This window comes from Mya arenaria, chromosome 14, assembly GCF_026914265.1.
Source record: "Mya arenaria isolate MELC-2E11 chromosome 14, ASM2691426v1".
NCBI lineage: Eukaryota > Metazoa > Mollusca > Bivalvia > Myida > Myidae > Mya > Mya arenaria.
Genome location: NC_069135.1, coordinates 61,564,944 through 61,635,629, shown reverse-complemented (window position 1 = coordinate 61,635,629; position 70,686 = coordinate 61,564,944). Strand labels below are relative to the sequence as shown.

The 70,686-nt window shown below is 36.3% G+C and overlaps 3 protein-coding genes across 4 annotated transcripts; all 3 read left to right on the top strand.

Annotated features, from left to right (window-relative positions):
* The first annotated feature begins 12,385 nt into the window (after nt 1–12,385).
* Nucleotides 12,386–19,213, top strand: LOC128218227 (E3 ubiquitin-protein ligase TRIM33-like). Its single transcript, XM_052925835.1, has 4 exons — nt 12,386–12,532; nt 13,302–14,299; nt 14,598–14,714; nt 17,171–19,213. The coding sequence occupies exons 2-4, from the start codon at nt 13,303–13,305 to the stop codon at nt 18,016–18,018; spliced, it is 1,962 nt and encodes a 653-aa protein (XP_052781795.1). The 5' UTR covers nt 12,386–12,532; nt 13,302; the 3' UTR covers nt 18,019–19,213.
* An 11,034-nt stretch (nt 19,214–30,247) lies between these two features.
* On the top strand, nt 30,248–41,226 carry LOC128218226 (uncharacterized). The gene is made up of 3 exons (XM_052925834.1): nt 30,248–30,367; nt 34,887–35,459; nt 40,697–41,226. Exons 2-3 carry the CDS (start codon nt 34,955–34,957, stop codon nt 41,029–41,031), a joined length of 840 nt encoding a protein of 279 aa, XP_052781794.1. The 5' UTR covers nt 30,248–30,367; nt 34,887–34,954; the 3' UTR covers nt 41,032–41,226.
* A 9,615-nt stretch (nt 41,227–50,841) lies between these two features.
* Nucleotides 50,842–64,651, top strand: LOC128216926 (uncharacterized). Of its 2 annotated transcripts, XM_052923638.1 has the most exons (4): nt 50,842–50,981; nt 57,412–57,459; nt 58,174–59,129; nt 62,898–64,651. In XM_052923638.1, the coding sequence occupies exons 3-4, from the start codon at nt 58,181–58,183 to the stop codon at nt 63,752–63,754; spliced, it is 1,806 nt and encodes a 601-aa protein (XP_052779598.1). In that variant the 5' UTR covers nt 50,842–50,981; nt 57,412–57,459; nt 58,174–58,180; the 3' UTR covers nt 63,755–64,651. The 2 variants fall into 2 exon arrangements, with proteins under 2 accessions (XP_052779598.1, XP_052779599.1); XM_052923639.1 differs by lacking the exon at nt 57,412–57,459 and having other exon boundaries at nt 50,848–50,981.
* Nucleotides 64,652–70,686: the final 6,035 nt, after the last annotated feature.

Genomic DNA, 70,686 nt, shown 5'->3' with positions numbered 1-70,686 from the left:
GTAAAACTAAAAGCGACCCTAACAGCTATAGACCTGTCTCGTTACTTCCGTGTACCTGTAAAATATTTGAACGGATACTGCTGACAAGAATTAACAACCATGTGACCACCTCTAATTTACCATTCCCGTCGGCACAGCAACAAGGCATCCAGAAAGGACTTAGCTGCATTACAACTGCATTCAACCTCCAGGAAACAGTTTATACACAGATTGAGAGTGGCAGTAATGCATACACCGCTTGTCTCGACCAGAAAGCTGCGTTCGATTCGGTGTGGCACGGTGGTCTATTTTACAAACTTGGACAGTTGGGAATATGTGGAAAACTCTTACGCTTAATAATACAATCATACAGCAGTCTTAAATGCGTAGTTCGCACAAACAGGAGTACATCAAAGGCCATTAACGTTAAACGCTCAGTTCGGCAGGGAGGAGTTTTGTCAACTTTTTTCTATTTAGTATACATCAATGAACTACTCGTCACACTCGAGAACAGTAACAACGGAAGCAGTGTCATGTCAGTCAAGGCAGGTAACCCATCATTCGCAGACGATATAGCACTGATTGCAGTTACCCCCCTTTACCTCCAGAAGTTAATAGACATTGTGTACTTTTATTGCAAAGACTGGAAAATGGATATAAGCGTAGCCAAATCAAGCGTTGTGGCCTTTACAAGTAAAAGGACGATACCAGTTCTAGGAATCCTTTATGGAGATACATGTATAGATCAAGCAGACAATGTAAACCACTTAGGAATTAGACAGGATTCCAATTTAAAGTTTTCGTTAAGAATTCAGGAAAGACTGCAAAAGGCTAAAAATTCATTTTTTTCTATGGCTGCACAGGGTGTCCACCCTTTCGGAGTGAACCCTTTGGTAAGCGCCGATCTTTACAAGAAAATAATCAAGCCTATAGCTCTTTATGGTTGTGAATTATGGTGTAACCTTACTGCGCATAACATGTATACTATTGACAAATTTCAGCATTTCATTGTTAAAAAAATACAGGGTTTTCATATTTCGACAAGATCAGATATGTGTGAAGCAATGGTTGGACTGCAAAAGCTTACCTGCGATGTGATTATTAGGAAACTTGTGTTTTTACACAAGATATTAAGCCTTGATTGTAAAAGTACATGTCGAAATATTTTTATACGCAGATATTTGTCATTCATATCTTGTAACACTTCCATAAAGTATGGTTTTATTCCAGATATTTGTAACACACTCTGTAAATACGATCTTCATTTTGTTATTAACAATGTTTTAGTAGATCCGACAACATTGCCGAGTAAGTATGTATGGAAAAGAACTGTCAAGCAATTAGTGTATAGATACGAGACTGAAATGTGGAGATACAGAATTATGACAGACTCTGACTTTGCTCGCTTCAGAATTTTACAACCAACTATCGCTCCGTCAATTGTGTACAGGACGTGTTGTCGTGCTGCTCAGAGGAACATTATGCACGAGGTTGGAAAACAATGGTGTCGCAGCTGTCGACTTGACTCTCTAACACTTTGTCAAATCTGTAATGTCCAAACCACGGACAAAATTGTTCACCTAGTCAGCGAATGTGCAGCAACAATTGAATTGCGAACTAAATATGTGTGCGCTATTTCATGTTTCGGCATTGAGTTTGTATCAGAAATACTTCAATTGGACGAATCCATGTTTACTATGAAACTGATGGGTGCACCTTTAGCGCCACTGCTTGACAATAATGACAATAAGGACTTTCTCCTGATATCGTTCCAATTTATTAGTGACTGTCTGTCATGTGTGTAAATTGTTACGAACATATTGTATTGCTGTATGATGACGATGCCCACTAATTGGGATTATGTATGGTCACACGGTATTTGTAATAGTTATTATTATTATTTATTTGTAATTACACATTGCTGATATGTTTCTTTGAAATGCTTTAGAAATTAGATATATATATTTGTACATATGTATGCATATCTCCTTTAAGGAGGAAATAAAGATTTTGATTGATTGATTGACTAGTACACAATATACATTTAATTTTATTTTTTGACTCAAAAGCAAAAACAAAACACTTCGATGTCCAAAATCGCAATTGCGGAGTATACGAGCAGTCTATTGGAATGTTTTTATAAACAAATATCACGATTAAGACATAGTCTAACATGGTTGATGGTTTGTATGTTTTTAGTCTTCTGAAAGCGCCAAAACTGCATTCGCACAAACAGAAACACACAGCCAATCATAAAATTAACTTACAAATTGAATCAATGGAAGGGAAGTCGTTTTCGTCACACATTTGAAATCCTTTTTTGAGTGATGCAGGAGTCTTTCCATCGTATTACATTGCATCCCCAGGTTTCAAATTTGCTTATCATAGGAAGTTTGTTTAAAACATTTGTTTGATTGTGTATTCAATGTTAAACGGATGATGGACATGATTTCCAAGTAACAAATATGTCCCCTCTAAATAACGTCTTCCAATTGTTCAGTTGAATGAGTAAAGTAAGTGAAGTGCTGTACTACGTGGTCTAAAAATGGAAATAAGTAATTAAGCTTATAATGGTACATCATTGATGTATTTATACCGTCATTATCCCTTTGATTTTGTCTGGTTTCCCTGGCAATTTATTCATTTGTATAGCTATTATGACTGACCTGTCATAAATCTCTTTAAAAGAGTTTTATAAATGCAACTATATACCACTTTCCATTGACTTCAACAAATAACTTGCCGCATCGGTTTCGTCAAACGTATCTTTAATGCGATGACTATATGTTCATAACAGCATAGGTGCTCATGAAATCCTTTCTTGAAAAACATCTCGTAACTGAGAGAATAGAGAGAGTCTGTCCTTTTGAAGTCTGCTGATATATGACATATTCGTATCATACTCTGGTAAGTCGGCTCAAAGGTCAGCCATTGCGCTTTTACCTTGCATTTGCATTTTGCGGAGTTGAGAAAAAAGAAAGTATTTTGTTGAAAACAAAATGTTCATAAAATTGCAAATCGATGGATTCTGAGTGCATAATGAGACTACTACTTGATTTAAACAATAATTTCTACAATGCATAAAATATTTAGCAAGATCGGTAATCCAAGCCTCGACGCCAAGTACCTGGCCACTCATTGTCGTCGCACCCAGTCATTTTGTATCCTCAATGAGAACTATTTAAAACCTTAAGAAGTATTATGCCAAGGTTAATCCAAGATATATATTTTCTTGTTCCTATTACAAAGTGGTGACGTGCACCCGCACCCCGAACCTATTGAACAGGACAAGTATGCTGATAATTCGGGATTTTCAAATATGAAGAAAGGGATACAACCTAGATTTCCTTGTTCAGTTTGTGGAAAAGGTGTAACTGCCCGTAGTAAATCTGTCAACTGTGATTTTTGTGAAATCCGGACACATATAAGATGCTCTTGTTATATTAGTGATTCTTTCTACGCAAACGTATGCAAGTCTAATGGATCTTTTTATTTCACTTGTCGGATATGTACTTTTAAATTATTACCTTTTTATCTTTGTTATGATTTAAACGATATTCATGATTGAATTCTGCCAGATTTACATGACAATATATATAGTTTTACTGAATCATGTAGTAATTTTAATTGCGTTGAACTTAAAGGACTTCATTTTATTCATTTCAACATACGATCTCTATTACCAAAGTTGCCCGAAATGAGACATTTAATGTCAAAATATAGATTGGCAGCCATAGCGTTTTCAGAGACCTGGCTGGACAGTTCAGTTATGGACTCGGAAATACAAATTCAAGGATACAATGTGATCAGAAAGGACCGGAACAGACAAGGTGGTGGAGTATGCTTATACGTCAATGAAGATCTGGCGTTCACCGAAAGACGGGACCTAAAAAATGACAATCTTGAAGCAGTTTGGGCTTATATTTTATTACCAAAAACCAAACCTATTTTAATAGGGTCATGTTATATACTACGTAAAAACAGATTGTGTTGATATTTTTGAAAATGTTTTATCTATGGTTATATCTGACACAGAATGGTACATCCTTGGTAATTTTAACATTTGTTCTTTTGCAAAAAAATCAGCTTTTTTTAAAAGGTTTGAACAAGTTCAAAGTTCAAGTACCCTAATTTAAATCCTACACCATACCCCACACTACCCACCCCACCCTCCCTGCCTCCCAACCACCCGCCCACCCGACCACCCAAACACCCATCCACCCAACCACCCACCCACCCACTCACCTACCCACCTACCTACCTACCTACTTACCTACCTACCTACCTACCTACCTACCTACCTACCTACCTACCTACCTATCATCAACCGTCTATGCCCCATTGATATCGGATGCAGTGATATAATCTGCGCAATATTTAGTTGGAAAGTTTTATCATTTGTGATTATCCGAATCTTAAAAAAAGTTATTATTTCCATTCAGTTTTGGTCGTTTAACCATCTCCCTCCTGCTGAAAGTTTCATAATTTCTTAAATTATGTCCATGTGGACATGTCTGTTTTAGCTTATTTTTAACGCGCGTTTCCAGCGTGTTAACATACGTGCTCTACACTTAGCAACCAGAGTTTGTTTTTTTATTTCAGCTTTTTTATAATATTTCCTAAATGTAGCCGAGATTAAGCATGTATAAAATGAAACATGCAATAATTTGTTTATGCAAAATGTATATATTGCTTATGCTATTATAAAGATAAAGTATTAGAAATTCATGCGGAATAAATTTGATAATACAGAGTTAAATTCTATACATAGAGCGTGTCTTCAGCACAAAACATTGTTTAAGGGTTTGTCCCGGCAGTGACAGCAAAGAAGATGCATCGGTTAGCGTCAGTGTCAGTTGCTACGGCATTTTTTCATAATTAAATGTAGCATTGTAGTCGCTTCACGAATTAAGAAGACGATCTTATTATTTGCTCTCAAAATTTAAACCGAGGTGCCTCAGTCTCGGGCTACCAAGGACTAGCGTACAATATCTTCGTCATTCCAACAACCAGATATTTCCAAAATTGGCAAATACATTACCTCCACAACACAAGCCTAGATTTGTCAATAGAAGCTAGTATGAGGTCGACAATTTAAAACATCATTTTACATGTTTAAAATAATATTTCGTCTAGTTTATAGTATGTATATTTAGCTTGTGAAAGTCATGTGATTAGTACAGCTACATGTACCGTTGTAAACAAACCCAGTGAATTTCGAATTGGAAAATTAGGCAAAAATGCGATAACAGAAGGACTCCACGCATACTTTGAGCAGCCAAATTGTATTCATCACTTAAAATCACTAGTGAGGCTCATATTACTCGTGCGAAAATCCAAAAATAAACTTCAAGATATATAGACAAATTGCATTCGTTTAAAAAATTGAACATGTCCATGAATATCCCCGATAATAACTTCAAACTCGCAATAAATTACTTATATTTACACCAATAGCTCATGATTTCATTCAAGAATTGTTAAAACAATTCTTCATTTCATTTAAGAAACCTTTCAGTAATTCTTTCTTAAACATTCTGTAAATGGAACGACCCGACTGTAACCGGAAACATTTTATCAAATGACGTCACAATAACGCGGGTAATGATCAACCACTTGAAATCACTTTTAAACATCAAACTGACACACTTATGACAACAATACATTTAACATATCATAAATTTACATTTTCTTAAAAGTTGATTTATATTTTACGGGACTTGCTGAGACAAACCAAACAAGATGAACAATTTTCATGTATATTGGTATGCGATGAATTGCGATCCGAACATATCCGAAAATGTTGCGTTCATCGGATGATAACTGCAATTGCCGAAAGGCAGTTCATTTAAGGAATGGAAGTTGAGGTGTAAATATAAGGCAATAAATACCGGACCATGTGATACATTATCAGGGTACCGGACACCGGGTTATAACATTACCCATGATAACCTCCCTTCTTTCTAATGACGAGAGTTGTTACTTTCGTTTTTGAAGTCACATGAATTATGTTGACGCTCCCTCTCTTTCCAAACAGCGAATATAAAAATCATTGGCGACAACCACATTATCATTATTGCCCTGGTATTGGAACATCACCTGTGTATTGTCCTTGTGTTGGAGCATTACATGTGTATTGCCCTTGTGTTGGAGTATTACCTGTGTATTGTCCTTGTGTTGGAGCATTACCTGTGTATTGCCCTTGTGTTGGAGCATTACATGTGTATTGTTCTTGTGTTGGAGCATTACCTGTGTATTGTCCTTGTGTTGGAGTATTACTTGTGTATTACCCTGGTGTTTGTGCATCACCTGTGTATTGCCCTTGTGTTGGAGTATTACCTGTGTATTGTCTTTGTGTTGGAGCATTACCTGTGTATTGCCCTTGTGTTTGAGCATCACCTGTGTATTGCCCTTGTGTTGGAGCATCACCTGTGTATTGTCCTTGCGTTGGAGCATTACCTGTGTATTCCCCTTGTGTTGGAGTATTACCTGTGTATTGCCCTTGTGTTGGAGCATCACCTGTGTATTGTCCTTGCGTTGGAGCATTACCTGTGTATTGCCCTTGTGTTGGAGCATCACCTGTGTATTGCCCTTGTGTTGGAGCATCACCTGTGTATTGTCCTTGCGTTGGAGCATTACCTGTGTATTGCCCTTGTGTTGGAGTATCACCTGTGTATTGTCCTTGTGTTGGAGTATTTCCTGTGTATTGTCCTTGTGTTGGAGCATCACCTGTGTATTGTCCTTGTGTTTGAGTATTACTTGTGTATTGTCCTGGTGTTTGTGCATCACCTGTGTATTGCCCTTGTGTTGGAATATTACCTGTGTATTGCCCTTGTGTTGGAGTATTTCCTGTGTATTGTCCTTGTGTTGGAGCATCACCTGTGTATTGCCCTAATGTTGGAGTATTACATGTGTATTGCCCTGGTGTTGTAGAATTACCTGTGTATTGTCCTTTTGTTGGAGCATCATCTGTGTATTGTCCTTGTGTTGGAGCATTACCTGTGTATTGCCCTTGTGTTGGAGTATTACCTTTGTATTGCCCTTGTGTTGGAGCATCACCTGTGTATTGTCCTTGTGTTGGAGCATTACCTGTGTATTGCCCTTGTGTTGGAGTATTACCTATTTTTTGCCCTGGTGTTGGAGCATTACCTGTGTATTGCCCTTGTGTTGAGTATTACCTGTGTATTGTCCTTGTGTTGGAGCATCACCTGTGTATTGCCCTTGTGTTGGAGCATCACCTGTGTATTGTCCTTGTGTTGGAGCATTACCTGTGTATTGCCCTTGTGTTGGAGCATCACCTGTGTATTGTCCTTGTGTTGGAACATTACCTGTGTATTGCCCTTGTGTTGGAGTATTACCTGTGTATTGTCCTTGTGTTGGAGCATCACCTGTGTATTGTCATTGTGTTGGAGCATTACCTGTGTATTGTCCTTGTGTTGGAGCATTACCTGTGTATTGCCCTTGTGTTGGAGCATCACCTGTGTATTGCCATTGTGTTGAAGTATTACATGTGTATTGCCCTGGTGTTTGTGCATCACCTGTGTATTGCCCTTGTGTTGGAGTATTACCTGTGTATTGTCCTTGTGTTGGAGCATCACCTGTGTATTGTCCTTGTGTTGGAGCATCACCTGTGTATTGCCCTTGTGTTTGAGTATTACCTGTGTATTGCCTATGTGATGGAGCATCATCTTTGTATTGATTGCCCAGGTGGAGTTGGAAACCCCTTTGTATTGCTCGAGGTTGAATAATGCCCTATGTATTGTCCTCTCTACACAGCATCCCCTTGGAACTGTTCTGGTGTCGGAGAAACCGCTTTGTATCGCTTGACGTTTGAGAATCCCTTGCTTATAGCCCTGATGTGGGAGCATCCCTCATGTAAATCCGATGTGTAGGATAATCTCTGGTGTATTGTCTTGGTGTCGGAATATCCCATGTGTGTTGCCTTGGTGTCAGTTTATTCCATCTGTATCGGTATAAGTCGTGAATCACCTGTTTATTGTCCTGTTGAATGTGCTGAACTGCCATCTGTATGTTTGACCTCGGCCATCGGGTGAATGTGCGAAACGGCCATCTAGGTGTTTGCCCCAATCATCAGACGAACGTGCGGAACTGCCAATTGTTTGTATGACCTCGGCCTTTCGGTGAATGTACAAAACAGCCACCTGTTTGTACCTCGGCTATCTGATAAATGTTCGAAACGGTTACCTGAATGTGTTTTAACAAACCATCTGGTGAATCTGCAAAACGGTCACCTGTGTGTGTGTGTCTTCAGCCATTGGATGAATCTGCGAAACGACCACTTGAACGAATGCAACAAAAGTGACATAATGCTCCATAAATGCTGCACCATCAGTGACATTACTCGCGCTTAATGCTGCACCATCAGTGACAATACGCGCACTTAATGCTGCATCAGTAGTGACATAACGCCCCCTTATTCCTGCATCAGCAATGAAGTTATGATCCCCTAATGCTACAATACAGTGACATAACGCCCCCTTTTTCTGCATAATGAGTGACATTACAAGCGCTTAATGCTGCATCAACAGTGACATTACGCCCCATATTTCCTGCATCAGCAAAGACGTTACGAGCTCTGAATGCTGCACCATCACTGACATTACGCCCCATATATCCTGCATCAGCAAAAACATTAAGAGCCCTTAATGCTGCACGATCAGTGACATTACGCCTAATATTTCCTGCATCAGCAAAGACATTACAAGCCCTTAATGCTACACCATCATTGACATTACACCCTATATTTCCTGAATCAGCAATGACATTACGAGCCCTTAATGCTGCACCATTACTGACATTACGCCTTATATTTCCTGAATCAGCAAAGACGTAGCGAGCCCTTAATGCTGCATCATCAGTGATATTACGCACCAGAATTCCTGCATTAACAAAGACGTAACGAGCCCTTATTGCTGCATCATCACTGACATTACGCCCCATAATTCCTGCATCAGCAAAGACGTAACGAGCCCTTAATGCTGCATCATCAGTGACATTACTCCCCATAATTACTGCATCATCAAAGACGGAACGAGCCCTTAATGCTGCACCATCAGTGACATTACTCCCCATAATACTGCATCATCAAAGACGTTACGAGCCCTTAATGCTGCATAATCAGTGACATTACGCCCCATTATTCCTGCATCAGCAATGACGTTACGCCCCTATTATTAGATTTATCAAAATTAATACAGTTGTTTTAATATACTAAAAATGATGAATAAATGTCGAAAACAACTGTTCTTATGAAGGATACCGACTTGAATTTGAAATTAAGGTGCAGATAACACGTTATTTCTACCTAATGAGACCAAAGTAGACCACAGTAAATCTTTTAGCATTCACCAATCATTTAATATTTTTGCGTTGTCAGCTATTAAATACACCATTACAATCTGGTTGTCAGTAAATAATATTTTCCATAAATGCATTATTCAGAAAGTAGGTAAAGTTTAATCACTCAAAATGTGTGTTTATAATACAAGTGCATGTATTGATTTTGAATAAATGGTCACTATAAGCATTTCAACTTTCGAGGGTGAATGAAGGTCCATCCACTGCCACTTATCCGAAGAACAATCCCTGCGTAAGATTTTGTTTTGACAATAATATGTCAGCCAGAGATATTGTAGTCGAAGTCAGATCTAATAGCTTTATGATTAGGAAGGTCTTTTTCGCTGCGCTCACTCCACCCATTAAAATCATTAAGATTTTAATTGATGTCATCTGACTATTGTTTTAAAGAATATCTAATCATTCTAAGTGTGTTCCACATCTGTAACGTGCCTGCTCAGTACAAAAACACGTCTAATAATTAATCAACTTTGACAATTTACAAGTATCCCAGATATTGCTCTAAACACATGTTGGCATACCCCACTGCAATATGTTTGGCAAGATAATCCTCTGCTGTGCATCTCCTGCTAATTGCACTGGTGTCACAGTAGGGGCCAATTTCCTGTGCATTTGTGTATTGGCTCAGGGCCATTTAGGGTCCATGTGTGTGATTTATTATAGTAAAAACCCCAAAACTGCACAGCAGGATACTCAGATCGCATAAGGGGTAAGAGGGCACAATGCAATAGGATTCAGATCAATACGTTTACAGATTTATTACAATTTTTGATATAGAATCCTTCACGTACGTAAGGGATTGGAAGAATCGCGTATAACACGTCTTTTATTTTAGACTATACGCCCCGCACCGTCGACATCAATTGTTCAAGGATTGATATGATCCTTACATCCTCGAACTGTACAAATGTTGTCATGACCCTTTTCTTTTATGACCACGCCCATCCTACGTCACTACATCTATATTGGTCAAAACTGATATTAAAACAGTGAAACATGTACACAAATCAGAACAGGCATTGCTATACCCTCTGTGCAACTGTAACCGAACTGTCTTATTTAACGAGTGGTGAAAGCCGCAGTGGCGGTTACATGAATCGACAGGTTCGACACAGGCAAAGGTTTGGAATGAAAAACGACTCAGATGTGTTCATTTTCAATACAGTCTATTCAAAATTCAAGTCATTAAAATGGCAGTTATACTGTATCAAAGTTAACTATATAAATTGGAAACTATAAGTGCCTTTAGTCAGTTTCAAATAATTTCGCTGAGTGTCACAATTAACAGTTCAGTATCATAAAATAAAAAACAAATCTCAAGTAGTTTTAAATTGAAAACCTACTGTAAAACAACGTGAATGGTCCACAGGGCATGCACTTACTTAACAAAGCTGACGTCGGAAAAAAAATAAAAAATGAAAACATCGTCTGAGGACAGATAATTTCAAGAAAATGATTCATTCGGTTTTTAAGAAGATAGAAAAAAACGGCCCAAGTATGGTTTTTGTTAGTTTATTTGAGTTTATCAAGGTCTGCCGGTGCCTATTGGCTGCATTATTGCTTGTCCCCGCCGTGGCGCCATCACGACTTAAATTGTGTTTAAAGGCCATAAGTGACATGAGATAAAAGTGATAGCAATTCGCAGTCAAATCCAGACACTGAAAGACTTAAAAAAACAGAGTGAGATACAAGAGATCTGGGTTGCGATACTCTAGCTATTTGCAAAGAGACCCTTTGTTTTTTTTAACGTGCTCGGTGTAAAGCACCGATATACGGGATACAACATTTCTGGGTTGATTACACCATTTTACCAAGCACTTCCATTTAAATCCCGAGCGTCAGGCAAGGGAGCTACTTTTAACGACTTTCGGTACGATGCGGCCTTCAGCCAATCAGTCTTCAGGATAGACTTCCGCTGTAGGACGACCCATGTATGGTTTGTAAAATATGAATATAAATATACATAGCACAGTTTAATTTGGTTATTAAATCAATTGGAAGACAAAGCTAAACAATTTTATAACAAGCCTGTAGGTAAGTTATTATATAATAGTTTCATGACATAAATTATTCAAAACAACCTATTTAAAGTATTCTTTCTCATATCTTATTTCCAAAATAAGCACATTTCCCAGTGAATAATTTACGAACTAAATTAGGTGCTTGAACAAGTTTTGAATGAACAGTTATTAATAGCCGGCTGATGCTTAACTCTGAATGTAAAATTCAATGGCAAAGTATAACTCTATTTTTTATGAAATTAAAGAAATTATAAATTGTAAATCATACTGGTCATAAGTAAATCCACATAAATGTTATTAACTTTTATGGCATCAGATAAACGAAAAAATATCGTAACATATTATATCACACAATCATTCTTCATTATAGACTTCCATTATAATAATGTGTTGGTAGAACCCCGTACACAACCAATCTTGCATTCTAAATTTCAATCTTAATAATGATGTTTAACACACATGTATTTCACGGCGTTGGTGCGCAGAATGAAATGCTTACAACAAAAATAGACTAACGCATACAACATTGGCAAAGAAGGGTTTTCAACTTTGCATACAACACACACAAAGAAGGTTGTTAAGAAACGCATACAATGTAGAGTATGAAGAATAATATTGACATTGCATTTTTATTGTTTAAATCAATAAATCATTATGTTTATGATTTAAGTCAAGTGATCATCTGATCTAATATATATAGCCAGGAATTCACATACTGTAAACTGAGTTTTCCTATGCAGGTAAAAATTAAAGGTGAATTTTGAGCTCATATTGAAATTCATATAACAGACAAATGACTCTATTGTTTCCGAAGTAACGTGTGTATATTAAAACGGTATAATTTTGTTTGAATCGGAGGATTAGCTTTGGGAAACAAGAATAGTTACAATTCCATGCTAAAACTATTGATCACTCAGCCCGGTAACAACATAACCGGATACCGGGTTTTAGCACTACCAATGATAGCCTCCCTTATTTCTTATCAAGAAAGTTGCTACTTTCGTTTTCGAAGTCACACAAAATACGTTGACCCTTTCTCTCCAAACAGCGACTATTAAAATCATTGGCGACAACCACATTTAAAGGGAATAAGTTGTGTACTTAAGATATTCGAGTAACTATCGGAACGGACTTGCTTTCAACAGTCAACAAAAGTAAGTTTAAAACAGTATTTTTTCTGAGGGCGGTGCCAGGATTTAAATTTAGTGAGTGCACACTTGGGATAGCAACAATAATTGGCGTTCAGAAAAACGTTTATGTCAGTGGGCATTGTTATGTTTATATGTGGCCATCACAAATATCTTATAAAGACTATTGGCATTTATTTATAAGGACCTGATTTTGGGGTCAAAAATGAGAACGTGCAGCCCGGCTTCATCAGAACGAATCAATAGACTCACAACTATTTTGGGTATTGGACCGTCCTAAAACATTTAGGCCGCCTTCAGTCTGAAATAAAATTATTGTAGTTTGTGTTTTTAAAGCTGTTCGCTTTGATGGTTAAGGTATTTTTTAAACCTCATCTCTACCTCCTTATTTTAACTGTTTTTAAAAAAGTACTGTTTCTTTCACAACTTTTACTGACATTCTTGCAGAGCTCTTAATGTCTAGGTCCCCAGAGTAGGTGTTTGACATTAATGGATGGATTGATGATGGATTGATGGATGAATGGATGGGATGGATGAATAGATGGATGGAGCAACGCCTCAGGAACCGCTAGTGTTTCCAATTTAATAATTATGTTCTACCATTAAATAGAAGTTAGTTTTACTTAAAATAAAGACTATACCTCGTAAAGAACTGGATTAGCCAAGTGTTAATATGACAATGAGAATATGTTTTTTTATATTAAAGACCATTCCTCAATAAGAAATAAATTAGCAAAAAGTATATTTGACAATGAAAATATGTTTTTGAACACAGGATGGATGCAGTTCCAGGGAGAATCGCGCCCGAGGCTACAGGGTCGTCCCATGACCACACTTATTGTCAGCCATGTGCTGAGGATGGGAAGAGAATCCTTCCTGATGCCTTTTGTACCGTTTGCAATGAGTTTTTGTGTCACAGTTGCGCCCGGGTACACAGGAACATGAAGCTGACCAAGAGCCACGTCCTTCAGGACAAGAGCAGTATGCCTTCTTCATTCCATGCTGATAGTGAGGATGATACGTTTACAGAGACATGTCAGTTCCATACTAAAGATTTCATAAAATATTACTGTCCCCATCACGAGGCACTTCTATGTGGAGAATGTCTGGCTGACAAAACCCACCGCTCATGTATTATTGAAAGGATTTCTCAACTTGCTAAACGATACGAGAAGGGTACAGAATACAACAGCCTGAAAACAGGACTTGTCCAGGCGTCCAATGACATTGGCAAACTTTCACACGACGTACAAGCGATCATGAAATCAGTTGAAGAAGAAAGCCTTACCAATATCAATGAGCTTCGCATTTTTAGGAATGAAATTTACCAGTACCTGGATAAAAGGGAAAACGAACTCTTGGCAGAAATTGATGAGAAAAAAAGAACATCCAAGACCTTTTTAAATGAACTGAAATCACAATTCACGAACATGAAATCATCCATTGAGAAACTAAAGTCGGAGCTACAAGCACAGGACGACAACATCACTCGGCTGTTAATAGTAAGAAAGCGAGCTATAAAAGAGCTGGCAGGTCTCCAGGCAGCCATGGAAGAGGTGAGCAGGAGGAGTGAAGTTCCCCGATGCAAGTTTCACAGGGACCCCTCAACTGAGCAGTTAATGGCTTCTGAAAAAACAATAGGACTGTTGGAAGAGGGCGGATCAACGTCGGCGTCAGGGCAACAGCAACGACAACAGCAGACGAAGCAGGAACATCGGCAACATGATACGATGCAACAACACCAGAAACACATGAAAGCCTTATCACAAAAAGGTTTGCGTACAACCACCGACTAATTTTACATTTCCAAAGTAATTCAGTTGATGAGTCTGATTTCAAAAAACCCTGTTGACGTCGCTCAATTTAACTAGGCGCGTTAACGTTAGTTTAAAAACTATGTTGTAAAGTTCACCAAGTGCTTTACAAAGGTGACAAAATGAGATACTTCGACAAATAGTATTTCGCAAATAAAATTGAGATCCAAATACACTTTTTTGAATGATATAAACTTGTGTAGGTATAACAATACGGTATATATATTTTACTTAATTTACAACCATCATATTTCCAGGCGAATCAACTTCGGCGGTAGGGCAGCAAGAACGACAACAACAAAACGAGCAGCAGCCACGGCAACTAGAGACGATGCAGCAACAACAAAAACACATGCAAGGTGTATCACAGAAAGGTTTGTGTACAACCGCAGACAATTTTGACATTTCTTTAAGTATTGAAGTTGTTGAATCTGTTTTCAAAATCGTGTTGACGTCACTCATGCTAACCAGGAACGATGAAAGTACGTTAACAAACTATGTTGTAAAGTATTTAACAAATGTAATGTAAATAAATACTACGACAATCGTATTCCTCAAATAAAATTAAGATCCAAATAAACTAAGGTGGAACGCGACTCTGAGAGAATTTTCGAGTTAGTGCCAGAAAATTGATATACGAATAGAAGAACATATGTCCAGTAAGGGACTGTTTTTACCTTTTCAATATTCGGAACCGGGTGACGTTAATTCTGAGTCATTTTTTAGGCGTTCCAGTTATAATAACCGATATATTCATCAATTGTTCGTTCATCGCTATGAAATTTCCACCTCAAGTACGTCTTGTAAAAACGTTCACGGACATTTTTGTTCTTTCTCTTGTTTTCCGTTTTTAATTTGAAATTCGTATAAAACGTCACTTTTTGCGCGCCTTTCTTAATTTGTGAAGAAAATGTTCGTTTAAGTTTTGATTGTTATAAATGCATGCATTCAATGTTTTATTATAAATCGCTTGATAACGAAAGTGTACCTTACCGACTTCGTTTTTGCGCAATATTAAATAAACTAACGTATTTTTAAACGTATTGTATTGAAACGTTAACCATGACGTTACGAAACACTGTTAATGTAATTTAAGAGTTGAGTTTTGTTTAAAGCTGCACTCTCACAGATTTATCGTTTTTGATTTTATTTTTTTTAACTTGGAAAGAGCAAATATATGCGTAAATACCTGCAAACCAATGGTAAAAGGTTGATGGCAAAAGATCAGATCGCAGATTTTCATTTTTCCTTTCGAAAATTAAGGTTTTATGGCTTAAACCGTTACTCACGGCTTAAGAAAAATGCATAAAACTTTAATTTTTTAAATTTAAAAATATGCCATCTAAGTCAGCAGTCTTATGTAACTGGTTTCCATGCATTTTCGCAAAAAATATGTTGAAATCTGAATAGTAAACATGATCTTATCAGTATAGCACTGATTATAAATGAACACTTTAAATGGTTTCTATAAGCTCATTTTGTTAAGGGTTGTTATAGCTCACTTACAAACATTAAGGCGTATCTTTTTGAATGTTATATACTGTGCTGTGTTGGTATTACAAAACAGTCATAATTCCAGGCGCTACATATCGTAAAATTCGGTTACCCGTATTCAACTTCTGTCAGTACAACACGGCTGTATTCTACTCTGCTGACGTCACATCATAAACAAATGAGACTATGCTGAAATTACGTCATAATACAAAATGTTGCGTAATTAATATTGCATTTATCATAAAAATATGTGTCTTTTAAGTGACTAAGCCAGTAATATATATATATATATATATATATATATATATATATATATATATATATATATATATATATATATATATATATATATATATATATATATACATGATAAGGGTAACTAATATTGCGTTTTGATCCGGAATGTCGTATTCAACTCTCGTGGATTCTTGCAGATATTAATTTCAGTGGTCTTGCGCCTCATGAAATCCAAATATGCAAATATTTGCTCCATTCTAATACAACCTTCCAGACCAAAGCGCATCACTAATAAACCAATTAGTTGTTGATAAATACATTTAGTTTTTATTGCTTAATATTGACCCTAATCAGTTTATACCATCACTGCTACAGCAATGATGATTTATATTTTTTTGTAGAAACCTTTTTTAAAAGTAAAAAACACATAATGAAAGTTCATATGTATAAAAGTTGATTGATTTAAACATGTTTTATTGCCTTTTTTCTTTCAATATGATCGGTATTTACAACAATAATATAGAGCATACAAAAAGCAAATGGGTTGGACACAAGTTCTAACAACATAAGAAACGTCTTCCCCTGTATAAAAGTTAATATTCCACAGAACTCATTCCAAAAACGATTTTACACTGCACAAAGTGAATGTTTATAGACCATTGCGCTATTGTAAGAAGGTTTCGTTGAAATGAATTGTTGAATGAATCGTTAAAAAGAGTGCTAACTATTTCCCAAAATAATGTAATGTTATAGATATTTTTCAGTAAAATGATCAAATAGTTATCTTATATATTATATGTCCTCGACTGACCAGTGTGCTTTAAGATGTTTTTTAATTGCATTGTATTCAATGAAAACTCGTTATGCGAAAATTGACGCATACTTATATTATTATTTTTTAAATAGATAGGCAACTACTTATAATATTTTACGTCATTTTGTATATCATTGCGGTGAAATATATAGACTATCGACAAAAGGATTTACATGTATTATAAAATTTTGAATAAAAATATTTATTATTATTATTCATTTTAAAATGTGATGAAACAAAACATGTTTTTGATTTGTGTTTTTTTATGGTGATGTTTACTTTCAGCCCACTTCAGCAGCAAAGCAGATCTAAGCCAGGCCAAGTTCAGCAGGCAGCCTGACATTTCAGTGAAGACATCAGGTGATGGCAGTGACTGCTGGCTAACCAATGTGACCCTCCTGACCGGGGACAGTCTCATACTGGTAGATCGCAATAATTGCTCATTGAAGCTGGTGGACACCAAGAATAACAAGCTGGTGAAACTGCCATGTGTGCCGTGGGGCCTGTGTCTCCTGCCCGGGAACAGGGCAGCCGTCACTCTGCCTGGTTCGAAGAAGATACAGTTCGTTTCTACGCAGGGAAATGTCACGCTACAGGATGTCGTTAAAGTAGATGGACTATGTTATGGAATTGATTTTTGTGATGACAACTTGATAGTGTCCTTCACCTCCCCAGCTAAGGTTATGTTGATTGACATGAAGGGAAAGGTGAAGAAGAGTGTGGACAAAAACAGCAGTGGAAAACCTTTGTTTCAGCATTCGTTGTATCTGACAGTGACCAGAGAGAGTCCAACTCCGGCCATATATGTATCAGACTCGGGCACCAACACCATAACCAAACTGAGCATCTCACTAGAGGTGCTCCAGTCATACCAAGACCCGATACTGAAATACCCACGTGGTCTGGCAGCCATTGGGGACAACCAGCTGCTCGTGTGTGGGATGGACAGTGAAAACATCCTGTTACTGGACACGCTCAACGGCAAGATAACCCAACTACTGGGGAAGGAAGAGGGGATAGAGTGTCCATACAGTGTGGCTTACTGTCCACAGAGGAAGATGATGTTTGTCACCTGCAGTCCACCAAGTATACCTGAATTGGAGAATTTCGTGAAAGTCTTCAAAGTTGCGTAACAATTGCATTAACTTTAACATAAATTGATATCAGTTTAAAAATATGTTATGTGTCTTTATGAAAAGGCATATGTTTTTTAGTGTTACTAAAAGAGTTAATTCGGCATAAATTGTATTATAATTTAAGGACCTTTCCTTTAATCCTAATCAATGTGGAACAGATAAAATAATTGTAATATGGTTATCTTTGCTATGCAAACAAAACATTTTTGGTTACCTTCTAAAATATTCTTAAATATCAATGCATATATATAGTTATACGAGGGATGATCAATAATTACGTAGACTGGTCCCATAATTTGTTTCATACTAGTTGCAACATATTAAAATTTGTACCATTTGAAAGAGGAAACATTTTTCTATTGACTGCCTTAATTAGAATAGCATGAATAGCCTAGTGCGAAAAAATGATATTATGCAACCATAGAAACGCGCTACCGGCCCAGGTGATGTTTTGTCGTACGTATGCTGAATTAAAAACTAAAAATTTTAATTAAAATCCGCGTTTCTGTTTGACGAGGTTTTCGGGACGTCATCTGAAAATATGACGTCATTCGGCCGGTTCATTTTGAAATAAACAACATCTGCTCTATGACAGTCACGCATGCTATGAGTTTTAATTTGACTTCACAAGAACGTACAAAAGTCAACATTGGTGAAAACTCAAATGATTGAAATGAAAGCCTCTTAAGAAAATACGGTATAAGCTAGTTCATTATTATAGCGGTAGCAGATATATCCATCATTGACAGAACAAAAGAATAAACAACCGCATCAAAAATCACTGTCAAGGATAATATGAATGTAAAAATTACCAACATCTGACGCACATGTTTAAAACGTGCTTCCTGGATCATACATTCTTGCATACCGGACGTGTGTTTCCGGTCATGTGACCAGTGCTGGAAAAACCCATCTTACATACCCCATGTAAGATGAGTCACGCGCAACAACGCGCCACTTCTTATTTCATTTATTGTATGGTTTATGAACAATATTTTATGCCATTTCAATAAAGCGCAATCAAATATATATGTTTGCAAGACTTTTAATTAAAATTGAACATAAATAATCGTTAAAAAACGCTATTTTTAGTTATTCAAAATTACTGCACTCTATGACGTCGGTAAACAACGTCGCACGCGCTTTTTGGTGTAATTGTACAAAAGTTCATTTTCTACGTCAATTTTCCCACAAATTTATTATTTTAGGTATGCAAGAAAAAATATCAATCATGTGTTTCCGGTCCGGATCGAAAAATCCGACCCTCGGGCACGCTGCGTGACGGGTAACTCGGCAAGCCTCGTTATCGGCATACGCGCGTGCCCTCGGGTCGGATTTTTCTATCCGTACCGGAAACACATGATAGATACCTAAAAACCCGGTCAATTCCTAACTTGTCGAAATTTCTTAGGGTAATTCAACCTTCAGTGCTTTATTTCATTAAGCAAAATTTTGCAGTGAAAAGAAAGTAGAAAATGTAGGCAATTGAGCTTTTACGTGGTATTAAATCATACATTGGTAAATAATGATGTTTTCGTCTATTTATGTCCCTTACTATACAATATACATATTATTTATAGCATGCTGTTCTACAAGCTATTTAACGGCACCCTTTGATGTTTTGCATCAATGGTCCACTTGCATTATATTCATCCGTTCTGGCCATGGTTATCGTGCGCAGCTCTTAATCTCAAACATGTTTAGAATAGTAAAATATCATAGGCGGTTCCAACATTTTGCATCAGATTGATCGTAATATTGGGGACCAACGTAGGAAGACCGGTCTCTTCTCAACAGCCGCAAAGTATAAGCTGAGAGGTGGTATTGGGTTTGGAAGACCACCCTCAGGACAATGAGGCTAATATCAATATACAGACGATACTAATGGTGTACAGAAATTGTGTCTGAGCCATTTTCTTGATGAATACTTTAACCATTGTTTGTAAATATTGAACATTTTAAAAGAAAAATGAAATAATAAATGGACCTAAGATACACTTCAAGTCGTGATAAGACACACGGCTGAGTTAAACCATAATATGGATCAATGGAAGTATTGTATTATATAAATCGGTTCTGGCAAATGTAAACTAAAGAAAGTGGATCAAGTAGACCCAGCATGTTCAGCCTGTTTTTGAAATCACAAGCCATTCAGCTTCATTACCCCAAAAGAAGTAGCCAATGGTCTGAAATTGTATAACAATGCTTTGATTATCGTTATGTGTTAAGAAAAAAGGCAACAACGAGTAATCGATTCCGAATTGGTGTTACTTGCACCCAAAAAGCGTTCTCCTCATCAACCGTATAGTACAGACTTGAAGATGGTATGTGGTTCGGATGACCCCCTACAAGACAATGAGGCTAATATCAGTGGAAAGACGATACTAATGCTGTACATGGGTGTGTTTTACCCTTTTCTGTTGTATATTTGGAATCTGTTTTAAGAAATAAAGGCAATAAAATATGTAAGAAGTACTAACCGGTGGATTAAGGTACGTGGAATTTATGCATAAACCTTCCATCAAATTGACATGACGAGTTAACTTGGAAACCGCCTTTCCCCGCCCTAGCACCCAGCCATTCCCTTTAAACCGCCAGTGAATGATGTCCGTATATTTCTAAACATTTAATCGCGGATCTACTTCAATTTTATCTCGTAGTCTTATAGTCGTCTCAAGTGGACTTGTTATTACATTAACTTATAATGCCATTCCCTTTGATGTAACGCTCGTCGGTGTTGGGCCGTAATGTAGCCAACAGTCGTAGGCAGACTGTTATAATGCATCAAATGGTCGCGGATAGACCGTAATAATGCAGCCAAAGGTCGGGGGCAGATCGTTAAAATGTAGTCAATAGTCGCGGGCACGCCGTTATAATGCAGCCAATAGTCACGTGCAGACCGTTATAATGCATTCAATAGTCGCGGGCAGGGCGTCAACATGCAGTCAATAGTCGCGGGCAGGTCGTTATAATGCAGCCATTAGTCGCGGGCAGACCGTTATAATGCAGTCAATAGTCGCGGGCAGACCATTATAATGCAGTCAATAGTCGCGGGCAGACCATTATTATGCAGTCAATAGTCGCGGAAAGACCATTATTATGTAGTCAATAGTCGCGGGCAGACCATTATTATGCAGTCAATAGTCGCGGGTAGACAATTATGATGCAGTCAAAAGTCGCGGGCAGACCATTATTATGCAGTCAATAGTCGCTGACAGAGCGTTTAATGCAGTCAATAGTCGCGGGCAGACCGATGTAATGCAGCCAATGGTCGCGGACAGGCCGTTATAATGCAGCCAATGGTCGCGGACAGATCGTTGTATTGCAGCCAAATTGTGCAGGCAGATCGTTCTAATGCAGCCAATGGTCGCAGGCAGATTGTTACAATGCAGCCAATGGTCGCGGACAGGCCGTTATAATGCAGCCAATAGTCGCAGGCAAGCCATTAAAATGCATCAAATGGTCGCTGACAGACCGTTATAATGCAGCCAATATTTTCAGTCAATCCATTATAATGAAGTCAATTGTCGCGGTCAGGCCGTTATAATGCAGCCAATAATCGCGGGCAGGCCGATATAATGCAGTCAATGGTCGCGGGAAGACCGTAATAAAGAAGTCAATGGCTGCGGGCAGACCGTTGTAATCAAGCCAATGGTCGCGTGCAGGCCGTTATTATGTATCAATTGGTCGCGGAATGACCGTTATAAAGCAGCCAATTATCACGGACAGACTATTATTTTGTAGCCAATGTTCGCAGTCAGTCCGTTATATTGCAGCCAATGGTCGCAGGCAACCCTTTATATTGCAGCCAATGGTCACGGACAACCCATAATGATGCAGCCGATGGGTGCTTGCTGACCGTTTTAATGCAGCCAATAATCGCGGGCAATCCTTTATAAAAGCAGACAACGGTCGCGGGCAGACCGTTGTAAAAGCAGCCAACAGTCGAGGCAGTTCGTTATAAATTTTTAAGTAACAAGCACCGAAACGATGAACACGACTTCTGAAATATAGCTCGAGTTTTGGATTTACGATGAAACGTGGTTATTTACTACAAAGAATTTGTGATTACAATTTACTACAAAGAATTTGTGATTACAATGGAATAATTTATCTTTTTAAATCTTTCAAACATTAGTGGTTCACAAACATTTGAAACATTTACGTGATAGAAAACGATAAAATAGTACTCAAGGGGAAGTGAATCGAGTCAAGCACATTCCTAAGATACACATGTAAGTTCCCTTCAACATAAGCCGGGAGTTATTACTTTCGTTTTTGGACGGTGCCCGCTCAGGGCAGCGTTCATAGTAGGGGCAATCGGCTGAAAAGTTACAAACCGATTTACCGCCTGTCTCGGTCGAAGAAAGAGTGCGTTTTTTCAATGCTTAAAACACCAGTAATATTTAATAGCTTACAAGAACATTAATAATTATGCAATAAACCTATAATTCTAAAGCACAAAGGATATGATTAAAATACATTACTTAAGAATGATGATTTATTTTATCTTGATTTTTTTCCTGCGCGAGCTGACCGTTACATTTAAAGACATTGGACTTTTTCCTTTTTTGGCACCAACCAAATTACTTGCTAGAATAAATCCGGACTCCCAAGCTTTTCTAGAATAAGGGCCAGTTTTATTAAACTTCGTACGAAGTCTGTTTTGCTTACAAACTTTGTACGATGTCGAAGAAACAGGTGCTTGTTCGTACGAAAATTTCTACGAAAGCTCTTAGGGTGGCGTACGAACTTCGTAGACTAAAAAATGGCCGCCACAACAACAGAAATATTCTATATTGGCGATCTTTCATTTATTATGGCGTATTTTAACAAAACCAACTGCCAATTTCAAGACAGAAGACGACTCAGTGGAATCTGCAACCCGGTCAATAAATTAACCGTTTTGACTAAATTTTCAGGGGACGCAACCTCGCGCCAACTCTCAAAATGTTTTGAAAAACAAAATGCTCTTATTTCGATGCATTTTAAGAGTTTTGTTGTGATAAGAACACTGGAATATAGACTGAAATACTATCCAACCATTAGACTCATGGTATTTGAATTTTACGGTGTTTTAAGTAAAACAAACAAGCTAAAAACAGACTGATTTTATGACAGTGTTTACGCTGGGGTACCGTTTACGCTGATCTGTTATTTCATCTGTCAAAGTTTTTATCATTTTTCAATAACTTGCTTTGACTTATATTTACAAGATTATCATGTCTCTAATAGTGTTCAGAAATTCTAAATCAACATTGAAGCTTATAAATTTAAAAGTTGCCTGGGGTGGTGATGCGGGGGGTGGGATGGGTCAAAAAGTATTTTTTTAAAATATCCAGAGCAGCCAGAAGGTAAGCATAAGCTCTATTGGTCACAGTTGGGAGACTTGTTTGTCCCAAACTTCATTTTTTTTCAATTTTCTTGCGGTTCTGAAAACATTGCAGCTAGTAATGGGACTTGGACTGGGGACTTCCTGTTTGCAAGTTTGTGCTCTATCAACTTGGCTCACAGGCCCTTAGAACTTAAAATAACTTGAAGCTTGCAGTTGAATTGTTCAACCAGCTCGACAAACTGTTCCTGATAACTTAATTTGCAAACAATCTGACCTTTGTGGGTTAGTACTAGGACACACTCACGGTATAATATTAGTACGGTACACCTGGGTGCAAAAGTGGGACAGGTTCAGATCTTGAACCCCACGACGGATGACTACTTGAGCTCAAGCAATGGCTTTATTAAAACAGAAACCACCTTGCATTTAAAGAAAAATGTCAACCATATTTTAAGCTTCTGAAAGAAAACAGCCTGTTTATAAATAAATAGATTATTCATGTTGTTTTTTTATTTCAGATCTTGACATGGATCCAAGATGCTAGGCGGGACGGATTGTTACACAGAACTGCAGGTTTCTGGATGGGTATATAAATTTCCATATTTCCGGTTTACGTGTGTTATTTATAAGCAAGATAAGTAAATACACCGCAAGAGCGAATCAAGTGGAAATCGTGCATTACCGGTATGCATTCAGTCAGTTTGTAGCATTTTTTTTTTACCAAATCTCAATTTAATACAAACTTTTAAGCTTATCATGCATATAGTTTGATGCACACTCTATAATTATAATATTAAAGATGTGCAGCATATATATGGAATGATCCACATCACTGGATACTGTATATATGTAACATTGCATGTGAAAATGCATAGCATCAAGTGATATAAGACTGCTGAAAAAATCACATTGCAAGTTTTCATATTTATTTTCAAAAATTGATGTTTTATGCATTTTTCAAAAACATTAATTTGCGACAGAAATATGAAAAACTGCGATGAAATCTTTTGTCAGCATTCTTGTATCGCTGGTTTTCAGATGTTTACACAAAATTTGCTCATTCCTGGACAAAAGATAAAATATTATTAAAACTGTTAATCTGTAAGAGTGCGGCCTTAAAGAAAACAAATGAAATAAAAAGGTTTTTTAATGATGTGATCCCATACCAACATGGAATTCTAGATTAAATATACATTTCAAAAGATCTGCAGCCATTTGTATAAAACTGGCTAATTCTTTGTTTATGATAAAGTAAGCTAAACTTGGCAGAGTATAACCTACGGATAACACTTTAAAGTTTTAAACATTTAAATAACAGACCTATATATTTCAGAAAATGCACAATGTTCACATGTACTTTGACAAAAATACGGGATCGTGGGTGCGTATGCCGATTTCTTGGGAGTTACACCATAGCATGGTCAAGAGCCTCGTGGATCAAGTGAATGTATGGTTTAATTGTATAACCTTGTCTACGACTTTGCTTGCATATAAATATACAAAACGATTAAATGTTAGCATGTTCTTTATCTTACATTTAATGTATAAAAGTTGCATAATGTCTAAAGAATATTTTAAATCCCAATTCAAAATTGAACAACCAGTTAATGATGCCGACTTAAATACAGGCTATGTCCTTCCGCTCATGTTCTGCTAGACTTTGGCAACACTTACCATTGTTCGGTACATGTTACTGTAACTATGTATTGGTGTATGCGCATCGGAACCAACAGCCTGATGTGCATTCCCCGGATAACAAATGTGTATATTGTGGATGCTTATAACTGATTTGGTGAATTATATGTATTCCAAGAAATCAGTTCCGACATGGAGCGACCGTCACGACATCCTGTCCCTGCCACGTGCGTGTGGCTACGACCCTGATGAGTGTATATCCATATACCTTAATCTACAAAAGGACCGTGAGTACGCATGGTGGAAACATATGACTTTTACTACTTGCAATAATATCCTCTTAAGTGTATACCCAAATACGGTATCTACCGTAATCGTTTCAAGATATGGAACATAGATCATGCTCATGTCCACCTTTTTTAAGATTCCAGTGCAAAACGTTTTTCCCTCTGTAAATTGATAAAACAACAACTTATATATCAAGTTTGTCCTGAGCTTAAACTTATTTTGCAACTTAAACGTATAGTATGATTTACACTTGTATGCTTTATTCGTTTTATTAGCGTATTTTTCTCATATAATGTCTTGATCAACATTCTAAAAAACAACAACAACATCTAGACCAATCATTTACTCGAATCAACATATTCTAGGCAAGAATGCGCTTTTAAAAAGAGTAATACAAGATAAGATTTTAATGATTTAATGCTCTCATAAGGCAGTTGAGATTGAAAAATGACTTGAGTATTGTCGTGATATTGGGAATAGTTCTTTCTGCACCAAAAGGGTACACGTTTTGTGTAATATATGTTGAGTAACGTATTTTAGTTTGGTTATCTGCGGTAAGCAAATACAATAGTGTTTAATGTAGCGTGGACCTTAAAATCACATTCCACCACTACGCCGCCATTCTATTTTTGTAGAAACTATGGACACTTTGATGTCATATTTCCCATTCTAGTTTAAGTAACGTTAACTGTCCTTTAAGACCGGAGAATTTCTCGTTTTGCGGTTCTAATCACCTGGAGTCGTGAGTTTCATATGAAAACACCAGTACCGTTGTTCAATTTGAGAGTCCAAGAACTGACGCTCCTGTCGATTCTTGAACCCTCAATCTGTAAGGTTAGAGATAAACTGATGCAACAGCCTTTTTTTCAGAGTGGATGAACGGCCAAAATACGTCGGAGTAAGAGACGGCGATAGAGGACATGGAACACGGATGATTTGGTTGGAAGAGAAAGTAAGAAGAATGGTACAACCTTGAAGTTATAAAATGACGGTTTTTTTTCAACCGATGTGTATTTTAAATAAAAAAAAATGTCATTATAATTATTATTATTATTGTTATGATAAGTTTTACTTTCAGCCCTCCCACAGCAGTGCAAACCTGTGCTTGTTAAGCCGTCTTTAAAGTTACATAAAAGTAACTAGTACTTTATTATATAAAGTTGCTGATATTTAATGAAGCATTTGCCTTTATAAGTGAGCATGCATATGCTTATATTTGTTTCTTAAAATGTTTCTCACTGAACGCTTTATCTTCAGCACAATTAAATAATTTGCCGCAAACTTTTATTTGCTATGTGAGCAAAAAATGTCAGATATCGCAGTCATTTGATAACCTTCTTAATAAACTATTTTTAAAATGAAACACAAAATGTAATCACATTTCCTGCTAGTTTCAAACACGGCATCGCTTATCTTTTAAAACAAAAGATTTAACATGGAGGCACTCGTGCATGAATGAATGTAACTAACATAAGGACTTTTGAATGACATAATTCGCATGTTTAGTGTAAGATGGACGTACCTCACTATAGGAATATAAGCCGTTACAACAGTCTTGTGCTTAGCCCTCGATTTATTCTATGACCTGACTCGTATATTGAATCATGTACACTGATCGAACACTTATGAAAATAACTTTTATTATATATCCATCATAAATCCACACGCAATACATATCGCAAAATACGGTAGTCCGTATACCACTACAGTGCAATACGGCCGACGCATTCAATTCTTGTGATGTCACGTCAGAACAAATATCGTTGCGCGATGTTAAAATGACGTTCATGTAAGAAAGTTACTAATCCAAGCATATTTGAACTACATAATTGCGTTTTTAGTTTTCTATATTCTAATATGTTCATGTATGAAAGTTTCTAATACAAACATATTTAAAACATATAATTGCGTTTTTAATTTTCTATATTCTATTATGTTCATGTATGGAAGTTTCTAATATAAGCACATCTGAAACATATATTTGCGTTTTTAGTTTTCTATATTATATAATGTACAAGTATGGAAGTTTCATATACAACCATATTTGAACTAAATAATTGTGTTGTCAGTTTACTGATATTTTATATTCAGCGATAGTACACATATGAAGTTGAAACCAATTTCAGAACATTTGAAATACATATGGATTGTAAGTGTTCTATAGTTTATTATATACAGTTGCTTATCCAGATATGAACAATACATGCTTGTGCAACTATTGGGACATTTGAAATACATATGGATTATAAGTGATCTATAGTTTATTATGTACATTTTCTGTCCAGGTATGAACAATTCATGCTTGTTCCATTATTGGGACATTTGAAATACATATGGATTATAAGTGATCTATAGTTTATTATGTACATTTTCTGTCCAGGTATGAACAATTCATGCTTGTTCCATTATTTGAACATTTGAAGTACATATGGATTATAAGTGATCTATAGTTTATTATGTACATTTTCTGTCCAGGTATGAACAATTCATGCTTGTACCATAATTGGAACATTTTGAAAAACAGAATGTAATTATCAGTTAAGAGTTTATTGGCACATTCAAAAGGGTACTCAGGTGATGCTACTTGCCCTGCCTTGTCGTAGTACATACATTTCGTATTCTTAACCGCATTATCTGTTTGTCGTCATAATATATTTGTCATTTGCATTCAAGCTCAGTTTTGTAATGTTATCGTAAAACTTTTGCCTGAAAGGCATGGTTTCAGCAAATACATTGCACTGCATACAGCACGATGTTTATTTGTGAATTGAGGTTTATGGAGTTGAGTTGAGTTGAGTTGGAGTTTGCCAATTATTTAGCAACATTTTGCAAAAATACTGCCAGAATTACTTATTTATTATATTACAGTATAACAAACCTTTAGTATGGAAACATCGTGCTGTGTGCAGTGCAATATATTTGGAAAACATAACAAATCATGGAGTATTTAAAACCAATCATTTGCCTGATCAATTCACATATACATTTTTTTTACAATAGTTATTTTAATGTATGCCATAATTTGAAAGTATAATTTATTTTAAAGTATAGAAACAGCTTATATTGCTGAATATTATGTTAAATATTACAAACAAAATTATAAAAAAGGAAGAAATATATTTTCGAATTACAAGTATTTCCCTATAGATACCTGGATCATAGACTGAACAATTGTTTCACAAAAATGACTATAAACTACAACTGCCATAAGCTTGAGCTTGAGCTGGTGCTGTTTCAATTGTCACTGGATATAGTAGTTTGTTACTCACTACCTCCCAGCCCCATTCTACCGGGTTCAATCAATGCGTCTTTGCCAGTCCTAAACTTACCCTCAAACTGTAAAACATAACACATAGTAACTCATCATCCCTTTTGACCCCAGCATTGTCATTCAGTAGCACAGCGGTGTCTTTCTTTGTTAACGTGAATTCTTTCTAAACGTGAATCTTTTCATAGTTTTGCCAACCACTCTAGCTACCACTTATTCACAGATCTGCTTTGCTTCATTAGCATTACCCTCATATGATGCCGACTATACTCATCGTATCTGCTTTATATTTTCTTTCTTGCAAGTGCAGTATAACGAGCTTCTATCTTCGTTTTTGTCAAAGGAAGTATTTTATTTAAAACTCATTCATACTCCGATCCCTATGTCTTTGGCGTTTACCCTGTGCCATTAAACGGGGTTTGTGTTTAAACGTTTGGCTACTGAGCATGTTTTTTGTAGTTTGTCACATAAATATTGCAGAATTACAATTGGACCCAGGTTGAAATAAAAAGTAAACGTTGACGTTTTTGTTTTTTTTTGTTTTTTTTGGGGGGGGGGGGGGTTGGGGGTATGTGTGTATTTTTCAAATATAGTTATACCTAGACAAATTACGTCCGTTAATAAATATAAGTATAAAATATATGGGAGCAAGACAAATCGGCATCTCAAAAATATTGACTCGATATTGTTTGGCCCCTTACTAATAAATAACAGGGAATAAGGCACATCATAACGCTTACCGCAAATAACCATATTGATATAGTTTAAGTCGAAAAGAGTTAAAAACAACAACAACATAAACCTGTTTTGCGGTTACCCGGACCTGATTTTGTCCTGACACGAGGAAAGTTTGCACGCGAAGAATGTAAAGCATGGAAATACCTTCAAAAAAGACAAAGTCGACGTTGCAGGCTTAAATTTGAAGTAATTTTTTTTTAGAAAATAGGGGAAAATCAGAAGTATACAAACAAAATCCATGCGGCCAAATAATATGTGCGGGCGAAAAATAAAGTTTTTCAAATTTTAGGTGCGGCAAATCCGACGAACAAATGATCAATTTGTTGTGGCCTAAAATAAAGAAGCAAAACTTAAGGGAAATGAAAACTTAGATGTATCATATAGGGCTCATACTGATTAACGGGTGGTGCTAAAGTTTTAAAACGTGCCTTTAAATTAAAACCTGAGATCGCTATTCGATAACCATTTTTGTGACGGATCCGTGTTCTAATGGTAATTAACACACTTGACTATCAATCCAGGGGACGCAGGTTAGATTCCCCGTCGCATCACTGAAATATACTAATCGTCTTCCGGGAGAGACGTGATATGGGGGGTCCTGTGTGACAGTGCTATACGCTGGTGCACGTTAAAAAACCAGGATAGCTCTTACCAGGGTGACATTCTGTCTGTCACTATACTCCATAAAAAAACTAAAATGAATACTTAACAATCTTAACGGAGCGCTCGCAGAATGGGCAAGACCAGTGCGAGTATAAATAAGTTTACACACCGATAATAATAGCTTAAATTTGTAATAAATACGGGACCATGTGGTAACGGGATTTATCATCTGATCTGAATTATTACGATCTGCATAACCGTGTATAGAAAAGTGAAACCAGATACCGGGCGATACCGGATACCGAGTTTTAGCAAGCAGGAAGTTATTAGTTTCGTTTTCAGAATACCTGTCCATTCACGTCAGAATTCATAGAAATCATCCAGAAGTATTGTTTGACAGAAATAACATCACTTGGCAGAATAAAATTACCAACAGCAAAGAAGGAACACTAAAATAAACACATTGTTTCATCTCACTTGTAAGTACGTTAATACATTACATGATTCATTGTGAATATGTATTTATTTATTGGTCGGAATCACAATTGGGAATACCCTTTTTGAAAGCATTGAATAAATTATGTGTTGGGGCAAAATCTTAAATACATGAATCTCGGATTTCTGTTTGAGCCAATATATGTTTATCCAAACCAAACGGAGCGTATGATGTTTTGCTTGTCCACTTTAATCAGTAGATGACCCTCAACGATTCTTTTGGAAAAGAAGCGATATATAAGACGTAAAGAAAATAAAAAAGGATGCTTGATCGCTGATTATTTTAGCTAGCTAGTCATTCTAAATACTGTCAAGGCTTTTTCTAAATGGCAGGCTTAACCACAGGCTGCAGTTGCGTTGATCAGCGTTGCGTTGCGTAGCAGGCTTGATTAGCCTATGGCCACACCTCCTCCTTAAAAAATCAGTCATTTCATTGATATTTAAGGTTTTGTGATTGATGATCATGTTTCAAATAATTTTGGTCTTGAAAAAAAATAAATGATTATTTTAAGACGGGGGGGGGGGGGGCATAGGGTGGGTCATGTCAACGCAACTGCCTTTGGGCTAAACAGCATTTAAAATCAAAGCGCTTAAAGCACTGAAAGACCGTCGATGATGTAGCAAAGCAATCAAACACTACCGCTAAGTCCTTTCAAATGAAAAGTGATCAATCGATTTCATACATTTGATAAAATTAATGAAAAACGATAAATGTGAATATAATAATAACAAATATATCGTCCATACATAATCATGTATCCAATGGCCTTTAAGATTCTTAATTCAAATTTTCGAAGTTTGAACGGCTTTAAATCAGATAAATGTATATTTTTTATGTTTGAAGTGCTTCAATACTTGCTATTAGACGTTGCTTATAACAGTTTCAGTAAGCGTTTACATGCCTTCATTTAGTTAGGGTCTGTTAAAGCCAATGTCTTTTAAATGCTAAACCAATACAAACTACGGGCAAGATTCAAGGGACAGAATGAAACTATAACTTTAAATAAGATGCTCTTTCAAGTCTAAATATATATGCATTTCAGAACTTTATCAACATATCCCACATATCTACAAAATTTGTTTTTAGTTACAATCTTTTAAAGTAGAAAAAACAACTAATGTCCCAAAACCTACAACGTTTATCTTAATTTTGTGCGAGTATTGCAAAAAATGGTATTAAGGTGTAAATACAGAACTTAAAGAAAATTACTTGATCAATGTCATATTAATTTCTTACTTGCAGTCAGGTACATATAAACTAACAAGAAGCATTAGCAATTTAGCTATTTTACAACTGCAAAAATAAATGTAAACCATAATCTAAGCACTCTGTTCCAGCAATACACAAGATTATCAACTTATTAAGTGGGTTAAATAATAAAAAGAAACAAAAGCTACACAGGATATTAGGATATTTTGCGACAGCAAATTTAATCTTGTCTTATAACTATAATCTCATCATGAAATGCAATGTAAAATTTCCGCACGTTCTGTTAAACTGTGGATAGTATTGCTAAAAATATAATGAACATGTCGGGGTAATGGAACCATAATACATTTTATAACCTAGTTTGAGACTGCTAAAATAAATGTACTACTGAGTTCTAGTCATTTTGGCATTCTTCATGTTAATGACTTGGATAAAATTTAATTTCATAATTGTTCCATGAAAAAATGGGATTAAAAAAACTCCAGACAATTTATTCCACTTTGAAAATACTTGCATTGTTTAACTCCAATGTCAAAAAGTAAACTCACTTAAAAGTCATGTTCAACGACAATCTCATTAAAATCAGATCCCCAATACACGCTTCACGACGTTACGTACATAATGTAATGAAATGAAGTGAACGTCACGATATGAATAAAATGAGATTGGTTCAACGAGAAATGTGTTCATATATCCTCCCATAGGCCGCGTTTGTTTGTGATAAGTGCAATGACGAGTTTGTTTACCGTTCTTCGTATATCAGCATCAACATAATGAGTTCCACAACTTAATGACGTCAAAAACCATTCTGAAAGGTGAAGTTATAAGTGACTCTAGTGGGTTCAATCCGAAAATTTACTTTTTACTCATTCAACGGCCTTTCACTTGATATACTTTTTGTTGTGGCAAACAAAACTCCAGATGCAACTTATAACCCCATTTACATACCCCCAAGCTTTTATGACACTTTGTAGTTTAGAAATTTGGACCAGAAATGCCAATTCAATGTTAAATCAAGAGCTATAACACATATTGTATTAAGTGCAGCAAAAACATAAGTGCAAAATTTCGACACCCCATTAATGTTGCCCTAAGGCTTCATAACTTTTTGGTAAAACAGTTTTGGATTTTAAAGCAACGCAAGTCCAGTGATGCATATTGTTCTAAAGGGCTTTAACTTTGGTTTTATCAAATGCAACCGCAAACAAATCCCAAGGTGGATAATTGAAAAACCCTTTCGCATTCCCCTAAGGTTTCATAACTCTGGTAAATATAGTTTTGGGGTTTTGATTGACGGTCTAACAATGCAACCTATTGCGAATTCAAGAGCAATTACTCTTGTGTTACTAGTAGCAGGAGAAAACAATCGCAGGTTGAAAACCTTGGATCAACTAAATAACATTCCACCGAGGTTTCTTGACTCTATGTAAAATATCCTTCCAGTTTGAAGCGACACAGAATCATACAGAACCACACACTGCTGCACACACACATGCACAGACAGACAGGGGCAACTTAATATGCCTATTCAACAATGTTTTAATGGTTTAAAATTACATTTAAATAAATCAAAATTGATTGATATAATTATGTTTAGTTTATTATGTTAATTAACTTACACTAGATACAGCATGTACCATTTTGATATTTTCAAAATGTTCCCTCCTACCAATTTCAAATAAAAATAACCATTAGAAAATGGGCCGTTTGCCTACTGCTCAAGCAAAACCCACTGACAAAGATTCATGATCTGTTTTCATAAATTTGATGACTTTTAACTCTTAACATATCCCACAATTTACTGACACAGAAATCAGCGATGGTGATATGTACTGTTCACGAGATCCAACACATTAATTTTAAGGTGTAAGACGAAGCCATCGCAAACGTATTGAGCACACACAATTTCTAAAGAACGTTGATCGTGGCCATGGTATACTGATCATGAAAGGTATCATAGTTTATTGATTGATTGACATTGACCTAAGACCTTCTGACCGAAAACAAAGTCAGCCACTGGTCAAGAGCAACCGCCACTATCATTTAATTATCACAAAGTTATAAAACAGATCATAATAATTAGCAAAATGATTATTTACATTTTTCGCAAATAAATTGAATTTGGAAATATGAAAAGCTTAATCATTTGTCTGCAAGGCTACATGTGGAAATCATAGGTACTAATTACTGTATATTGTTATGGTCTAGCGGGTAAATCATAAATAAGTTTTTAAAATACTAGTTACATACACCTGCCATATATACGTGTTTTTAATTACTGGATATACTCTATATTCTATATTTAATTGAATGAAAATTGGTAAGCAGTTGTGATCAAATCATATAATAGAGGGTGAGAATTAGATTCTTACGAGTCATTGTCTGAAGGTCAAGCCAATAGTATTAGGGACTGGTATGAGTGAAAGTTTGATAAGTATTTTTGTTTCATTGTAATGTTATATTGGCGTGACCTAAAGAGAAATTGTATGTTGTAATATAAATGGTAGACAGTTCTTGTTAGGGAGTGGAGAGAATAGGTCAAGATACAAAATTAATGAATAGAGTGAATAATGAATTAAATGTAACATAGCAAAGCGAGTTGATGTAAAATACCTTTCACAATAGTACGATAATTAAATGAATAAAATATGGAAAATGTATGTGGTGTTATGTGATAATACATATGATAGAAAGGGACAAGAAGAGACCCGATGAAATAATGTCCCAGATAAAGCCTTTCAAAAAAGACACTAGGCCGTGACTTTGATCATTGACCTACTGATTAAAAAACAATGGAGTTATCTTCGAGCAAAGCCCAAATTTAAATGTAATGAGCTTTGATATTTTATATCTATTTGACCTATTCACACACTCATAATTTGCCATGAATTTTGAGCTACTGACCCCGAATTCAAAATAAAACACAACACTTTTACTGACCACGGGCATCCTGTCATTGAGTTATGCACCAGACAATTGTAACCACGGCCCCCATGTCCAGATAATAGCGGGGACTTTGACTTTCGGTTCATCTAAGCCAACATAAAATCCCCGTCCTGCGGGGACAAACTGCTGGTAAAGTCCCTGTCAAATGCCCCGCACCCTGGAGACACGAGGCCCATACACCGCCCTTTTTGGCTCTAAGACAGAACTACCGCATTCACGCGTCACTGCGGGGCCATATAGAAGGTATTAACAAGGCCGTTTTCCCCGGCTTTCCCTGGTATACTCCTGGACCTGGGGGACCGTAAATACAATTGACTGCTGCTTTATCACGATACTATGTTAAATAGAAAATCAAGCTGCAAAACGCTACAAGGAAGGTGCAAAATACAACAGTCTGAAGACAGGACTTTGCGAGATGGTCAATGACATTGAGAACTATTCATCGTACATTCAGTCGAGCTTGAAATCAGTTGACAAGGAAAGTCTTAACAATATCAATGAGCTTCGCATATTCAGGAATGAAATTAACCAAAACCTCGACAAAAGGGAAACAGTGGAAGAAATTGATAAGAAGAAAAATAAATCCGAGACCCTGCTAAATGAACTGAAAGTAAACTGTCAAGACATAAAATCTGCCACTGAGAAGCTCAAGGCTGACCTACAAGCCCAGGAGGTCAACAACAACCAGCTGTTTGTATCTGGAACAAGGGCGATCAAAGAGTTCGTCAGTCTACAATCATCACTTAAGGACATCAAGGGAAGAGGAAAAGTTCCACACTCCAAATTCAGCAGGGACCCAGCAACAGAACAACTGCTGTCCTCAAACACAGCAATCGACAGAATGGACCAGGTGGCGTCAAATTTGGCAGACGAGTTGGCGTCAGATTTGGCAGACCAGCAAAAACAACCACAGGGGCCAGGTAAGCAACTTAAAGCAGTTACATATCAAAATAAGGTTGTTTCCGATTTCACTTCCCCAACAAACCCGTGGGTGTGTATGTTAATACGGTTGATATGTTACTGTAAGTGCGTGTTTATTTTTAAATGTTTTGTGCGATTTTAGCATGGGTGTGTATGTGTTTGTATGTTTTGTGTGATGGTAGTATTGGTTTTATGAATGTGCATGTACTATGTGCCTTATAGAACATCCTTATATGAGTGTTTGTGCGATATGTTTGTGGATCTATGAATGTGTGTTTTGTGATTGCGTGAAAATAAGTGTGTGTGTGTGTGTGTGCGTGCGTGCGTGCGTGCGTGCGTGCGCGCGCGTGCGTGTGTGCGATATCTGCGTGGATGTGTATGTGTACATGAGTTATGTGCGTGTGCGTGTGTTTGTATGTTTAATGCGATGTGTGCGAGGGTGTGTATGTTTGTACTTGAGTTATGTTCCTGTGAGTGCGTGTGCGTGTGTGTGCCTGTATGTTTTGTGCGATGTGTGCGTGGGTGTGTATGTGTGCTTTGTGTGTTTGTGTGCCTGTATGTGTGTAAACGTGTAGTAGGTTCGTCTGTGGTGTTTCGTTACTAACGGACGTCTTGCCATACGTACAAAATGCGTTTGTTTCAAACATAGCATCAATTCTAAATAGTTTACAGTATCACTTTTATGAGATGGTACAAACATTTGTTCATATTTTAACGTTGCTTTTATAATCGGCTCATCGGTCTTGGATTGTTTGATATATATATTTACATTTTTATATTGTTAAAAGGTCTCTGTATTACATCGTTTCTTACACAGGCAGCAATTCTAGTTAGAGAGTGTTTCATATATTTATAATTATACATTATTAGAAGGTCTCTGTGATACATCATTGCTATCATAGTCGACGGTTTCAGAGATTGTTCCATATATTTATAATTATTATGATAAGAAGGTATCTGCATTATATCATTGCTAACATAGGCAACAGTATCAGTCAGACATTATTTAATATATTATATCTATTAGTATAAACATATCCGCGATTTTGTTATCTATTTTGTATTCTATTGTTATTACAATTTTGTACTTTTACATAATCTGTGTCATGGGATGCAATTTCTATGAAAATAACATATGTATATAATAAACCTAACTATACACTCTTACTGATACTGTCCTCTATGGTTAAACAGTACTCTTCTCTGGCTAATACTGCCCCTTATGGTTAAACAGTATTCTTCTGTGACTAATACTGCCCCAGCTGGTTAAATGTACTCTTCTCTGAATGACACTGCCCCCTATGGTTAAATGGAACTATCCTCTGACTAATACTGCCTTCTATTGTTAAACGGTACACTTCCCTGACTGAAACTGGCCCCTATGGTTAAACAGTACACGTCTTTGACTGATACTGCCCCCTATGGTGAAACAGTACACTTCTCTGACTTATACTGCTCTCTATGGTTAAACAGTACACTTCTCTGACTGAGTCTGCCGGTTATGATTAAACGGTAATCTTTTCTGACTGATACTGCCCCCCCCCCACCTATGGTTGAACAATATTCTTCTCTGACTAATACTGACCCATATGGTTAAACAGTACACTTCTCTGAGTGATACTGTTTCATTACTGACCTCTTTAGTTAAAAAGTACTTTTCTTTGACTGATATTGACCTCTATGGTTAAACTGTACACTTCTCTGACTGATACTACCGCCTATGGTTAAACAGTACACTTCTCTGACTGATACTGACCCCTTTAATTAAACAGTACTTTTCTCTAACTGATACTGACTCATATGGTTAAACATTACTCTTCTCTGACTGGTACTGACTCCTATGGTTAAACAGTACATTTCTCTGACTGATACTACCGTCTATGGTTAAACAGTACTCTTCTCTGACTGATACTGACCCCTTTGGTTAAACAGTACACTTCTCTGACTGATACTGACCCCTATGGTTAAACAGTACACTTCTCTGAGTGATACTGCCCCCTATAGTTAAACAATACACTTATCTGACTGACACTGACCCCTTTGGTTAAACAGTACTCTTCTCTGACTGATACTGACCCCTTTGGTTAAACAGTACACTTCTCTGACTGATACTGACCCCTTTGGTTAAACAGTACACTTCTCTGACTGATACTGACCCCTTTGGTTAAACAGTACACTTCTCTGACTGATACTGACCCCTATGGTTAAACAGTACACTTCTCTGACTGATACTGCCCCCTTTAGTTAAACAGTACACTTCTCTGACTGATACTGACCCCTTTGGTTAAACAGTATTCTTCTCTGACTGATACTGACTCCTTTGGTTAAACAGTACACTTCTCTGACTGATTCTGCCCCTTATAGTTAAACAGTACATTTCTCTGACTGATACTGCCCCCTATAGTTAAACAGTACTCTTCGCTGACTGATACTGACCCCATTAGTTAAACAGTACACTTCTCTGACTGATACTGCCCCCTATAGTTAAACAGTACACTTCTCTGACTGATACTGACCCCTTTGGTTAAACAGTACACTTCTCTGACTGATTCTGCCCCTTATGGTTAAACAGTACACTTCTCTGACTGATATTGACCCCTATTGTTGAACAGTACACTTCTCTTACTGATACTGACCCCTTTGGTTAAACAGTACACTTTTCTGACTGATACTGACCCCTTTGGTTAAACAGTACACTTTTCTGACTGATACTGCCCCCTATGGTCAAACACTGATATTCTCTGACTGATACTGACTCCTGTGTTTAAACAATACACTTCTCTGACTGATAATGACTGCTTTGGTAAAATCAGTGTTCTTCTCTGACTGATACTGACTCCTATGGTAAAAACAGTATTCTTCTTTGACTGATATTGACCCCTATTGTTGAACAGTACACTTCTCTGACTGATACTGCCCCCTATAGTTAAACAGTACACTTCTCTGACTGATACTGACCCCTTTGGTTAAACAGTACACTTCTCTGACTAATACTGTCCCCTATGGCTAAACAGTACACTTCTCTCTGACTGATACTGCCCCCTATGGTTAAACAGTACTCTTCTCTGAGTGATACTGTCCCCTATGGTTAAACAATACATTTCTCTGACTGATACTGACTCTTATGGTTAAACAGTTCACTTCTCTGACTAATGCTGTGGCCTAGGGTTACAACGTATATTTCTGTAGCTAATATTGCCCACAATAATAACACTGTATATATGTACCTTTTTCTTAATTATACACAAGTTCAACTATCCGACACATTCCAAAAGCAAAATATATGATTTTTTCCCAATCTGCAGAAACCAATTCAAATCAAGTGTAATTGTTTGTTTAGATATTTTCTTATGAAAGTCTTTTTACCTTGACTGGTTCATTCAACATCCTAATAAAATATATGATGTGAAGTTTTGGGGATAATTGAATCTAAAAAATCATTGAATTTCATCACATACAGAGATCAGTATGAAATATTATCTGTCAAGATCTATTGCAATAGATTTCAGCAGTTTCTGGCCATTTAAAAATAAAAATAAACTAATACTTAATTAATTTCCTCATTCGCAGGAGACTGTAAGAAAGCTTGACAATTTAAAAAATCCAATTAAGCCATATTTCGCAATGCAAATTCCCCCCAAAAGTCTAGGGTATTCTTTCCAAAATGGGCAAAAAAACATGTTCTCTGGCTGACAATGCCCCCTATGGTTGCCAGTACACAGTTCTATTCTGGCTTATACTGCTCCCTTTGGTTACACCGATATACTACTGTTGCTGATTCTGCAAACTAAGGTTACACCATTTTACTACTCTTGCTGATTCTGTCCCTATTGTTACATCGATATACTACTCTTGCTGATTCTGTCCCCTATGGTAACACCGATATACTACTCTTGCTGATCATGTCCCTATTGTTACACCGTTATACTACTCTTGCTGATCATGTCCATATTGTTACACCGTTATACTACTCTTGCTGAGCATGTCCCTATTGTTACACCGATATACTACTCTTGCTGATCATGTCCATATTGTTACACCGTTATACTACTTTAGCTGATTCTGTCCCCATTGTTACGCCGTTATACTACTCTTGCTGATTCTGTTCGTATTGTTACGCCGTTATACCACTCTTGCTGATTCTGTTCCTATTGTTACGCCGTTATACCACTCTTGCTGATTCTGTCCCTATTGTTACACCATTATACCACTCTTGCTGATTATGTCCCCTATGGTTACTTTGTTATACTGCTCTGGCTGATACTGACCCTATGGTTTCACCGTTTACATCTGTGACTGATACTGCCCTCTATAGTTAATCCTCATACTTCTCTGTCTAATACTGCCCCCCCCCCCCTATGGTTACACCGTATACTTCTCTGACTGATATAACCCCCTACGGTATCACTGTATACTTCTCTGACTGATAATGTCTCGTATGGTTACACCCCTATGGTATCACTGTATACTTCTCTGACTGATAATGTATCGTATGGTTACCCCCTATGGTATCACTGTATACTTCTCTGACTGATAATGTCTCGTATGGTTACACCCCTATGGTGGCTGTTTCTTCATAAGGATGTCTTTAATCAGACTTGTTTGTGATTTATAAGCTAATAAGAGAGGGAGAAATTAGTTCATTGTCCGTATGATCACTTTTTTATGTGCGTTTAGACCAAGAATGATGGGCGAAAATATGTAGAGAAGGGCGGGAAACCGGAAACAAACTTTTTTGTTACGCCTAATTGGGTGTTTTACAAACTATGACAACAAGATTTTGCAATATATTTACTGTAATTGTCTTTTGATTCCATTAAAATTTAAAAGTGTGTTTTTATTCGTATTCGTATTCAAAATGGAGGATTAATCAAAACACACTTTTAAGTATAATTTTTGTTATATCATTTGAGTCAACTTCATTTTTTATCACCACAACTAAGTTATAAGTTATTTATTATATCAATTATGTTTGAACAGTTTACTTAGTTCATAGTTTTAAACAATCCAAGAATATTTATTATTAGCTTCAAAGATATCTTTGTGTACACGCACATGCTATATTGTTAATATTGTTTCATACATGCATGTTCCATCAATGTCAAGAACACATATAAATACATGCGTTTACTATGAACACATCATAGTTTGCTTAATGTCAAATACCAGTAAAGGGACCATGAATAAACTCAGTTGCAAGTTGTTGTTCATCAACAGTTTTATTTCGATATTTCAGCCTTAAACCAGAGCCGTGCAGACCTAAGCCAGTCCCAGTTTAGTAAGCTGCCTGACGTCCCAGTAAAGGCATTAAATGACACCCGTGACTGCTACCTGACCAGTATGGCCCTCCTACCCGGGGACCGGCTTCTACTGACAGATTGCGCCAATTACTTATTGAAGCTGTTGGACACATATAATAACAAGCTGGTATCTCAGGTGAAGCTGCTAGGTGAGCCGTGGGACCTTTGTCTCCTGCCCGGGGAAAGGGCAGCCGTCACTCTGCCTCAGGAGAGAAAGATACAGTTCGTATCTACTCAAGAAAATGTCACGCTACAGGATGTTGTTAAATAAAATGGAGAATGTTGTGGAATAGATTTCTGTGATGACAACTTGATAGTGTCCTTTACCTCCCCAGGTAAGGTTGTGTTGATGGACATGAAGGGAAAGGTGATGAAGAGTGTGGACAAAGACAGCAGTGGAAAACCGTTTTTATTTCAAAATCCCCTCTTTCTGACAGTGACCAGAGAGAGCCAGACTCCTCCGGTCGTATATGTCTCGGACAGGGACACCAACACCATAACCAAGCTGAGCATCTCACTAGAAGTGCTCCAGACCTATCAAGACCCGATACTGAAATCACCACGTGGTTTGGCACCCGTGGAGGACAACCAGCTGCTCGTGTGTGGGAGTTATAGTAACAGCATCCTGTTACTAGACACGCTCACCGGCGAGATAACCAAACTGCTAGGGGAGGAAAAGGGGATAGAGTGGTCATACAGTGTGGCTTACTGTCCACTGAAGAAGATGTTGTTTGTCACCAGCAATCAGAATGTCAAATTGGATAATTTCGTTAAAGTATTCAACTTAGTATAGATCATGTCAGTCAATTAATATGAGTGAAATTTGTATCAGGTGTGAAGTAATTGTAATGTTCAAGAATAATTCTAATGTATAATATTATACCGACAATACGCATATACAATGCTTTATTTCACATATCGCGCGGTTCAATTACTGTGAGAGTATTTTGACTTTTAAATTATTTTGAATTCTAACAGCTTTCATTAGTGACAAGTCGTGTAGTAATGTGTTATATGAAAATAATATACGAATATGAGAATATGTATTATTAATTGAAATGTTAATAGCTGATTGTGTTTGAAATATACCAAAAAGTTGGTTTCTTACTTGTGAATGTTTAATCAAACAATGTAATTTTGTAATAGAATGATTCAGAATATAGAATATAGAGTTATAGACACTGTGTATCATTTTTTCATGCAGTTTATATTTAGTAAATATGATGTTTATAATGGGCTTATATTGAAATTAAACATACATGTACGTATCCTTATACATGTATATTGAAATTATAATTCTATAGACATTGACTTTAGTGCGAATTGTTGAAAATATTGATTGAATTATTTAAACAGACATTGACCATAGTTAAAAAGTTTCCTCATATATTAATTTAATGATTCAACAGCCATTGACCAGTCAGACATAAGAAGGCATTCGAACCAAACGAGTTCGATAACAAGATTCGACTGTACTTTGATTGTATTTTTGGCTGCAATATAGTGATCAAAAAGTAAACTAATAATACGATATGTCAGTTCAGATGCATTACTTGGGAAATATGTTTTTGTCCAAAAACCTGAGCGAGTCCCTTTTAAACCTCTTTTTACATTGTACCATCTAGTACACCCAATGTTTGTATAATTTATTCAATAAATATATGAGGAAACAAGTTACGCATTGGTCAGGCAATAGTGTACGGCTACGGCCTACAATAGAGTGTCCTCTCACTGGCGTTCATGGAAGAGCGGACGTTCTTGAGCGGACGAATATTCAATGAACACCAGAAGGATGACGTCATTATTGTCTTCTAAGGTTATATACCACTATTCTTAAGAATACCTATATCTTATTGAAGAAGTATTAAGAGTAACTATCAATAGATACAAACACTTGATTAACTTATAGAATCTTTATTCATCATATTCTATACATGAGTATTAAAGACAACATATATACAACATGTATAATAGTTCTTGTCTCTAGAACAGAGCATTCGCCATCCTGAACATGAGTTCGTTGTTGATACCCACAACGTCGTTCTGCCTGTTATGGAAGGACGTCTTCATGTAGTCTTTGACGTCAGAGTTCTTCTTCTGCCAGAGCACGGAGGTGAAGATACTCTCTAGAAGTTCCCTGAGCTTTTTCAGATGCCTGTGCTGGTAGTGCGGGCACGGACTGCTAATCAGGATCACCAGGTTCTTCTGTGGAGTAACATTACTGGAGTTGAAGTACACGTAAGAGGCTGTCATGTTCATCAACTTCTTCAGAGTGTTGATCATCATCTGTTGATTGTCATCCAGTTCATCGTAGACGTTATTCGGAGTAATGAACCGGAGAGTTACTCCTGTCTTGCCAATTCCTGTCTTGGAATAAGCGTACTGCCCGGTATGGAGAATCTTGTATCCTCCCTTGTCATCTGAGACATTCTCCTTCCCTTTGAGGAACTCCCTGGGAATAATGTCCTGAATGTTCGGAATGATGATCTCGTAGACATGCTGCATGGTCATCTGTCGAACCTTGTCCATTCTGAAAACCTGGTAGTTCTGGAAGTCACTTCCAGTCCATTGAGCGTAAGGCTTGCTCTGTAAGTAGTTGTACTTGCTGTTGACGAGAGTATCTCCTCTTATCTTCTTAGCCATGCCTTGACCAATAACGTCGGTCTCTTGTTCCAAGCGTCTCTTCATACGAATTCCTCCAGGAATTGGAGAAGTCCCTTCTCCTCCTCCGTGGGAACATCCATGTTCTGAGGAGTAGGTCTCTTCTTCTCCCACGCCCAAGGCTAACTGAACTGATTCCATGTTGGATTCTCTAATACTGGCGGAGAGCTCTGCTTCTCTCTGGAGGTTATTAATCTCTCTTGAGAGTCTCTGCTCTTTGAAGAACAGTCGCATCTGCTCTTGAAGCAATGACTGCAAAGTGGCTGCTGTGATTGGAGAGAGGTCGGCTTCCCTTGTTCTCTCTGTCTGGCTGCTTCCGCTACTTGCTTCAGGTTTGTTTGGTGGTAGCTCGGCGTCTGGGAGAGTAGCGCTTCCACAATTTTCAACAATCGTAAGAGTATCTCCCTCGCTAACTCCTGAGAGTTGCTCTTCGGTAAGTCCATCAGAACTTCTATCAACTTGACCATCGTTACGTTCCATTCTTGTAGAACAGTTGCTTTCATCTGAATGTGCTTCTAGTGAAGGTTAATGTCGTTAAGAAGAGAACTGAAAGAATTGACTTCTTATATACTCTTCTTAACACTGACGTCATAGCCAATACACATCTTCAACCAATCAGAGATCAGCATCAGCATGATGCAAGATTCTCATTGGTCAATTGATTATTCTCGAGAATATGTTCTATACGAAGTACGAATAGTAAGAATCCTTTGTAAGGATATAGTTCTACTTCCTGATGAGTATGAATATATACGTATCAAAAATAGTTCCTTTATCGTCTCGATATATGGCGGGAACGAGATCAGCTAAGAATGTAAGATCACCTTCATGTTCAACACCTAGCTCCGGTAACTACAATCGCGTCAAGCCTGATATATCCTATCAGAGCCTAATGATAACAGCCAATATGGAATTTGGAATATGACCAGAGTGGAACGGAAGTAGAATTCCATCCGGATGATCTCGGACATGACCATTAAGACCCAATGGTAAAAAGACCGGCGCTTCCATGAACGCCAGTGAGAGGACACTCTATTGTAGGCCGTAGCCGTACACTATTGCCTGATCAGGCTCCGCGACTGATGTAAAGGACCGATTTCATTATACTGAAGGGAAGCATTACTGCTTGGCTCGAATTTTCCGAGGCTCGAGGTATTTTCAAAGGTCCCTGAAAATAGTTCGAGTCGACTGGGTTCGACTGTATAAAAATAAAATCTGGTCTTATTTTGCAGCATTATTAATATGAAAACCCCATTGGCACAGCCCAAATATTTTTAGAAAATCAATAACTCTGCCACTCGAACTCATTCACAAGTTTCTGGAGTTTCGAACCTTTCTTAAATTAATTGATAGCTTCACGTGATAATGTAAGGCAACAGCCTTAAGCTGATTTGTAACGGATGTGGGGATGTTAAAATCGTGGAATTCAAAGACAATTTGATTAGCATATATCAGCATTTGTTAAAAGGTGCAGCTGGCATAGTTTTAACACTCCTGCCCCCAATTGTAATGTTGGTTTTTCATCTGAAAATAATCATATTTAAGTTTATATTAAATTTTGTTTAATCACATGTCTGAATGTTCTTTCAATATGCATCTGCCGCTTTGTTAATTTATTAACATAGCAGTTTTGTGGAAACATTGTTTTTGCGGTCAGTGCGGGATTTTGGTGTAGCTCAAAAACACTGCCGGGCCATCTCCTGAGACTCACGCACAGCACGTGAACGCGTGCACATATACGCACATCTGCGAACCCGCTTTATCGCGCGCTGACATGCACGCACAATCACGGACAGTCCGGCTACTATAACTTTTTTGTTATAAAACGTTATATAAAAGTAAGTAGTTAACGGACTATTCCGATAGAATGGTGTAAGGATTTGTCTCAAATATAAGTACATGATGATCTGGAAGTGCTTTACATTTCAGGTATTAAATATGACTATCACAAACCATAATTCTACGTAATAGTTGGATGGCCTTCAGTAATTTCATAATGATAAGGAATGGGCAGAGCGAACCTAAGCGATAGAGCCGTTCTCAATAAATTAGATTTCATTTAATGTTATCCGACTGACTTAGAATGGAACTCCATTAGCTAATGCAAATTCAACGTGCACTATGAGATTTTTGTTGAAACCTTGTCAATAAAACCGGAAACAGCGACATACCCACAGGTGGCCGTATTCTGACCTTCATCACCTCGCTTACCTGAAAGGCGATACATAGAGAGCAAATGTTTTATTACCAAACACTGATTGAGTCTACGGACGTGTTTACTTTCCTGTCATCGTCTCCCGACGAACATTTGAACAACGTTGAACAAAAATAAAATGTGAAAAAATGCGAGTTATTCTGACGTTTCAAATTTATCTTACTCCTGTGTGAAAATTCTAAAATAAAATTGTATTATGTTTGTTTCAAGTCGTCTTTTATTAAATTACATGTACTTTTCAATGAAATTTTAATACTTTATGACGCCATTCAGTATAAAATTAAAGAATTTATGGTGCCTTTTATTATAGCGGGGTATTCCGCTAACCTTCATCGGAAAGGTATATTTTTCTCATAAATGATAAAAGCAAGCCTACCACCTTATGTTGATAAATTTTCAGTACATTTAGAAAATATTTCATTTTTGACGGCAAAATTTTGTTTAGGAACGTACCCCATTAAGCTCAGCTATTTTCTAATACACAAATGATATGATCAAATTTCACATTTTATTCCAAAAATAGCACAACAATGGTTGATTAACTTTTTGAAGATTTTACAATAATCATACACTAACAAACATATTTCATCTCATTAGATCAATCACATTTACATTTTTTTATTTAAAATATAATTTGGGGGATAAAACTTCAGTACATTTATTTTATTAATTATGGTGCGTATCTATATTAACAGTACTCTACTATACTTTATTATAAACATATGTCATAAGACATGCTTCACATGTTTTTTTGCATAATTGATACGTTTCTGTGCCAAAGACACAACTTATGAAATTCTGATAATCTTGAACAACTCCTAATAAATCGTATATATTTTAACAAACAATAGACTATGTCAAAATAAAATGCCAGAACAAATATCACATGAGATCAAGACAAATGGAACACATCACCATTAACAATCAGACAAATGAAACACATCACCATTACCAATAAAACAAATTGAACACATCAACATGACAGTCATACGAAGAGAAAATTGTAACATAAAACACCATGCTCGCATAAGGGAGATAATTATATAGTATTACATTCAGAAACAATGAAAACAATTCAACAACAGCCACACAGAAACAAAGAAAGCTATTCGACTTTTAAATGATCCCATGCGGAGACAAGAGGGAGAGCTCTATCTTCAATGTGAACAATTCAACAAGAGTCACTTTCAGAAACAAAGGCAGCTAAATTACATTATCACATTCAGAGACAAGAGGAAAAAGTATATGGTTATACACTCAGCAATAAAGAGAACAATTCAACATGATCACAATCAGAAACAAAAAGAGCTATTCAACACGATCTCACTCAGAAATGTAGGGTACATTTCCACATCATCACACCCGGGGACAAAGCGGAAAATTCAACATGGTTACACTTAGAGACATAGAACAATTTAACATTATCACACTAAGAAAAATACATCGGTATCACACAAAGGGACAAATTACGATTATCACAATCTGAGACAAAGTTTACAATTCAACATGATCAACATCAGAGACAAAGAGGACAACTTAACATTACTACACTCAGAGACAAAGGGAATCATTTAACATGATCACATTCAGAGACAGAGGGACATTTTTAAGTTTTTACACTCACAGTCATAGGGGTATCTTTTAACTGAACATATTAAGGTACAAAAGGAAACATTTAATAGTATCACACTCAGAGACAAAGGTGTACTTCAGCATTATCACATTCATCGACAAAGGGAAATATTTAACAGTAAAACAATCAGAAACAAAGGAGTAATTAAACTCTGAATATACCTAGAGACAAAGGGAAACATTAAGAGACAACGAGGACATTTTAAAATGATCACAATCAGAGACAAACAATGGCCAAGATTACATACCGTACTCAGAGTCAATATAACATTATCACTCTCAGAGAAAGGGAGCCTTTCAACATCATCAAACTTTGAGACAAAAGGCACATTTCAATATAATAATATTCAAAGAAAAAACATTAAACATTAACTAGTGAAAATTGCATTTCTAATCAAGAGAGAGAGAACAATTTAACTCAAATCTGATATTCCGAACTAAGGCGACATCGAAACAAAGTGAGATTTAGTGACAAAAAGAGAAACCTTAATATGTTTTAACCCATCATATAACGGAGCATCTCAATATGTTAGCATTCAGAGATAAAAGAGAGACCCCTACATGTGCATTTCATCGTAAAAGAGAACACCTCAACATTGTCACAATAAGAAACAAGGGGCATTTTTCTTTTAATCGGAAATAACACATTGTTATCACATCCAGAAAAAAAAATCAACATCTTTTCAGGTCAATGTGGTGCTTTACCTTAAATCAAATTTAGTATATTATAACCAGCTGGTTCTATGGAAAATATCCGATAAGATAAGATACACTTATGAGCTCTCCATTATGATCCCATGGGCAAGTAGGAAAATATATATAAGCTTTTATGGCAAAACAGTAGGGAAAAGTAGGAGTGGTGGCAACATAAAGTTGGACAAAAAACACTTCTGCACATCAGAATAAGATCATTTTACAAAATAAAATCTTTCTTAAGATTTTTTTGAAATGGCGTCTTCCTATTTCATCAAACCTGTGATTAACGAAGCCTTGAACGACAGTTTAGTTGTTAAAATGTTCATAGCCATCAGGCCAAATGAAATTTTTGGCAAGGATTCAATTGACTATAGATATGAAGCTCATAATCTAAATAGGCAATCGGTAACCAGAGTAGATCATGAATAGAGGTAATAAGATCTACAAAATCAGCATTTACAAAAAAACAGGAAAAATAGGATTTACCAAGTAGAAAATGACTTACATAAGTTGTTTACCATCTTCCAGTTCTAAACTATAAATTGTTTGCTGCTTTCCTCCCAACAACTCGTAGAAGACAAAACAATACAGGAATGTTAGGTTTTAACATAAAGAAAAGGGAACACGGCCTTTTCGAAAAGTAGGAAAAAAGAAGTTTTAAACAACAGACATATTATAATCTGTACATGCTATATTTTACTTCACTAGCCACACATTTATGAAAATCGTCATAAAGACGTAACATCATTTGAAGCATCAAATAAAAAAAATTGGCAATGAAACAATAATAAATTTCAATTAACAAAAAGCATATGTTTACATTGAACCATTTGATATTACAACAATCTCACTGCAAATTAAAGAGTTAAAATATCAACTTGAAGAACTACTTTAAAAAACAAACAGTGAGTATTTAAAAAAGGCAGCATAAGTTAAAATAAATATATTCTTTGAAAAAAATTAAACCTTTGAATATCTATTTTCAGCTACGTCATTAGCAATTATTTTGCGTGAGGGGCCTCCCATGGGTAGCGGCGTAGAAAACACTCTTTTCAAAAAAGGTTTTTTTAGAAAAAAAAACACAAAAAAAACAACTCCTGAATAAGAATTAAGAAACAGAAAATTGTTGATTATAGTATAAGATCGTATATTAAAACGTGACAAAACATACGATCTCACACTGAAATCAATAAAAATCATATATTTATTCGAATTAACTGGGTCATTTATTTTCTTATTAGATGACCACACTTGTATATATTTACATACATATATATCCACATTCATAATGTCAACATTTAAAATATTGTACATACATATGGAATTTGTTTTGTCTAGTATCATATGAACAATTAAAACTAAATACAAATCTTTTCATTAAGATGAAACCATTTAGTTGAAAATCCTAGTCTTTTTTACAGATCGTTTTAACGTATTTATACATTTCTATATTTCCTTCAGCTCACTCTTGTGGGTCAAATTCTGGCTTCCATGTGTCTCTTTTAAGTTCCCGAATTCATACTGTATTAGTTTGGTGTTTTAGCCCGTGGCTTTCATAGCGCCACACTATAGATGGATATGTCACTCTGGCGAGTCAAGTTCTGACTCTCGGCCGTCTCTATTGAGTCCCCGGATGTGTACATATTGTATCGTCTTGGTATTGAAGTCCGCGCCATTAACAGAGCCGCACCAAGGCTGGGCAAATAGACGTTCGACCTCCTCAAGACGTTTTCCCTTGGTTTCCGGTAGCCAGATATAGAGAACTAAGGCCCCAAACACTGTCAGGCCAGCATACAGCAAAAAAGTGCCTGAAATTATTAATTGTATAAAATGCAGCACCTCAACTCTGCCCGGCTCGTAAACAGCATACATATGCCTCAAACAAGTACATTTACGGGTATATCTTTATCTTACAAACAAAATCTAGGAACAATTTATATGGAGGATATATTTGTCAATGGAAATATTATTATTACTATGTCGGTGATGTTTCCAGTGAGGGCTATAAAAGTGATTTCTTTTTTACCAAAACATTGGAAGTTTTCTGGGTTATTTGATCGTTACTGAATTGTAAGAGTGTTTTTGTTAGTGTCATAAATGTGATATCATTGTTACCGAATCGCGTGAATTTTTTTGTGAGAGTTATAAATGTGATGGAGACGAGTGGGTTGAAGATCCAGTTTGTGAATGTTGCCACTGAGATATCTGAACAACGACACCAGAGAGGGTAAATCTCGGAGATGATAGTCCATGGCATTGGACCCATACCTGCATGTAAATCATAAAGTAGTACTTTTTTTATAAGTGTTAAATAACATACTGATACGGTTATCATTATCATCTGCAGACCTTGGGTACATTTGTCAAAGTAGATAGAGACAAACACATCATCTGAATATGTGGTGTACAGTTCAAAATAATTTTTCAGACAAACACATCATCTGCAGATTTTTTATAATTGACAAGGTGTTTTCAGTCACACATCATCTGCATACCTGGTTAATATTGACAAGGTATAATGTATTAAGTCCCGTCTGCAAAGAGTTGCGCAGGGGTCGGTCATATTTGGTAGGCTAAATATGACTGCTAAATAATATAATTTTCTCTAGAACAAGCATAAGGGAAATATACACTTAAATGTACCATAGGATTCATAAGGATTAACGGAGGTGCTAAAACTTTAACATATGCCTTTAAAACCAGATTTTGTAATCGAATCAATCGGCAATAAATAGCGGACCATGATATACCAGGATTTATCATCTGATCTTATTGATCACGCAGCCCGGTATCAACATAACCCGGGTACCGGATACCGTGTTTTAGCACCAACCATGATAACCTCCCTTATTTCTTATCAAGGAAGTAACTACTTTCGTTTTGGAAGACGCCTGAAATTCGTTGACTATCCAAACTGCAACTATTTAAATAATACAACCACCTGTTAAAGTAATGAGTTGTGTTCTTAAGATATTCGAGTAACTATCGGAAGGGACTTTCTTCAACAGTCAACAAAAGTAAGTATAAAATAGTATTATTTCGGGTGGTGATTTAACCCGGTATCCGGTATCAATATTGGGAAAATCCTGTATCTCAGTTTATGATACCTGATTATGTCGACATCGGGTGTTTCGTCATAGTCGATACTGGTAAATATAATATTCTCTCAAGAAATCCCGGTATCGATAGGGCCGGTATCAATGTCCACAATAAACAGCTATGACTTTGAATATCTTAAAAAACAACAGAAAACAGATTTTGATTTCAAGAACGAAAAATAGTATAATTAACATGCATTAGTAGGTTGACAGTCACCTTAAAATTACACACTTTTATCAAGCTGTAAATCTTAAATACAATATATTATATTTCAATAGTAATTGTCTTTTAATTCTAGTGTGATATTTGGCAGGGACTGGGCTTTTTCACCAAAAATTGTGAAGAGGCCTAGCCTTTTCATTTTGGGAAAATTAAACGCGTGAAATTCTGCAAATTGGGAAATTTAAATGCGTAAACGTCTCAAAATGGATAATTCCACATATGAGGATTGAAGACACCTTTTAAACACGGGTCAAGGTATCCATATGAAACACTCCACAGGGTCAAGTTTGAAAGGTCTAAAATGTATGGACTTCCAATTGATACGCATGTAGATCTTACTGGGGAGAAATCATGTCTTTGACTTCACTTTTATAACATGACGCAATGACAAGACAGGGGGAGAGACAAGTTTTAACCTTCATAGTGTTGATTCTAAATCGAGTTAAAGAATTGATAACAATATACGGACTAATTGGTCCTCAAATAACGTTTAAATTATACAGAATTCTTCTTATGTTAACTAAAAAAGATAAAAAGAATTTGCTCGAACAGAATAAATTATTATTGTACATTTTTGAAGTAAGATCTTCCTTTTTGGGAAAAATATCTGGCAATTGTGAAAAAAAATATCTGGAAATTGGACAAATATGCAATTTTTCCCAATTGTGAAGTAGCCTAATTTCGGCCCCTAGCAAAGAAGGTGAAAAAGCCCTAGTTGGGGAATAGATTTGGAAAGAAATAATTCATTTTAATGAACACCCAGTGTGTGTTGATCTTTAAAAGTTAAAGTGGAATAGGTCTTATATGTATGCAAAATCGTATACAATAAATTTGCAATTCTGTTGTCTACATGCCTTAAAACATGTCTTTGCTAGTGTATGTGTTGTTATGGCAATGGGCTTGTAATGCTTAGATCAAAATAAATAGTCTGTTCTGGTCTGATTTCAAATATAACAGCAACAAAATGCCTATCTGAGAAAGGTTCTGTTCATTCCAAATATGAGGAAATTATAAGTACAGTGAAACGGTTGAGAATGTATACATCTTATAATATTTTAACTTCAGGTATATGCGGCATGATAACTCCCCGCTGTGCATCCCTTGTTTATTGCACTTGTCTCACAGCATGGGGCCATTTTCCTGTGTATCTGTTAATTGGTACATGGCATTTTAAAGTTGACACTTTCAGACTAGATAATCTCATTGTCCGACTTATATATATCAAATTATTGTATAAACAATATACATAACTAAATGAATTAATCAGAGTTATAAACAAATACGAGTAAATATTTTAACACTCGTAAGTGTTTTAATATTAATAAATATACAATTATGATCTGACGTTTACGGGCTCTGAAGTAATCAGTTATACTGACCCATGAAAGAACTTGTCATAAAAGACTAATCAAAGGGCTAATTGGTTTTTCTTATTGCTGCCTTAAACCCTATGTCATTTGTGGTTTCATTCAAAAATGCCGTTCCGAAAACTACTTCACAACATGCCTTGTTTTCGATGCACAAATTTCTCCCTATAGAAATATACGAATACATCAAGAAATGAAATATTGTGTAATTTAAATCGTGTGACTGTACATAATTGTAACAGAACACTTTCTCGTTTAGTATTTCCAAAATACATAGAACTAAGAAAAACTCAAAGCAACATATTTTGTACTGAATAAAAAAAGACACTTTAATCATATAAAATTCTTTATAATATTAATAGCATTATTTAAGTGCTAACTGCTATAATTTTAAAAACAATTCGGTGTAGCATAATATTTTATTAAAACATTTTCTTCAGATTTAAAAAGAAATCAGAACTTTCTATAATAAAGTGGTATATATGCAAAATAAATATTGCTATAAACATTTTATTGTTTGATGCAATTAAAAAATGGAATGAACATCCCGACACTGGCGCTCACACATTCATTAATTGGCAACACGTGTGACACGTGTCATAAAGGGCTTCATATCACCATTAGTTTATGTTAGAGTAACTTGAAAATGGCACAATTTATGATTCCGGATTATGTTGGTACCAGGTTTAACGTCACAGTCGATACCGGGTAATATATAATACTCTCTTCAGAAATCCCGGTATCGATAGGCCTGGTATCAATGTCACTGGACTTAGAAAGACTTTCATTTATTCCGACATTTTTATGTTTCCATGTTGCCAACAGTTTGCCGTACCAAAAAACTTACAAGGAATCCTGGCCTTTGTTTGGACTAAGTTTTAGGGCAGGTTTAAGTTTTAGTCCAAGTTGGGATTTTCACTTATAAGTCCAATACCATTCATTCAATTGACTTAATACTTCACACAGTTGTTCAGAGCCATTACATAAGGAGGTAAGATAACTCCATGGGCCGTATTCAATAAGCATCTTAATAATATTTTTCAACTAAGTGAAAAATTGCCATTTTTTCTAATTTGAATTTTAAGAAAACGAACAATGTTTGTACAACAAAATATGAAAATAAGCAAGAAAATGGTCTAAACAATATATGCATATAAATCTGATGACAAGTAGCGGGTATTTAAAATAATCTTTGTCAAAAGTTACGAATTCTCACTTAGTCGAAAATATTAACTAAGATGCTTATTGAATACGGCCCCATATTATCTTTTATTCAAATTATGGCACCTGATTGACTATGGAACTTAAGTTAAAGTTTTAGGGCATGTTGGGGTATCTATTAATAACTTCTATACCTTTCATTCAATTGACTTTATACTTCACAAAATTGTTCAGAACCATCACACAATGAGGTTACATTATACCATATTATCCTTAATACAAGTAATTGCCCCTGCTTGACTTAGGTCAAAGTTTAAGGGCAAGTTAAAGTTAAGGGCAAGTTGGGATTTTAATAAAAAAAACTTCTACACCTTTCATTTAATGCACTTAATAAAATTCAAAATTATTGACGACCATCTTACAACAAGAAAAATAACTCCATTTTAACCCTAAATTGATTTTTTTATTTTTTTTTATTTTAATTTCCTTCTAAAAACACATGTTTATATTCTTAACCACTTTTTCATAAAGGGAAAACAAGTTATTTGAATGTCTTGCGTCATTGTTCGGGCGGGCTGGTGGGAGGGCAGCATCAAAGGCATCTGATGTATCGAACAATTTTAGCTAGGGTTGACATGAAGAGACGAAACTTGGTATATACGAAGAGACCTTTTATGGGAATGCTTTTGAGGCCCCTACGATTGAGGTCAAGGTAACTATTAATAGAAAAAGGGTTGGTATTGAAAAACTTAAGTAAGGGTCTACATATTGTGACCAAACATGGTGTATAGGAAGAGTGTATAGAGACCTTTTCTGAGATTGTGTTTTGGGCCCCGAGATCTCTGGTCTAGGTCAAGGTCACTAATGTTAAAAAAGAAACATGGTAAGTACTGAATAATCAAGTAAGGGTTGACAACGTGTGACCAAACTTGGTATATAGGACAAGTTTATGCAGAGCTTTCATGGTTTGCCTTTTGGGCCCCTAGGGTCAAGGTCACTGTTACTAAAAATAGATTACAGTTTCAGTTATGGTTGACATTTTACCCGGGGTTGGCTGGACCGAAAGTCAAAGTCCAGGCTATTCCCTGGACCTGGGGGGGGGGCGTGGTTACAATTGACTGGTGCATTACAATTGGGACGTAAAGACATACATCCCCTATGATTGCCTTTATTCCTCTATTTCAGAGTCTCAATTTGCAGTTGTCCGCTCTCTGCAACTTTGATCGATCTTTCCACATTATACGATACTGTAAATAACAATGTCTCAATTATGATTCATAATTGATAACAAAATGTTCTTTTTAAATTTGTCTACAATGGAAGCAGATAAATTAATCGTTCAAACCCAACCAAATCATCAATGTAATACTTTGCTTTTGTGTGCACATGCTACCTAAATGTAGATTTTAATCAAACTGATAAAACAACAAAGAGAACTAGTCACGAAAATATGTTACACGAATTCCTTTCAACATATTTACTCGAAATGAAAGTATTAATATCACTTTTGAGAATAAAACTATAGATTTACGAAATAGTACTATAAAAATTTCTTATATTCATACGTTTAACAACGATTCAAAGATTACTTACCATTGATAAATACCAAAAGTATGATTTGACTTGCATCATCTTTTTGAAATGGCACAAATACCGCAGTGAATATATAACTAAATAATTTCGTAGATAAAAATCAAATAAACATGAACTGAATCTATTAATTACAGAATAAATTAAAAAATAACCATAAAACTTAAATTGGTTTTATTATTTAATGATAATGAATTTAAATATTTATTAATCGCCAGGGGAAATTACTGCTAGTGAAAGTTGCAACATATGCATTGCTCTCCCTTGAAGCAATACCGAGTATACATCGGGCCAATATCGGACCGATATCGACATATTTATAAAATGGTTTTTGTCCATAAAAAACAAAAGCTATTGTTTATGTTATAATGTTTAAACATTCGAATTTAAATCATATAGTAGTATTACAAATACAATGTTTCAGTCAATATGCCCATACCGGGCCGATGTGGGGCCGATATCGGCAAACACTGGCCGATATGCCGATATTCAGCCGACATCGGCCCGATATGGTCATGTTTGCTGGGGAGTTACTTGTCAGGCAGCGTGCCCGAGGGTCGGATTTTTCGATCCGGACCGGAGACATGATTAATATTTTTTCTTGCATACCTAAAATAATAAATTTGTTGAAAAATTGACGTAGAAAACGCACTTTTGTACATTTCACCAAAAAGCGCGTGCGACATTGTGTACTGACGTCACAAAGCGCAGTAATTTTAAATCAAGTGCTATCGACCTCAAATAGTTTCTTTAAAATTGCGCTTTTACGATTATTTATTTTCAATTTTAATTTTAAGTATTATATACCTATATTTTTGATTACGCTTTATTGAAGTTGCATAACTTTTCATAAACCATACAATAAAAGAAATAAGAAGTGGCGCGTTGTTGCGCGTGACTCATCTTACATGGGGGTGTTAGATGAGTTATTCCAGCACCGGTCACATGACCGGAATCACACATCAAGTATGCAAGAAAATAAATTAAGTACGAAAATAAACAAGACCAATCACAGAAGTGATGAATACCGCACGACGCCTACACACAGGATGGTATTACATATACTTGAATCAGGCAAATATTGAATGTAACAATAGTGATATATCCTTAAATATAATAATATGAAGCTCAGGTATCAATTCTTATTTTCAACGCGATCAATCCTAAATATTCAACATAGGAGGAATTTTAATTCTGCAAATATGCTAGAATTATATTAACTAATAAGCTCTAACTTAAATAATTGATAAAGATTACCATTGATAAATTTCTTCTAAATCACGTGAAAATTAAGTTAATGACATCGTTATGAAATGGACATGAAAGCGAGCCAAACGTATACAAGTTGCGACGAGTGCGATTAATATCTTGTCGTACTTTACCTCGTTAAGTGTAAGCTAATGTAGATCTAACAATTGAAAATGCATATACGGGATGGATGCAGTGCCCGGAAAGAAGGCACCCCAGGCTTCCAGATCAGCTTCTGGCTTCTCGTTCAGCAAAACGCTTACAGCAAATAATCATCGGCATATTGCTATCATTTAGTTCGAACGTGATTTTTTATTTCGGTTTTCGCTGGGTTGGTCTTATTAAGTTTGCTTAATATGTCGCTTATGATTATACTTCTCTAGAGATTAAGCGTAAGGGAAAAAAAAACACTTAATGTATCATATGATTAAAAATGGTTAACGGGTGGTGATACCTTGAAATATGCTTATATAACCATGGTTCGTTATACGATAACCATTACTTCAATAGGCAATAAATTACGGATCATGTTTTAATTGATTATTTGATGTCATTTATCACGCAGCCCGGTATCAACTCAATCCCGGTACCGGATATCGGGTTCTAGCACCAGCTATGATAACATTTCTTATCAAGAAATTACTACTTTCGTTTTTGAAGACGCCTATAATTCGTTGACTCTATCTCTTTCTCTCCAAACATTAAATATTAAAATCATAGAAGACAACCACTTATGAAATTAGTGATTTGTGTACTTCAGATATTCGAGCGACTATCGGAAAGGACTTGCTTTCAAGCGTTAACAAAGGTTAGTTTAAAATAGTATTTTTATAGGGGGCGGTGCCAGGATTTAAAGATAGTGAGTGCCCACTTGAGGTAGCCACACTAGGTGGCGTTCAGAAAGACTTTTATTTTATTGCGACATTTTTATGTTCCCATGTTGCCACCAGTTTGCCGAAACAGAAAAGCTTAAAAAGAATCATGGCCTTTGTATGGATTAACAACTGGGGGCACAAATAAGAACGCGCAGCTCACTCAGAAACGAATTCATACATGTACATATGCGCCAAATATACCTTCAGCTTGAAATAGTGCATTCTTTCGAGATATTTGCACATTTTCTCCACTGTATTTCAACCATGGTCAGTTGTAAAATTTGATTGCGGGGTTGTGTGGTTGACAGCAAAAATCACAAGCACAAGCTCCTGGGTGGGAGCGCACCGATCGCATGCCCACTTAATTTGGCAATGCTTTTAATTTTTTAATATAGGAGAAAAAGATAATAAAATATGGCTAAAATGCACCATTTCACTTAGAAATTATTATTTAACTTTCTTGGTGGAGTACCTCCAACTCACGTCAAAAAATAATTCAAATGAATTCGGTTCTAAGCGAGGCGCATGTCAAAATGTTACGCCCCTTTATTACGCCGCCTGGAACGTCAATTCCTGGATCAGCTCCTTTAAATCGTTTCGAACTTAGTAAACCGAGTGTATATTTGACAATCAAGTTATGATTTTAGACTCAAGATGGATGCAGTCTCAGGGAAAATGGCACCCATGGGAACAGGATCGGTCTCTGACCATACTTTCTGCCAGCCATGCGCGAACGATGACAAGACCATCCCTCCTGATGTCTTCTGTACCGTCTGCAAGGAGTTCCTGTGTTCCAACTGTGCCCGAGTACACAGGAACATGAAGTTTACCAAAAGCCACCCTCTTCAGGACAAGAGTACCATGCCTTCTTCACTCCAACCAGAGAGTGAGAATAAGCATTTTACGGAAACATGTCAACGCCATGCCGAAGAGTTCATAAAATACTTTTGTCCGAATCACGAGACACTTCTGTGTGGAGACTGCTTGGCTGAGAAAGAACACAGCTCATGCACTATTGAAAGGATTTCTCAAGTGGCAAAGCGGTACAAGGAGGGCCCAAAATACAACGGTCTGAAGGCAGGACTTGTCCAGGTGGTCAATGACATCGGCAACCTTTCAGACAACATACAAGCGAGCATGAAATATATTGATGAAGAGAGCTTTACAAATATCAATGCACTTCGAAAGTTCAGGAATGATATCAACCAATACCTGGATAAGAGGGAACAAGAGTTACTGGAAGAAATTGAGCAGAAGAAACAAAAATCACAAAGCCTGTTGAGTGAACTAAAATCAAATTGCCAAGACATACAAGCTGCCACTGAGAAGCTCAAGGCTGAGCTACAAGCCAAGGAGGTCAACAGTAACCAGTTGTTCATATCTGGAACAAGGGCAATTAAGGAGTTAGTCGGTTTTCAGTCAGCCCTTAAAGACATCAGAGGTAAAAATAGTGTGTCATACTTCAAGTTCACAAGGGACCCCACCACAGAACAGCTGCTGGCTTCATGCACAGCAATTGGCAGAGTGGACCAGGTGGCGTCAGATTTGGCAGACCAGGTGGCGTCAGATCTGGCAGACCAGCAGACAAAACCTCAGGTGTCAGGTAAGCAACGCAAAGCAGTTATTTCACAATTAGGTTTCATGTTTTATTTAAATCTTTTATTTTACGCCATGTGACTTTATTGCCCTCCATTCTCCACGTCACTTGGGATTTATATAATTTCCTTTAAAACAGAAGTTAATCCAGAATCGGAAGCGTGTGCTTGAACGTGTGTGTGTGTTCATGTGTTTTGTGCCTGTGAGTGTTCTATGTGTTCTGTTTAATATTGAATTACCTATCTGCAGTGTAAAGTAAACAGCGTATGTCTTGGTATGACCTCAAAATGCGTTATTTTCAAACACTGCATCAATTCACTTTATTTCCGTTTTTCAGACTATTTTAAGAAGGTATAAACATTTATTAATGGTACAGCGTTGTCATCATAGGTAGCAGTATCGGTCAGAGATTATTTCATATATTTATATCTATTATTAAAAGGTCCCTGTATTATATTATAGCTAGCATAGGCGGCAGTTTCAGTCACAGATTTATTATATTTGTTATATATATTAGGGATGGCAACGAGTACCCGAGTAGTCGAGTACTAGATCAATCAACAGAGTACCCGAATACCAAATCACTACTCGAGTACACAGTATACTTTTTTATGACTGATGGGTACTTCCCTCTATGGTTAAACTGTTTGCATCCCTGACTGATACTACACCCTATGGTCACACTGTATACTTCTCTGACTGAAACTGGTTCTTATGCATAACTTAACACTATTTCTCTGACTGATTCTGACCCCTATGGTTTAACCATATACCTTTCTGGCTAATGTTACACCTTATATTTCTCTGTGTGATAGTTTCCCCTGAGGTTACACCGTATTCTTCTCTGCCTAGATACTATCTCATCTGGTTACACCATATACCTCTCTGACTGATACTAAATTGTTGTGGTTACACCGTATTTTTCTCTGATAAAATATTTTCCAAGTGGTTACAACGTATACTTCCCTGACTAATACTTACCACCATGGTTACCCCGTATTTATCTCTCACCGATAATGCCGCCTATGGTTACACCGTAGTCTTCTCGGACTGATACTGCCCCTGTGATCTCACTTTATACTTCTCTGAGTGATACTGCCCCCTATGGTCACACAGACCAGCAGACAAAACCTCAGGTGTCAGGTAAGCAACGCAAAGCAGTTATTTCACAATTAGGTTTCATGTTTTATTTAAATCCTTTATTTTACGCCATGTGACTTTATTGCCCTCCATTCTCCATGTCACTTGGGATTTATATAATTTCCTTTAAAACAGAAGTTAATCCAGAATCGGAAGCGTGTGCTTGAACGTGTGTGTGTGTTCATGTGTTTTGTGCCTGTGAGTGTTCTATGTGTTCTGTTTAATATTGAATTACTTATCTGCAGTGTAAAGTAAACAGCGTATGTCTTGGTATGACCTCAAAATGCGTTATTTTCAAACACTGCATCAATTTACTTTATTTCCGTTTTTCAGACTATTTTAAGAAGGTATAAACATTTATTAATGGTACAGCGTTGTCATCATAGGTAGCAGTATCAGTCAGAGATTATTTCATATATATATCTATTATTAAAAGGTCTCTGTATTATATTATAGCTAGCATAGGCGGCAGTTTCAGTCACAGATTTATTATATTTGTTAAATATATTAGGGATGGCAACGAGTTCCCGAGTAGTCGAGTACTAGATCAATCAACAGAGTACCCGAGTACCAAATCACTACTCGAGTACACAGTATACTTTTATGATTGATGGGTACTTCCCTCTATGGTTAAACTGTTTGTATCCCTGACTGATACTACACCCTATGGTCACACTGTGTACTTCTCTGACTGAAACTGGTTCTTATGCATAACTTACACTAATTCGCTGACTGATTCTGACCCCTATGGTTTAACCATATACCTTTCTGGCTAATGTTACACCTTATATTTCTCTGTGTGATAGTATCCTCTGAGGTTACACCGTATTCTTCTCTGCCTAGATACTATCTCATCTGGTTACACCATATACCTCTCTGACTGATACTAAATTGTTGTGGTTACACCGTATTTTTCTCTGATAAAATATTTTCCAAGTGGTTACAACGTATACTTCCCTGACTAATACTTACCCCCATGGTTACCCCGTATTTATCTCTCACCGATAATGCCGCCTATGGTTACACCGTAGTCTTCTCGGACTGATACTGCCCCTGTGATCTCACTTTATACTTCTCTGAGTGATACTGCCCCCTATGGTCACACCGTATTCTTCTCTGAATGAAACTGCCCCCTATGGTTACACCGTATTCTTCGCGGACTGGTACTGTCCCTGTGGTAACACTTTATACTTCCCTGAGTGATACTACACCCTATGGTCACACAGTATACTTCCTCCGACTGATACTGCCCCTGTGGTACACTGTATACTTTCTCTGACTGATACTGACCCTATGGTCACACTGTATACTTCCTCTGACTGATACTTCCCCTATGGTACACCGTTTACTTTCTCTGACTGATACTGCCCCTATGGTCACACAGTATACTTCCTCCGACTGATACTGCCCCTGTGGTACACCGTATACTTTCTCTGACTGATACTGACCCTATGGTCACACTGTATACTTTCTCTGACTGATACTGACCCTATGGTCACACAGTATACTTCCTCCGACTGATACTGCCCCTGTGGTACACCGTATACTTTCTCTGACTGATACTGACCCTATGGTCACACTGTATACTTCCTCTGACTGATACTGCCCCTGTGGTACACCGTATACTTTCTCTGACTGATACTGCCCCTATGGTCACACTGTATACTTCCTCTGACTGATACTGCCCCTATGGCCACTTTGTATACTTTCGCTGACTGAAACTACACCCTATGATCACACTGTAGACTTCTCTGACTGATACTGCCCCCTATGGTTACACTGTAACTTCTCTGACTGATACTGTTTCCTATGGTTAGACCGTATACTTCTCTGAATGATACTGCCCCCTATGGTTACACAGTGAACTTCTCTGACTGATACTGCTCCATATTGTTACACCGTACAGTGATGCTGCCCCCTATGCTGGATGTTTATTCATAAAAATAACCTTAGGACTTGTTTGTGATTAATATCCAAATAAGAGAGGCATGAAGTATTTTAGTGTCAGTATGATCACTACTTGTGTGTTATGACAAAGCAGGTGATTATCATTAAAAATAACGGGCGAAAATAAGAAGGGCGGGAAACTGGAAACGAACTGGGGGGCTTTTACATCTTATTGGGTGTTTCACAAACTATGACACCAAGATTTTGCAAAGTATTTACTGTAATAATCTTTTGATTTCATTCAAATTTAAAGTGTGTTTATATACATTTACGTATTCAAAATGGAGGATTAATTTAAACACACTTTTGAGTATGATTTTTCTAATGCCATTTGAGTTAACAACCCTCTTTTATCACCAAAACTAAGTTATAAGTTTCAGATATATATGAAAAACACAACACGCGGCATTTGTAGTTTATCATATTGATTATGTTTTAACAATTTACTTAGTTCATATTTGAAAACAATTCAAGACAATTTATTATTAGCTTTGTAAACATGCTCATGCTTTATTTCTTATATTGCTTCATACATGCACTTTCTGTCAAGGTCATAGACACATCTATTGATAGATGCGTTTAATATGAACAGATCTCAGTTTGCTAAATGTTGAAGACAAGCGAAGCGGACATAAGTAAACTCCAGTGCAAGTTGTTGTTCATCAAAAGTTTTATTTTGATATTTCAGCCTTAAACCAGAGCCGTGCAGACCTAAGCCAGTCCCAGTTTAGTAAGCTGCCTGACGTCCCAGTAAAGGCATCAAGTGACACCTGTAACTGCTTCCTGTTCAGTGTGGCCCTCCTGCCAGGGGACAGGCTACTGCTGTCCGATTGCTACAATTGCTCATTAAAGCTGGTTGACACCACGAATAACAAGCTGGTGTCTCAGGTGAATCTGCCAGGTGCGCCGTGGGGCCTGTGCCTTTTGCCCGGGGATAGGGCAGCCGTCACTCTGCCTTGGGAGAAGAAGATACAGTTCGTTTCTACTCAGGAAAATGTCACGCTACAGGATGTTGTTAAAGTGGATGGACTATGTCATGGAATAGATTTCTGTGATGACAACTTGATAGTGTCCTTCTCCTCCCCAGGTAAGATTGTTTTGATGGACATGAAGGGAAAAGTGAAGACGAGTGTTGACAAAGACAGCAGTGGAAAACCTTTGTTTCTGTATCCGTCGTATCTGACAGTGACTAGGGAGAGCCAAACTAACGTCGTATATGTCACAGACGGGAACACCAACACCATAACCAAGCTGAGCATGTCACTCGAGGTGCTCCAGACCTACCAAGACCCGATACTGAGATCACCACAAGGTCTAACAGCCGTCGCAAACAACCAGCTACTCGTGTGTGGGAGGGACAGTCACAACATCCTGTTTCTGGACACGCACACCGGCAGGATAACCCAACTGCTTGGGAAAGAAGAGGGGATAGAGTGGCCGTACAGTGTGGCTTACTGCCCACAAAAGAAAATGGTGTTTGTAACATGCTGCAATGGCAGAATACCTGAATTGGACAACTTCGTGAAAGTCTTCAAAGTTGTGTAACAATTAAAATTATTCATTTCAAATATTGTATAATTATGTCTTTGTGAAAATTCAAACGTTTTCAATTTTAAAGTTGTAGTTTATTAATAAAATAATGGTAATTCTGTTATATTTTATATGCCACAAAGTGCGGCTTACTATTTACAGAAAAATATGATGTTTGTCACTCGCAGTCATCGCAATAGACCTGAACTTGAAAATTTCGTGAAAATATTCATCTTAGTACAGGTTATTATCAAGTCGTCATCTAAATGTGAATGTAATCTATATACCCTGTGTGAACTAATTGTAGCAATGCAATGTATCGTACCATACTGACAGTATGCTCATAAATTCTGTATATATTCTAATCAAATCCACGTTGAAAGGTTTGACTGAAAATTTGACGTTTGAATTATGTTGGCTTCTAATAGTTTTCAAACGTGACAGGTCGTGTAATATTCTGTTATAAGAAATGAGTATTTGTATTGTATTTTAAGTTGAAGTGTAAGTAGCTGATTGTGTTTGAAATATACCCACACAATGGCTTATTTCCGTATGAGAACGAATTAAGACATTGTTTTACTGTCGCCAAATTTGATTTTAAGCAAAAAATGAATTCACGTGCGAACGGTCTACGGCCCCCAAAATGATAATCGATAATCGACCGGGGCCGCAAAACTGATAATCGCTGAGTCATGCAAAACCCTTAAGTGATTATATTGAAATTTCACGTACCTATCCTCATACATTGCTTGAATAATTTATAAACATTGACCTAAGTGTGATTGTTTTCACAAATATGATAATAATATTTATACAGACATTTACTACTTGTTTCCTTATAATGATTAATCAAATTTTACTAGATGCCAAACGACTGTGTAAATTATGTAATGTAATAAACTATTTAAAGGAACTCGCTCATATTTATGGACCCAAAATAGTTTCCAAGTAATTCATTTGAAATGACTTATATCATAACTAGTTTATTTTTTGATACCGAAATTGCAGCAAACAAATATAATAAAAAAAAAAAAATGGTCACGCTGGTAGAGCCAAAAAATAAAATATAACCGATATATTAATTCTTCGACCACTGGGACTCATACTTGGAATTATACGCAAATCTCTGGATATTCTAACCTTTCTTATATACATTGAAAGTATCACGTGATAATATCATTCAACCCATATCACTACAGTCTTTTGCTGATTTTAGCATATATTAACATTTGTCAAAGGGGTGCAGCTGTCTTAGTTTTAAACTCCTGATGAGTTGACATAATCATATTCGTATTTAAAATAAAATCCGGAAAAGTGCATTCAACCATGAACGAGTCCCATTAAAATAAAAAAAAAATGTGCGGCCTGCGTATTACAACGGGCGTTTGTCCGGCATCGTAGGCATTACATACCTCCATTTAAGCTAAACTTGAATAAGCAAATTAAATGATGGTCAAAATTCGCAATATTTTATCCTTAAACAGCCCAACAATGGTTGATCATTTTTTTGAACATTTTAGAATAACCATACCCTATTTAACACAATTATGTGGTGGCATATAACTGCCGTAAGATAACCTGATAGGTTCGCGAATTGTTTCGTGTTAAAACCTTATTTTTTGCGATAATTTACCGGCTATATAGTTAATATTGCGATACATTTTCGATGAGATACATATCTAAAAACAGGCTTGAAAGCGCTCAGTGGTGTCAACTGCAGACCTGGATTAAGGGTACACTTAGACACACAAAACATGATTCAAATGTGTTAAGGTACATAAAGACAAGCTCAAAATCTGCAAACGTTGGGCAAAGGTGACAAGATACAGACTGAGGCCGACCGTGGGCATCCAGGAAGATGGAGGTGGGCAGTAGTCATAAGCCCAGGTCAGCTCCCCCGGGAGTGTTTGTTGGCTACACTGTGAATCCAAGAAACCCAGGGGTTGTCCGTTCCAATCGGTAGGCAGGAAGAGTTATTGAATGTTGTGCCCTCATCATCCTTAAAACAGTAACCGCAACTGAGGTCCACCATACAGTCATTACACGTCCTGTAATAAACAATCATAAATAACTATCAGTTTGGCAATGTAATACCCGCCAAATCTAGACGGTTCGCGGTGCTGAAATCCCGCCAATAGTTATAGTGTTGATGCATACTCGCCCTGGTGTGTAAATCAGTAAAAGTGTCTTATGCACACATTGATCCAATAAAGTTCATTTTTACACACAACTTTTAATAAGAATGAAAAGTGCTTTGCTCTGGGTTCAACGTAGGTGGTGTGTAACCTGAATTATACCATACGGTATGGGTTTCTAATATATATGACGTTAGCATGCTTAGCAAGTGCTCTCAAATCAACTGGCATCAGTGTTAATGATGTTTATATGAACACATTGCATTACTAGTTCTTAGTATATAATAAAGGTACGCATTGTCGCTGAACTGGACAAAGGCCACCAACATACAGTTTTTGCGCTTTTTTCCAAATCGAAATTTACTTGGGTTGTCTACTTGATATTGTCTTTCTCCGTCCCATATAATGTTGTGCTGATGGACATGAAGGGAAAGGTGAAAAAGTGTGTGGACAATGACAGCAGTGGAAAACCTTTGTTTAAGTATTCCTGGAATCTGACAGAGACCAAGGCGAGTCAGACTCCGGTCATATATGTCACAGACCTTGGCACCAACACCATAACCAAGCTAAGCATCTCACTAGAGGTGCTCCAGACCTACCAAGACCCGCTACTGAGATCACCGTATGGTCTTGCCTTGCAGCAGTGGGAGACAACAAGGTACTCATGTGTGGGAGAGACAGTGACAACATCCTGTTACTGGACACGCTCACCGGTTCAATAACCCAACTGCTGTGGAAGAAGGAGGATATAGAGAAGCCATAGGGTGTGGGCTACTGTCAACAGAAGAATATGATGTTTGTCACTTGCTGGCATTATGGCAGACATGAATTACAGAATTTAATGAGAGTATTCAAAGTAACGTACCAATTGCATTTACTTAAACATAAATTGATATCATTGTTAAAATGTGGTAGATAGCTTTATGAAAATGCATGTTTTCAAGAGTTACTTATGTATAAATTATTTTATTATTTAACTACTTTGCCGATAACTTGAAATAATGTTGAACAGTTGAAATAATTGTTATACTGTTATCTTTGCTCTGTCAACAAGTGTGGCTTACAGTTCATAGAGGATGATGATGTTTGTCACATGCAGTCATCTTGACAGACCTGAATTGGAAAAAAATCGTGAAGTTTCTTAACAATTGCTTCTACTTTGAATATTTGGTGTATGCTTTAATGACTATGGCACATAAACCTGCATTATCACAGATTTACCCTTTTTCACATGCTTTCCTAATTTTCAAAATCAGTTCATTTTTTGCATTAATCCCTTCAACTCAATCATATAAGATAATTCACAATAAAACTATCACAATTGTTTGGTAAACTGCCAAATAGCTCATAAAAGCGTTAGTAATGCTTTTATGCATTGAACACTTTCGACCGTAACTGTAAAATAAATTTATTTTATGATCTTTTGTCAGCAGTCATTACATTTCCGACATTGACACAAAAAGAGGATCATTTCACGACCAAAAAAATGTCCAAACGACCAATCAGTGAGAGTGCAGCTTTATAAAGATGATTATGTATAAACTTTATTATAATTTAATATGCCTTTTTCGGACTAGGGACTAAGCACCAGATGGTCCAAAATCAGTAACTACACTATTTTACCAAAACAGGCTGGAATTGTCAATGCGAGCTAGACGGAGGCTTATTATACATCAGTTTACATGATTCGAACAATAAATGCACCAATCATGTTGCTGTCCCATCTGAGTTTCGTGTTTAGAAATAGTGGATAATCTCTTCTTAGTATAAATCGTATCTTCTTTTGAGCCAAGAAAAATATATCCACGCAATTTTTACACTAACTGGGATTTGACAAGCCAGGTAAATTTAGAAAATGCGCAAAAACTTCGAATTCAAAGATAATGTTTCGTAAGCGCTGTGATACATCAGTAAGTAAATTTCAATGCACTGTACACAACGAAGGCAGTTTTATTTGTTCGACATCTTTCTTTTTTTCTTGCAAATGTATGGACTGTTGTCTTGTCCCTTTAAAATAGCGGTAATATTGTTATCTTTAAAATGCCGACAAAACAGGTTTTATGAATCGCTGTTGCTTTATCACCATCTATGATAAAATAAACACTCAATATATATGCAAATATCATTTTATTATATTCCTATTACTTTCCTTTTCTATATCCATCAGTGAAAATACAGCAGGCTATATCGGAAAATCCTTGCCACACTATTGTCATTTTCCAAACAAATATAAGCATAGTAGCATGTGTTGAGAGCTTACTTTTTCAGACTGTTTATTGAAGATTTTTTTAAAATATAGAATTGTTAGATGAATAAAATATTGTACCTAATAGAAAAGAAAATAGAGTTATTCAACAATAATCTATACACCCCCCCCCCCTCCCAAGTCTGTTTCGATAACTCCAAATCTGATCATGGATACAAGTTTATGAGTGAAGAAAAAATTATCTGCACTATTTTTAAACTTACTCAGATTTACATGGTAGACAACCCGAGTAAATTTCGATTTGGAAAAAAGCGCAAAAACTGCGAAAGAAACATGTTTCGTAAGCGATCTGATACATCAGTGGTAAGGATCGATTCATTATACATAACGATGGAATTTTATGTGTTTGACAAAAAATCCTTGCATATGAATCATCTGGTGTCTCTTTAAGATAACTGTAATATTATTATCTTTACAATGCCAACAAAACATGTCTTATTAATCACAGTTGCTTTATCACCTTCTTGGATAATGTGATCACTCAATATCAATACATATATCATTTTATCATATGCCTATAATTTTTATTTGTCCATATCCAACAGTGAAAAGACAGCAAGCTGTATTGAAAAGTCCTTACCACGCTACTATCATTTTACAAACCCATATAAGCATAGTAGCATGTGTTGAGAGCTTACCTTTGCAGACTGATGTTTGTTCAAGGTTTTTAATATGTAAACTTGTCATTGAAAAACATATTTTTCATGAACATATTATATTTCCCAATCAAATTTATTTGAATGTATTAAATTGCTGATTTGTATTATATTTTAAAAAATGCACCTAATCATTAATTAGTCATTTCCGACGTTGACATTCCGGGAAATGCCGGGTAAAATCTAGGTGCTGTTTCGATAGTTTAAACTATTAAAAAGCTGTGCGTTTAAACATGGGAATAATCGAAGTTGACACAGTATCAGTGGATTATTACGAAAGTACTCCTTTCTGACAACTTGTATCCCTTTTTGTTTGGTTTAAAAACATGCAAATGCAAGGTTCGTTCTTGTTGCTCATGTAAAGTCGTTCAATAAAAAAACTGAAATGCACATAGATTCTAGAGTAATTCAGGTTTACATAAAACTGTTTATTCACGGTAAATTTCTTTTAAATTCTGTATTTTAATCCAAGGAATGATACACATTAAGACCTTTTCTAGCTGATCATAGTCAGAAATGATGCCTATTAGGGGCTTACTGCCTTAATTGAAGACAAATGATGTGGATACTGATACAATAATGACAATTGATGATGTAATCATAATTTTGAAGATAATAGACTTGTAAAACTTAAAATAGATAATAGTGCTGTAAATTCACAATGTGTTGCTTTTCTTTATATAATGATGATGTTTTATGCTAAATTGACCTAATGATGATTTTGTCTCGAAATCTGTCAGAATGTCTGCAAATAACAGGCATGTCCATGCAATTTTGAGAATAATATTAAGATTTGAAAGTGAACAACATTTCCGTTAAAGAAATTTCGACAGTAATATATCAAGATTTCAAAGTGAACAACATTTTCGTTTAAATGTTCTAAGCAATCAGCCTTTGTTGAAAATTCAGTAATTTTCGAAATGTAAAAAGTTAAAGGTGGCAGATATTCCACTTTATTTCCATGATCTTGTATGTAGTGACAATCAAGTCACTTTAATACAAAAAAAACAGCGACAGTATTCATAAAACTTTTAAAGATAATTTTCGCAGTCAAATTTAAGAAAAGAAGATGCGTTTTTAATATGAAAGTACATATTTTTGATAAATTGGTTGAAAATAAAGTCATTAAGATATTCTTAACTTATTATATCATATTATATAAGAGGTACATAAGTTAAGAAAATGACGTAAGTTAAAAAAATGACGTAAGTTAAAAAACTGACTTGAGTTAAGAAAACGACTTGAGTTAAGAAAATGACGTAAGTTAAGAAAACGACTTGAGCTAAGAAAATGACTTGAGTTAAGAAAATGACTTCAGTTAAGAAAAAGACTTCAGTTATGAAAATTACTTGAGTTAAGAAAATTACTTGAGTTAAGAAAATGACTTGAATTAAGAAAACGACTTGAGTTAAGAAAATGACGTAAGTTAAGAAAACGACTTGAGCTAAGAAAATGACTTGAGTTAAGAAAATGACTTCAGTTAAGAAAATGACTTCAGTTATGAAAATTACTAGAGTTAAGAAAATTACTTGAGATAAGAAAATGACTTGAATTAAGAAAACGACTTGAGTTAAGAAAATGACTTGAGTTAAGAAAATGACTTGAGTAAAGAAAATGACTTGAGTTAAGAAAACGACTTGAGTTATGAAAATGACTCGAGTTAAGAAAACGACTTGAGTTAGGAAAACGACTTGAGTTAAGAAAACGACTTGAGTTAAGAAAACGACTTGAGTTAAAAAAATGCATTGAGTTAAGACAATGTATTGTGTTAAGAAAATGACTTGAGTTAAGAAAATGTATTGAGTTAAGAAAATGTATTGAGTTAAGAAAACGACTTGAGTAAGGAAACGACTTGAGTTAAGAAAATGACTTGAGTTAAGAAAATGTATT

What these genes read in the sequence shown, in the direction of transcription:
- LOC128218227 (XM_052925835.1), top strand. Translation starts at nt 13,303, where the DNA reads ATGGATGCAGTTCCAGGGAGAATCGCGCCCGAGGCTACAGGGTCGTCC. An exon ending in GAAAGCCTTATCACAAAAAG is followed by an intron (nt 14,300 to 14,597) that starts GTTTGCGTACAA and finishes TCATATTTCCAG; the next exon opens with GCGAATCAACTTCGGCGGTA. An exon ending in GCAAGGTGTATCACAGAAAG is followed by an intron (nt 14,715 to 17,170) that starts GTTTGTGTACAA and finishes GTTTACTTTCAG; the next exon opens with CCCACTTCAGCAGCAAAGCA.
- LOC128218226 (XM_052925834.1), top strand. Translation starts at nt 34,955, where the DNA reads ATGGTCAATGACATTGAGAACTATTCATCGTACATTCAGTCGAGCTTG. An exon ending in AAAACAACCACAGGGGCCAG is followed by an intron (nt 35,460 to 40,696) that starts GTAAGCAACTTA and finishes TCGATATTTCAG; the next exon opens with CCTTAAACCAGAGCCGTGCA.
- LOC128216926 (XM_052923638.1), top strand. Translation starts at nt 58,181, where the DNA reads ATGGATGCAGTCTCAGGGAAAATGGCACCCATGGGAACAGGATCGGTC. An exon ending in GACAAAACCTCAGGTGTCAG is followed by an intron (nt 59,130 to 62,897) that starts GTAAGCAACGCA and finishes TTGATATTTCAG; the next exon opens with CCTTAAACCAGAGCCGTGCA.